A 62,583-nucleotide genomic window follows, 5' to 3' on the forward strand; every position below is an offset into this window, starting at 1 on the left:
AGGTTGTGTGTTCCTTATATAATTACAACATTAGTTCTTTAAAATCTTAAATATCTTAACGATATCTGATCATATGTGTTAGTTGAAGTTCCCAATATCCATTTATGTAATTTAAATTTGCCTGCATTGTTGTCTGCATTTTAGATCAGTAGTTATTAACGTAAAAATGGTGTATGTTCATATCCTCACTTTCTCTCTCACCTCAGATAAAAACAGCCCAGCATTGATGACTTTGTTTTGAAGAAGATCTGCACACCACAGCAAGCAGCTGTTCTCACTGATGGTATCCTGAATATGCTAGTAACAGACAGGAAACCAATTTGGCTTGTCGTCCTTTTTATCAGATTAATAATCAATTAATCGAAAAAATAATCGACAGATTAATCGATTATCAAAATAATCATTAGTTGCAGCCCTAATATATTTTTAATTGCAAACAAATTTGATGGTTACTGTGATCTAAAACATGGACATAATGACAAAGTTCAAAGTGAAATAAAAAAAATCTGACAGTAAAAATTTCTGATACTAAGTGTGGTGACTTAGCTGACCTTCCTGAATAAGATTGTGGTGGTTGTTTTCAGGAATTATGGACTTTTTAAAAAAATACAGCCATTTAAAATATTGTAATTCATGATATTGACATAATGACACATATCCTCACTTTCTCTCTCACCTCAGATAAAAACAGCCCAGCATTGATGACTTTGTTTTGAAGAAGATCTGCACACCACAGCAAGCAGCTGTTCTCACTGATGGTATCCTGAATATGCTAGTAACAGACAGGAAACCAATTTGGCTTGTCGTCCTTTTTATCAGATTAATAATCAATTAATCGAAAAAATAATCGACAGATTAATCGATTATCAAAATAATCATTAGTTGCAGCCCTAATATATTTTTAATTGCAAACAAATTTGATGGTTACTGTGATCTAAAACATGGACATAATGACAAAGTTCAAAGTGAAATAAAAAAAATCTGACAGTAAAAATTTCTGATACTAAGTGTGGTGACCTTCCTGAATAAGATTGTGGTGGTTGTTTTCAGGAATTATGGACTTTTTAAAAAAATACAGCCATTTAAAATAGCTATTGTAATTCATGATATTGACATAATGACACATTTCAGAGTAAAATTTAAAAAGAAACTCACAGTAAAAATGTCTGATACCAAGTGTATTGACTTGGCTGCCCTTCCTGAATAACATGATGGTCTCTGTTTTCAGAAATTATGGATCTTTTTAAAAATACAGCCATTTAAAAATAGCTACTGTAATGTATGATATGGACATAATGACAAAGTTCAAAATGAAATGAAAAAAGAAATTGAATAGAAATTAATGGCTAGAAAATTATGTAATAGGTAGAAAATGAGGGACTTTAAAACTACTACAGCCATTTTATGATAGTTATTGAGTTATTGGGTTTTCGGACAAAATCCAAGGTGGAATAAAAAATGGAAAAGGGCAAATATTTACAATTTGAAAAACGTTCTTTTTATGTAGAAACAAATTAAATCCGCCATTTTGAAAGCATTTAACTACAATTCAGTAAGCAAACAGAAATATTACAGTAATAAAATACAGAAAATATACAATATGGTAAGATATCAAAAGCAGTGGAGAACAATCGTCTTTTTTCCATCAACTCTTTTGAGCTCGTTGTCCTTCCATAGCGGCAATCGCCGTCAAAAAGAGAACGTCTTCCTTTAGTGTAGTGCTGTGTGCGGCAAAAGTGACTTAAACAGTCTAGCTTCACATCGTAGAACAATGTGAACTATTTAAGGCCTGTCGTCATCATATTGTACCATTTATAGACGTGTAAGTGACTTTTTTAGCCTCAGAGTGCTGATTGCTCTTTAGCGTCTGATAGCGAGACCAAGAAAATTGAGTGTCGGATGGCGTGACCACAGTGTTCTGCAGGCTAGCTAACATGGGCATTTGCTGAGCTTCGTTCACCATTTGCAGCAAAAAACACTGTAGAACACCAACTTGTTAGTGATAGCTAGTACAGGTGCTGGTCATAAAATCAGAATATCATGAAATAGTTGATTTATTTCAGTAATTCCATTCAAAAAGTGAAACTTGTATAAAATATTCATTCATTACACACAGACTGATATATTTCAAGAGTTTATTTCTTTTAATTTGATTATTATAACTGACAACTAATGAAAACCCCAAACTGGAATAAATCAACTTTTTTATGATATTCTAATTTCTTGTTTCAAAATAAGATATAGTCTTGTTGTATTTTTTTGTAGAGATTTAAGTAAGGCAAATACCTTTCCTTTATGCTGCTTTATATATAAGTGGCGATTGCTCTAAGACTGCAAGGGAACCTCAGCTTCCCCTAAAATGTCAAAAAAATAAGTGATCAAATATATACTGTTGTGTGTACATGTCATTGAATAAATATGCACTACAACGCGCTCAACTTTTGTTCAGAATCAGCTTCTTATCACTGGTAAAGATGCAGCTTTCCTCTCGATCATTCGCGCAGATTCACAGTGATTTAAACAGTGCGGACGCTGAGCGTCCACAGAGTTCAATGGAGAAGCAGCGAAGTGCAGGGAAACTAGACGAGTGATTGGATAAAGGCTGGGCTTTGTCCCGCCCATCAGACGCTCAGCGTCTCTGGGGGTCTATGGGGCAGTGGGCTGGCCTCGGCTGGGCCGGACGCTCAGCTTCTGCATGATGATTGGATGATCTGTCTGAGGCTGAATCCCTTTTTGATGGACAGCGAAATGAGCGAATCAGCGACCCTTTGGTGTAAAGATCCGAGGGAGCATTACATTTTCATTCTGTTCTGCGTTTAACCAGACTTTCTTAATCCTCTTAGCGGCATTTTCTTTGTTAAAAACGACTAGCGACAAATCGAGCTTCTATTTCTGGTGGGTTTTTTGTAGCTGCTTGTGTTTGGAGACTGACTTCTATCACTCTTTCTGACTTCTATCGCAGTTTCTACGACAGGGTCACACCATTCTCTCAGAAAACAGTAAAACAGTAAAGGGAAGCAGTTAGTTTAGTTGAGTGCAGCAGAGGATAAGAGCATGTGAAAATTTTTTCTTTAGTGTAGTGACAGATCTGACTGTAACAGACTGGGATTAGGGAAACCAGAAGGAGCTCAGGCAAAGACATCCTTTCGCTCCAAGCAAGAGAAATTGTGAGCACATCATCCAGGTTTACCCTGATTCTCCATGTCCATGAGTTCCTGAAATGACAACCTTAAACTAGACAGAGGTTAGTTTCCAAAGGCTAAACTGAACAAGTGTGTTTTGAACCTAGACTTAAACATAGTGACTGTGTCTGCGTCCCGAACACTAGCTGGAAGATTGTTCCAGAGCTGAGGGGCTTTGTAGGAGAAGGCTTTCCCCCCGCTGAAGTCTTATGAATTCTGGGTACTAGTAAGAGGCTGGCGCCCTGAGATCTGAGTAATCTTGGTGGTTCATAGTTTGTGATGAGGTCTTGCAAGTATTCAGGTGCGAGACCATGTAAGGATTTCTACGTGAGTAAAAGAATTTTGTAATCAATACGGAATTTAACTGGAAGCCAGTGAAGGGCCGATAAGACTGGGCTGATATGATCAAATTTTCTAGTTTTAGTGAGGACCCTGGCTGCAGCATTTTGAATTAACTGGAGTTTACTCAAGTTTCTGCTGGAGCATCCTGATAAAAGTGCATTGCAATAATCTAATCTTGATGTAATAAAAGCGTGAACTAGTTTTTCCGCATCTGGGAGGGATAAGGAATTTCTTAACTTAGTGAGGTTCCGAAGATGTAGGAAAGCTGTTCTTGTAATGTTATATATATGCTGATCAAATGATAGATCTGAATCAATTATAACACCCAGATTTTTAGCTGATGAGCTCGGAAGAACAGGGAAGTCAAAATTATGTATTAAGTCTGATACCTTATTTATAGCAGGTTTTGGACCTAGAAGGAGAACCTCGGTTTTGTCGCTGTTTAGCAGAAGGAAATTGTATGACATCCAATGCTTCACTTCTTTAACGGCTGTACAAGAGATACCGCTTTTACACTGGTGGCAGCGGCGGTCAGCGTTTTTTTTTTCTCCCCAGTAAACGCCATATATATATTTTTTGTGTGTGTGAAAACTCGGATTGTCGTCGATAGACTGTGAAGTTTTGGTACTTTTGTGTGCTGTTTCTTACGTTTAAGTTACGTGCTGCGGCTTTCTATTTTTGTGAACACTGTGCAATGGCGGATGAAGAGCAAACCCCTTCAGTATCATGGCCCTCAGCAGCTCCTGCCAATATAGCGCCAGTCCCTTTTCGAATTGAGCTTCCTGCGCCTTTCACGGGTGACGGAGTAGAGCCTTTTAGTTCGTGGATTCAGCGTTTTGAAGTTGCTCTCAATGTTTCGACGGCACAGTTGGAGAAAGCAAGACTACTAGCTGCTAGACTAAGTGGCCCTGCATTTTCATACTGGCAGAGTTTACCTTCACTAGTGAAAGCAGATTACGAGCAAGCTAAAGCTCCTTTGAGCAGAGTTTTTGGATGAGCTTAATTTTTGGCTGCTTTCCAAACACATCTAACTGCCCGCCCTCGCAGACCCCAAGATTTTCTCGAAGTTTATGCTGCTGATGTCACTAATTTAGTGATGGAAGCTTTTCCCCAATATGGTGCAGAAGCACAGAGCTGTGAAATTTTTCGGCGTTTTGTGAGTGGTTTCGACCCTTCTCTCCAGTTAAAAATTCATGAACATGGGGCTGTGACTTTAGAGGCTGCATTGAAAGTGGCAGCTCAGTGCGAACGAGCCCAACTAGCTTTAACAGTGTCTGCACATTCGCCTGTTATGCCTGTGACTGTTACGCCACAAACAGTCTCTGGCTCACAGTATCCAATAGCCAACTTAACAGCTGCTATTGCTCACCTAAGGACAGAACTGCAAGATTTGAAACAAACACATCTGAAGCATACTGAGCATAGACTGGATCAACTCACTCAGCAAGTGGCTGACTTTCAACGGTTACCACCAAACACTGGTCACCCTACGCATCTGCAATGTATGACGGTGAACCACACTTGCCCAGAGGGACATCACACACTGCAGGACAGTCTTCATCATTATAGCTGTGTGGAATGCTGCTTTACCTATCCGCGTGTTCAGACCAGAGGACGGCGACCCCTTCGTGACGACTACTCACCACCTCGACGTCAGCGTCCAGCACCTGAATGGACTATCCATGCTGAGGACCATTTCTCTTCTGATGACTGTGCTACAAGACGTCAAAGACCTGAACATTCTTACCAAAATATGCACCACCAGCGTTCAGATTACTGGGAGGACCACTCTCCTCCAAGGCATTGCCGGTACTCTGTTCGCTCCCCTTCCAGGGAATACAATTCACACACTAGTCACCACATCTCTTCTAATCATCACAAGTCACATAGAACCCGTTCACCATCCCCTGCTTCATACCCGTGCATCACAAGCACGACACCCCCCTTCCCATTCACCACCTTCAGCTGAACAACATGCCCTGATTGACACTGGTTCCGGTCTTTCCCTTATAGCAGATGAGTGTTATAAAAGTATTCCTACCCTGGCTTCTCAACCCATTAGTAAGTCCTTTGTCTTGGCATCCTCAGTGACTGGACATTTACTGGATATGATAGGTTGTGTTACAACCCCAGTGCGCATTGGTGATGTTACTTTAACCCACACTTTCCATGTTGTGCGTAGTTCAAGCCACCCTGTGATATTAGAATGGGATTTTCTCACTCAACATAATGTGACCTTGTCTGTACCTCACGCGCACTTACAGATGTATGACACTATTGTGCCTTTTGCCCCACTGCAACATCCCATTCCACTACAGTGCACAGCAGTTGCTGCCTTTCCTGTCACTGTACCTCCTTTATCAGAGATGGTGGTTGCTGTCACCATGAATGGTAGTAATTTAAGTCTTGCTTTTGTTGACTCGTATGTGGGCATTGTTGAACCACAGCCTCCTCCGACTTCGGTATTGGCCGTTGCTAGGACAATAACCACTCTACATAATGGTAAAGGACTAGTTAGGGTTATCAATCCTTCCCCAGAACCAGTCTCCCTCGCTAGTGGTTGCCCCTTAGGTCAAGTATTTTCCCTTTTGGGCCGCCCACACGAAGAATACACTCTGGTGTCAGCCGTGTCTACATCCAATGACTCTGATTGCCCTATCGCCTCAGTGGATTTTTCTGACACATGTCTCACCCCAGCTGAAGTATCACAACTTCAAAGTCTTTTAAAAGATTTTGGTGATATTTTTAGCTCACATCCTTATGATTATGGCCTGACTGACCTGGTCCATCACAAGATTAACACAGGTGATGCTATGCCCATTAAGTTGAGACCCTACCGCACATCTCCAGCCTTGCAAGCTGTGCTGCAGCAAGAAGTTAACAAGCTCTTGGAGCACGGTATCATAGAAGAATCCCATAGTCTTGGTCTGCCCCAGTGGTGCTGGTCAGGAAAAAGGATGGCACTCACCGGTTTTGTGTAGATTACCATAAGCTAAATTCAGTCACAATTAAGGATTCCCATCCACTTCCACGTGTCGATGACACATTAGATAAACTGGCTTGTGCCCGTGTCTTTAGCACCATTAATCTCACTGCAGGATATTGGCAGATCCCACTCTATTCACGTGACAAAGAGAAAACAGCGTTCTCTACTGGTGTTGGTCTCTTCCAGTTCTGAACAATGCCTATGGGAATTTCAAATGCCCCTCCAAGCTTCCAACGCTTAATGGAACTTGTCCTGCGTGGCCTACACTGGAATGTTTGTTTGATCTATCTCGATGACATCTTTGTGTATAGCACTGATTTCTCCCAACATCTTGTGCACTTGAAAGAAATCTTTCAACGTTTTTGCACTGCAGGCCTCAAACTAAAGTCATCTAAGTGTCACATCGCTCATTCTTCAGTCACCTTCTTGGGCCATCTTGTTTGTTGTGAGTGTATTCAGCCGGACCCTTCTAACACTGAGAAAGTTGCATCCTGGCCGCTTCCTCATTCAGCTACAGAGGTGAGAGCCTTCCTAGGCCTCTGTTCCTATTATAGGCGATTTATTAGGCAGTTCTCTCATGTTGCAGAACCCCTCACTTGTCTTACTCACAAAGGTGTACCATTTGAATAGTCTCAGGCTGCAAACAATGCTTTCCACACATTGAAACATGCTTTGACCTCACCACCTATCTTGGCTTTTCCGGATTTGTCAGCCTTGTTATACACTGATGCCTCCATTCATGCCATTGGAAGTGTACTATCACAAAAGGTAGCTGGTAGAGAACATGTAATAGCATACGCAAGTCATACACTCTCAGTGGCCGAAAGAAAATGGTCAACATTCGACCGCGAACTGTATGCCATTGTCTGGTCTGTTCGTCATTTTCGCCACTATCTGGCCTTCCACCAGTTCACTATCATCACGGACCACAAAGCATTAGTAAGTCTCAAGAAGCTACCAGTGGAACAGGATCCGACAGGCAGGCATGCACGCTGGGCTGTTGAATTAGACCTTCATGATTGGACCGTAGTGCACAGAGATGGCACTAAGCACCTTAATGCAGACGCCATGTCTCGTCGCCCTGATGATATAGCACTACCTGTGTCACAGAAGCTCCTTACGAAGACAACTTCAACTCAGACGGCCAACGAGAGTTACAGACAGGAACCATGCCATATTCCAGGTCGTCATGCTAACAATGACTCATGTCACAAATCTGCAAACTTGGTTCATGTCCAGATGGATTGGGACCTGGCTACACACCAGCAAAATGACCCTGATATTACTCTGCTGTTCAATTGGTTAGAGCATGGCCGACGACCACCTCTTTGGAAACTGAAAAACGCATCTCCATCCCTTTGCAAATTGTGGTCACAGTTCCCACGCCTTAAGGTGTGTAATGGCCTCATATATAGATGTGTGAGTCACCCCACTTCTCACAACACCATTGAGCAGGTGGTCATTCCCAGAAAATTGGTACCACAGGTATTACATTACTTACATGGTCACCCCACAGCAGGTCATTACGGCTTGGCTAAAACAACTCACCGAGCTTTGCGATCTTTCTACTGGCCGTATATGTCCTCAGACATCTCGCAATATTGTCGGCAGTGTGCCGCTTGTCAATCACGACGTTCACCAGTACCTCGTCCACAGGCCCCACTAATTCCAATTTCACCCAGTCGGCCTTTTCAAATTGTGGCAGCTGATATTACTGAGCTTCCAGTGTCAACCAAAGGCAGCCGCTATGTACTAGTTGTCATGGACCTCTACACAAAATTTGTTAATCTCTACCCTTTACAGACCCAGACAGCCGTTTCAGTGGCACGTTGCATTTTTGAACAGTACATTCCTCAGCATGGTGTTCCTGAAGCATTGCACTCCAATCAGGGGCGGCAGTTTGAATCTGACCTCATAAAACATCTTTGTAGTCTGATGTCCATTCACAAGCTTCGCACTTCACCCTATCATGCACAATGTGATGGTGCAGTGGAGCGATACAATCGTACTCTCAAGGAAGAACTGTCCAAGTACCTGTTTGACCAAGGCCATGAGTGGGATGATCATCTTCCTCAAGTTGCACTGGCTTACAACACCACGATTCATGCCAGCACAGGATTTACACCTTTCTACTTAGTCCATGGCCGGGAGGCTCGCGTTCCAGTAGCCACCTTACTACACAGTCCTGATTCGATCTCAACAGGTACAGCCACCACCCCAGCTGCTTATGCCGCTTCTTTGTGAACACGGCTTAAGAAAGCATATGAGTCAGCTACCGCTTTCAGGAATGAAGCTCAGGACCGTCAGCAAAAGTACTATGATCGCCATCTAAACTACAGGCCCTATGAACCTGGTGATTTAGTTTTAGTGGACGACCCAGCACGCTAACATAATAAGCTTGCCCCATGCTGGATTGGCCCTTATGAGAAGGCCCCTTTAATCTGTCCTTTGTGGCCCCCCTTGCCGGTACCCCCTCAGTCAGACCTCCCCCATCCTACCTCACCCTCTACATTCCAAACGCCCCACCACACCTCACATTCCCATCCTCCTGACCCATTGCCACATACTTTACAGGCAACACCTCACTTTGCCCCACAGGGTCAACTCAGTGCCCCTGCGGACCTACGTCCTGCTTCACCTAGGCGGACCACTGGCTCCACAAGTCATTCACGGCGTCACCTGTGGCTTTAACATCTTTAGTGATGAAAGCATTTGAGAAATTGATTAAAAAAGAAATTGTAGCAAAGATATAGAGACACTTAGTCCCACTGCAGTTTGCATACAGGGTAAACAGGGGGGTGGAGGATGCTACTGCAGCTTTACTCCCTTATTTATTTGAACATCTTGATGGGCAAAAAAAAAAACTTTAGACTGCTGTTTATAGATTTGTCATCAGCTTTTAGTACTATTCAGCCCAGTGTACTGGCCGAGAGGTTGGCAGGCAATTTTGCACTGGGTTCTAGTTTAATTGGATGGATTCTGGATTTTTTAACAAACAGGACCCAGAAATTCAAATTGACCCAGCAGGCACAGGACATCAATTTGACGTCAGAAAGGCGTTGGTCTCTAACGTTGGACAGACGTTGAGTTTTAGTTGGAAATTAAAATCGGGTTGACGTCTAAACCAAACGTTGCCTTGACAACAAGCTTCAACGTTGGACAGACGTTGAATTTTTGTTGGAAATGAAATCGGGTTGACATCTAAACCCAACATTGATGTGACGTCAATACTCAACGTTGGTTACTGGTTAACGTTGGCCTACGTCCTGCTTCACCTAGGCGGACCACTGGCTCCACAAGTCATTCACGGCGTCAGCATCGGAGGCCAGCACACCTCAGAGACTTTCATCTGTACTGAATGGACTAAATATTGGTTCTCTTTTTTATTGGATGCATTGTTATTCTCAGCAAGTTCTGTTGGGTATAATCAACTGAGTTTTTGGGTTGGTTGTTGTTTCCGTTGATTCCTTCGGTTGTTTTGCAAATTGAATATATGTTTGTTATTCTAGCTACAGAAATGAGGGCATTTCTTGCTGGGTAGTAGAGTATATGTAACAGCAATAAGCAGAAATTGTTAGATTTACAAATGCACTGTAAATGGTTTGCTATGATGCAGAATGGGTTGGAAAAATATGACGAGAGATGATGTAAAGGGGAGGAGAGAGAGAAGCAAGGAGAGAGGGTGTTCGGATGTATGCTTTAGCTCGCAGTTAACTAGTAGCCAGAGTAACAATGTGTTCTACATTAAAAAGTGAACTTCATGTCCGAGTCTATTTCACTTCTTACCTCCCTGTCAAAACCACGCTACCCTGCACCAGCGGAACCGACCTATTATTGAATCAGGTTAGGACAAAGAACCCACATTAACTGCTGTACAAGAGATACCGCTTTTACACTAGTGAGAGAACTAATTTATACTAAGGACATTGAATAGTTATGTTTCACTGCGTCCAATTTATTTGCCAAGAGAATGTCCACAACTTTTTTTAACACTTGTTTACGTCTATCCTAAACCTGTTGGTAATGTAGCAACTGAAGTAATTGATAAGGTAGTATAGAAGTTGCAGTCAATATCTCCTGAGGCTCCTAATTTTATTTTGGGGGATTTTAATAATATTTCTTTAAAGCCAAAATTAAAGACAATTTATCAGTATGTTACGTGTCCTACTTGTAGACAGAGGATATTGGACTTGTGTTATGGTTCGATTAAGGATGCGTATAAGTCTTTTGTTAAACCCCCACTTGGCTTAGTAGTACACAACTGCATTTATTTAGTTCCAGCTTATAGATCAGTTTTGAAAAGGGAGAAGGTAGTTAGAAAACAAGTTTGGTTATGGGATGAAAATTTAGTTATGGGATGAAAATTCATGTAAGGATATTAATGAGTTGACAGAAGTGGTTAGTGATTACGTGGATTTCTGCAAAGAAAATGTACTACCAGTGAAACAAATAAGAGTATATCCTAACAATATACCATGGATTACAAAAGAGTTGAAGGCTCTTATAAACAAAAAGTATTTAGCCTTTAAACAGGAAATGAGAGTAGAACAAATCGAGCTGTGTAAATTGGCACAGAGAGAAATTAGAGCTGCTAAAAGGAGGTATAAGGATAGAATAGAAATTGAATTGCAAAAGAATAATATAGTATCTATGTGGAAGGGTTTGAATATGATGGCGGGTGTTGGTAAAGGAGGAAAACATTGAATTGGATAGTGCTAAAAGTGATCGAGAGTTGGCTAATGATTTTAATAGGTTTTATTTAAGATTTGTAGATGAGGATTTTAAAGTTGGGATAGAGGAGTAATAAATTAAATTTAGAGTGGAAGCTCAAGTGATTTTTAATGTGTCATGTGTAGAAAGGGTGTTTCAACACAATTAAATAAGGAAGAGCTCGAGTCCAAATTGGGGGTAAATTGTTACATTTCTGTGCAAAGGATTTCAGTGAAATCTTTTAATACATTTTCTTTATATTTATATTGTCATATAATTTCTTTATATTGTCTTTGATTTTACAATGCATGCCTAGTTTATGGAAGCAATCAATTTTCATTCCACTACCTAAGGTGTCTAAGTTTTCAGATCTTGGTGACTTTAGACCTGTGGCTTTAACATCTTTAGTGATGAAAGCATTTGAGAAATTGATTAAAAAAGAAATTGTAGCAAAGATAGAGAGACACTTAGTCCCACTGCAGTTTGCATACAGGGTAAACAGGGGGGTGGAGGATGCTACTGCAGCTTTACTCCCTTATTTATTTGAACGTCTTGATGGGCAAAAAAAAAAAACATGTTAGACTGCTGTTTATAGATTTGTCATCAGCTTTTAGTACTATTCAGCCCAGTGTACTGGCCGAGAGGTTGGCAGGCAATTTTGCACTGGGTTCTAGTTTAATTGGATGGATTCTGGATTTTTTAACAAACAGGACCCAGAAATTCAAATTGACCCAGCAGGCACAGGACATCAATTTGACGTCAGAAAGGCGTTGGTCTCTAACGTTGGACAGACGTTGAGTTTTAGTTGGAAATGAAAATCGGGTTGACGTCTAAACCAAACGTTGCCTTGACAACAAGCTTCAACGTTGGACAGACGTTGAATTTTTGTTGGAAATGAAATCGGGTTGACATCTAAACCCAACATTGATGTGACGTCAATACTCAACGTTGGTTAGACGTTGAAATATGGTTAGTAATCAAAGTCAGATATTACTCAAAAATTAACGTCAGGATGACGTCAAACTCCAACGTTGTGTAGATGTTGATTTTTAGTTGGAAATGAAAATCGGGTTGACGTCTAAACCCAACATGGGTGTGACATCAACATCCAACGTAGGTTAGATGTTGAATTATGGTTAGTAATCAAAGTCAGATATCAGTCAAAAATTAATGTTGGGATGACGTCAAGCTCCAATGTTGTGTAGTTGGTGATTTTTAGTTGGAAATGAAAATCGGGTTGACATCTAAACCCAACATTGATGTGACATCAAGAACCAACATTGGTTAGACGTTGAAGTATGGTTAGTAATCAAAGTCATATATTACTCAAAATTTAACGTCAGGATGATGTCATGCTCCAATGTTGTATAGATGTTGATTTTTAGTTAGAAATGAAAATCGGGTTGACGTCAAATCCCAACATTGGTGTGACATCAAGACTCATTGTAGTTTAGACACTGAATTATGGTTAATAATCAAAGTCAGATATTACTCAAAAATTAACATTTGGATGAGGTCAAGCTCCAATGTTGTATAAATGTTGTTTTAGTTGTAAATGAAAATCGGGTCGCCGTCTAAACCCAACACTGGTGTGACATCCGAGACTCAACACTACCGTATTTCACATTTACAGCATACTACTGTAATTAAATAATACAATACTTTACTGTAAAATCTGATTTACAGTAAACTGGCAGCTGAGCTCCCAGACAATTACTGTATTTTTACAGGAACATTAATGTATTTCAACTTTAAAAAAATACTGTAATTGAATAAAACTTTACTGTAAATATTGGGACTTACAGTAAATACCTGGCAACAGAGTTTCCAGCCAATTACTGCATTTTTACAGGAACAAGATTGTATTTAAAATTTACAGAATACTGCTGTAATTGCATAATACAATGTTTTACTCTAAATATTTAAATATACAGTAATCAGCAGAATTGCCAGCCATTTACTGCCTTTTTCCAGAAACAATACCTTTTTACAGAGGAACACTAATTACAAACAGTATCTAAATTACATTCAATTCTTTATGTATACTGAACAATACCAGCATGTAATATATTTGTATTAAGATTATAGTGTTACTATTAAATAAAAAAAAAATCAAAAGTCTGCCAAGCATGAATACTTTAAAAATACTATAACCATAACATACACAAAAGAAGTCCAAATCTACATTTAGAATTAAATCAGTAATACACTTTATTAAAACCGAATATATGCAAAATGTGGACAAATCAAGTACTACATAACATGTTCAAATCATTTATGTTTTTACTTGAACTTTATATTTTTGCTGATGCTTTCTGGAAGTATTCCTGAGCCCATTCTGTTATTTCCTTGACAGTGGTGTTCCTGTTTGAGGTGCAGTGATGTTTAAGCGCCTGGAAATCACAAGCATCCAGTAGAATTTTAAGGCCTTGACTCTTACGCACAGCAATTGTTCCAGATTCTCTGAATCTTTTGATGACGTTATGCACGGTTGATGATGATAACTTAAAAATCTTTGCTTTTTTACGCTGGGTAACACCATTCTGGTATTGCTGCACTATCATTCTGCGCAACAATGGTGGAATTGGTGATCCTCTTACCATCTTGGCTTCAGAGAGACACTGACACTCTGAGAAGCTCTTTTTATACCCAATCATGTTGTCAATTGAACTAATTATTGTTAATTGGTCTTCCAGCTGTTCCTTATATGCTCAATTTCCTTTTTCCAGCCACTTATTGCTACTTGTCCTTGTTGACACTGTGAAATTTTGAATGAACATATATTTTTTTAAATGTTACATTTACTCAGATTAAACTTTTGATCTGTCATCTATGTTCTATTACGAATAAAATATTGACATTTGCCATCTCCACATCATTGCATTCAGTTTTTATTCACTATTTGTTTAGTGTCCCAAATTTTTTGGAATCCGGTTTGTAAATAAAATTTCATTCAAAGTCCATCAGTTTCTTTAAAGAGCGGATACACACGGATGCATGGTTCAGGACTTCTTGGTTGCTCTTTATGTTGACCACCCCAATCCTCTCTGCCGATGCCAAAGAGCTTATTCTGCCATTGACTCGTTTGGTGAGTTGTGACTGGCTGACTGAAGTTTGAAGAAACAAGACATATTGGCAATTTAACAATTTATTCGTTTAACAAATAGGAGCTTCAGTAGCATGTGGACGAACCATAAACAGCCAAAACAGCCCAGGACTTTCTCTTCATGATGGTCACCATCCTGGTTACTCACTGCTGGTCACACACGTGGTTGTGTTGGTCACTGTGGCATGAACAGCACGCCCAAGCTGATCCCACAAGTGTTCATTGGGGTTGAGGTCAGGAGCTGGCAGGCCATTCCATCCTCTCCACTACCAAATTCTGGAGGTAGTCTCTGATAAACACCGCTCTGTGGGGGCAAGTGTTGTCATTTTGGAGGATAGAGTTTGGTCCCAGACTGTGGAGATATGGGATTGCCACTGGTTGTAGAATTTCATCTCAATATCTTTTTCTGCATTGAGATTGCTTCCAATGATGATAAGCCTCATTTTTCAAGTGAAGGAGATGCCGCATCACACAAAATAAGCTTGTTGGCACTGGCAGTGAGTATTTGACAAATTTTTCACTGGCGCAACCCACATACTCAGCTCTACTGCTCATCTCACAAAAGCATGTTTCTTACAAATGTGGCACCATTTAAGAGAGTAATTAACAGTAATGGTATAAGGTTTATTGGCAAGTAGCACTGTTACAACAAAGAAATAATCTACCAGACAAATTTCCTTACTTTTTGTGCTATGTTTATTTTTCTGCAAGTAATCAGAGCAAATGAGTGAGGTAAAGGGTGAATTACATTAATAATTAAAGTTAGATAATGCAGCATGTCCTATTTGGTGCTAAAAATAAACACTAATACTTTGACATTGTATATTGTTATGGCTTTCATAATGTCATATCGTACCATATATCTCCATTTCTTTTAGGCATATCGAGATATGAATTTTTGGTCATATCGCCCAGCCCTAGTTGTCGCTTGCTCACAATTTTTGCAGTGAAGACTGAGGATAGATATTAATACGAACTCAACAAAACCATTTTTTTCCAAAAGTACTGCAATTTCAATTTGATACCTGATCTAAAAGCCATGTAGACTGATATGCTATGCAATATTTCAATGTATCATAGTAATCAGAAAATCCTGTATTTGACCTTTAATTTCACATATCAAAAGCACAATTTTCAACTGCATCTAATGATTCCCACAATGACCCTAATTAGAAATAAATGGTTGCAACAGATGAATGAATGACAGTAAACATTAACTGCTCTTCATAATAATTTCATAAAGAATTATCCAACAGAAACGGGTCAGTTTTAATAAGCAGTTACCTTCAGATAATTTTAGAATTTTTTAATCCATTTTCATACATGGGGTTTCTGCATCAGTAAAGTTATCATATTTCAAGGTTTTTATATATATTAATACTTTTAATTACAGGTACGAACATGAAATAGAGGCTAGTTTAATTCAGAGAAGGAAGTAAACAAGTAGAGAGAGAGAAAGAAAGAAAAAAATACAAAGAATACAATTTTTTACTTCTGGATTAACTCAATTATACATTAAATTTCCTGTCGATATTGGAAATTGAAATTTTAGTACAAGAAGAATAGGGCTGCCTTTCCAGAAATTAATGGAGGCTTGAGCAAACATAGGTCACTTGTCCTTCCACTGTCAGCAAACATCTTGCATTGGTCAAAAATTCCACTGTAATTAATTCAAATGTTTCTTAAACTTTTGTCATTCTGGAATTCTTACTGGAATTCTGTGAAGCTGCTTTGTGACAACATCAGTTGTGAAAAGCGCTATATAAATAAATTTGATTTGATTTGATTTGGAGTATCTTGAAATTATATATACATACCCAGAATAAACATCTGAGGACTCACAAGCAGGTTAAGGGTTTCAAAATCAGCAGCTGTGGCACTTGCCTAAATGATGAGAATATAAATTCTTTTAAGTCTTCAACATTTACCATTGCAGTTAACAATAACATGTCAAATTAAAACCTATATGATATAGCCTAGGTCTAGTTTCAGTTTTGCTGTTTTAATGATACCTGTAAATGTGAGCCTTAAATGCAGCCAACTTCCTGAAAGTCATGGCACGACGAGACTCTCCACATTTGAAACATATAGTACAGAGAAATAAGATGTCATTTCATATGCATTACAAAAACCAACACACTACATTTGTGATCACAGAACTGGTAGCCAACATTTAGTATTTAGACACTTTAAATGCAATACTCTTAAACTCTGATAAACAATTAAAATGTACACACACAAACACTTAGCCAAGCTAATTAATTTACTAGTTTTGTATACCTGGCTAGTAAATAGGTTCTTCCCTTCAAAATCTGACTATAAACTAAATAACAAAAATGGGAGCCTCAAATCAGATTTGGAATGGTATGGAGCCCCTAAAGGGACTGGGGGAAAAATAAAATAAGACTATTGATTTTGTGTTACCTGGCAAACATTATTGCATTCCCTCGCAAATACATTGCGCTCCTTTGCAAATGTTTTATGATACACAATTGTCTTTGTTACGGAGCCCCTAAAGGGACTGGGGAAAAAAAGACTTTTGCGTTCCTTCGCAAACACAATTGCGTTACCTCGCAAATACTTTGTGGGCTCCGTAGTACTGTGCTTGCTGTTGATCATGTGCTTGCTGTGCGTGTCAGGTGAACTATGGAGTAGCTGGTTGAATATTACTTTGATCTTGGACTGAAATATAAAGACATAGCATTTCTTCTCAGCAGAAAACATGGATATGTTATTGGGGAGAGCCAACTGAAACGTTTGATGCTGTGTTGTTGATTGCTTAGCAAAGAGGATGAGAGAATTTAAAGTGCAAGTGCATGGACAACGGTTACGTGAACAGTATAAAGATACACACAATGAACAGTTTCCAATCAGTGGGAGAGAAAGGAGAGTGAACACCTAAATAAATGTGTAGCTATTGGTAGTGTATTGGAGCAATGTGTGTGTGTAAAAGTCAGTCAGAAAAGAGTATCCTGTTTTTACTGCAGCTTTATAAATAAATAAATAAATTAAAAAAAATTCCCAGATAAAACTAAATGCATGATGTAGCGACCGGCTCTAGCTCCACAGCCATGTCTGGAGTCAGCGCGCTGAGCCACGTCTCTGTAAAAATTAGTCCGCAGTGTGCCCTGAGATCTCTGTGTGTTGCGCCTTACACCCTCCATCTTGTTATTGAATGACCGGATTTTTAAGAGTCTTTGCTTGGTAAAGGTTTTTCGTTAAGATTCTTAGCTTGATCCCTACCCCAGTCAATAACAATAAAAAAAAACACAGCCGTCCACACTTTTACTTTCTTTCATGAAGCAGCCTACGTCTCTGGAAATACGTGGAACTACGGGGTTCTGACTAGCACTTTCAGGATGCTACCTAACGTATATAAACCTGTTGTTGACAACTTCTGATGTTAGGCAGTTCCTTACAGATGTATGAACGATTCGCACTGGCAACGAAACTGTGTTAGTAGAGATAAATAAATACATATATAATATCTGTTTCAAGTGGCTGGATTTCACTGGGAACTGCAGTGTCCTGATGTGTTGACTGAGCCACAAAGACAATTGTGTATCATAAAACATTTGCAAAGGAGCGCAATGTATTTGCGAGGGAATGCAAAATCAATAGTCTTTTTTATTTTTTCCCTCAGTCCCTTTAGGGGCTCCGTAGAATGGAGCTCAAAATTCTGCAGCAAAATACAGTAGCCTATAATTCTCAATACAGCACAAAGTAAAATCTATTTCACAGCAAAATCTCCCCCCATCTTGCACCTCATTCACACCTGACACTCCAAATATATATTAGCTAATAATCTGGAATGGAGTTTGTCTGTAGCTAACATTACATGTTATGCTTTTACAATTCTCTGTTATAATGAACGTAGCTAATTTTACCAAACTGACCAATAGCAATGACCAGAATCCCTGTCCCTCTATGTTTATATTTCCCTCCGTTCTCTTCTTTAAAAAGCATTACTCTGCTAGCTAACTAAAACTCGAATAGTACCCGCAAGAAGCCCAAAACTGGACTTTGAGTTTACAATTGTTTGTAGAGTTAAATTATCGTTCTCTACCTGGTGGTCTCTACTACGCTAAATATAAATAAATAATGCTACGACTGACCCGTCCTTTCACCGGCAGCCTGTTTCAATGGAGCAGAACCCTCTCTTTGTTTTCTTCCCGCCTCTTCTCTCCTACCATTCCCTCAGCCTCCTGCTTGTAAGCCATCACAAAACTGGTGATATCTCAGGCTCCAATTCCCTCCAACGGACTCATTTGAGGGGGGGAAACGCCAGTTGACGATATCTGCGACGATAAAACATTAACATTTTTTGGGAGCAAACAAGTGTGCAAATTCCACAGGAGTTATCTGGTTAAATGTTAGCGGCTATCATAACTAGCACCATCTATCTTGCTAAAAAGCAGTACCAAGACAATGTGGTTGGAAACGTTTAGAGCTGTATGATTAAAACATACATTTACTCATTACTTTTGTTCCAAAATCCCTAAAGTACGACGACGCTTGCAGCCTCTGAATACGTTTTGTCTCTTTCTCTCCGTCTCTGTTCTCGTCACCCTGCCCCCAGGGAACCGTTAGCCCCGTTCTCGCTAACCGCTCCACCCTCAACAAAATAATTTAAATAAATAAAACAATATTAACGCAATTCATCATCATCTTTTAAGCTTTCAGGGTCGCGGTGTAACGAAATAAAAAAACACAATTCTTTCTCTTTTTTTATTTGGACGAAAAGTATTCACTTGTCCTGTTCTGGTTTTGTTTTGTAGTGAGGCCTACAACTGACATTAAAAAATTAATTGTACCATTGCCTAAAGAAGGGGGGGCACGAATGTAATTTTGGAACAATCTAAGCTATATTTACGTCAAAATAATAAAATAAGTGATAAATAAATGGTGTAAATAAGTTACTCACCTTTAGATGCCATTTGCAGTCCTCAGCCTCCCCAGCTCACAATACAGTGAAATACTGTAGAGCTAGTTGCTTCATTGCTGCCTCCAATCTGTTACCCAAGATACATTACAATACACAGTAAAATATTGTATTCAAAAATACAGTAGCAAACTCGCTACAGCATTTTTTTACAGTGTGTTTTGTATTCTTAAGACGGCAAGCATATACCTGTCAAATGGCTTGAAAATGTTGGTAACCCACTGATGGTAGGCCACTGCTGGTCCACATTGGACCGCACAGATTATTGCCCACTGTAGAATATCTCAGTAGTTTATGATCTCCTAAAACTAATTTTAAATGATTTTAATGATTTCTTATTCTATAATTTTACATTTTGGTCATGGTATCTCACAACTGAATTTTGTTATGTTATGTCAATATGGCATCAGAATAATGTTTTGAAGACACTGCATTTTGGTTTCTTAATATTGCAGCTTGGGGCAGCACGATGGTGCTGCAGGTACTGTCACTATCACACAGCTCTAGGGTCCTGGAGCGGCAGGTGACTGTGAGTAGTTTGGTGTGTTTTTTCTGTGTCCACGGGGGTTTCCTCCAGGTGTTCAGGTTTCCTTCCAAGGTTCAAAAACACATGTTATTAGGTGGATTGGCGACTCAAAAGTGTCCATGGGTGTGAATGTATGAGTGTGTATCACCCTGCGAAGGACTGGCGACCCCTCCAGGGTGTGTTCCTGCCTTGCTTCCATTGATTCAGAGTAGGCTCAGGATCCACTGCGACCCTGAACTGGATTAGCGGTTACAGACAATGAATGAATGAATGAATTAACTTCAGTATGGTAGAGTATCAGAATGATGTTTGGAATATTTTATAAAATTCAACTTGGGACTTCAACAGGTAGTGTCGCTGTCACACAAATCTAGGGTGCTGCAGCTTTAGATTCGAACCCTGCTCCGCATGACTGTATGTTATTGTTTGGGTGTGTTTTCCCTGTGTTCATGTGGGTTTTCTCTGGGTGCTCCAATTTGCTCCCTTGGTCCAAAAACACATGTTGGTAGCTCAATTGGCTACTCAAAACTGTCCATAGGTATAAGTGTGTGAATGAGTGTGTGAGTGTGCGTCGCCCTGTGAAGGACAAGTGCCCCACTGATTCCAGGTAGGCTCCGGACACACTGCAACCCTAAAGTGGATAAGCAGTTACATTTAATGACTGAATGAATGAATATTGCATCTTAAACCAACTAAGTATATCCAATATTGTTAGAATGTCACATTGAGTTGACATTTAGATTATGATGTTTATCATACACTGGGTTTTGATTACCAATACCTAATAAATAAATGTAGGTATTTTACATCACGATGACGTTAAATTTGAAGTACTAAACCCCACGACCTAAAACCAACAAAATATCATATCTATTGGTGTTAGTCTAATGTTTACCAGGCATTGGGTTTTGGTCACCCTATATTATAACTTAAGGTTGGAATTTTTTTTTATATCAACTTGACATCAGGATGTGACGTTTGGAAAATGTTGGATTTTGGTTACATAAGGTCATGACTTAAAATCAACAAATTTTCAACGTCTATTGATGTTAGAATGGCAGGTTGATCTGACGTTAGAAGTCTGACGTTTACAAGATGTTGGGATTTGGCCACCATACCTTACAACTTAATGTTGGTAATTTACGTCAATTTGACATCAGTATGAGACGGTTGGAAGATGTTGGATTTTGGTTACATAACATCACTACTTAAAACCAACACATTTTCATCATCTATTGATGTTAGAATGGCATGTTGAACTGATGTTAGAAGGCTGACGTTTACAAGGTGTTGGGTTTTGGTCACCATGCATTAAAACTACTTGTTATTTTACGTCAGTTTGACATCTGAATGTGACGTTTGGACGATGTTGGATTTTGATTCCATAACATCATGACTTAAAACCAACAAATTATCAACGTCTATTGATGTTAGGATGGCACATTGAGCTGACATTAAAATTCAGACATTTATCAGATGTTGGGGTTTGGTCACCTTACATTAAAAGTATTTGTTGTTATTTTACATCAGTTTGACATCAGAATGTGACGTTTGGACGATGTTGGATTTTGGTTACATAACATCACAACTTACCAACAAATTTTCAACGTCTATTGATGTTAGAATTGCATGTTGAACTGATGTAAGAAGACTGACGTTTACAAGGTGTTGGGTTTTGGTCACTATACATTAAAACTATTTGTTAGTATTTTACGTCAGTTTGACATCAAGATGTGATGTTTGGAAGATGCTGGATTTTGGTTACATAACATCACAACTTAAAACCTACAAATGATCAATGTCTATTGATGTTAGAATGGCACATAGAGCTGACGTTATATTTCAGACGTTTATCAGACGTTGGGATTTGGTCACCATACCTTACAACTAAATGTTGGTATTTTATGTCAATTTGACATCAGGATGTGACGTTTGGAAGATGTTGGATTTTGGTTACATAACATCACAACTTAAAACCAACAACTTTTCAACATTTATTTATGTTAGAATGGCATGTTGAACTGACGTTAGAAGACTGACGTTTACAAGGTGTTGGGTTTTGGTCACCATACATTAAAACTACTTGTTATTTTATGCCACTTTGACATCTGGATGTGACGTTTGGACGATGTTGGATTTTGGTTACATAACATCATGACTTAAAACCCACAAATTATCAACGTCTATTGATGTTAGGATGGCACATTGAGCTGACGTTAAAATTCAGACGTTTATCAGACGTTGGGATTTGGTCACCAAACCTTACAGCTTAATGTTGGTAATTTACATCAATTTGACATCAGGATGTGACGTTTGGAAGATGTTGTATTTTGGTCACATAACATCACTACTTAAAACCAACAAATTATCAACGTCTATTGATGTTAGAATGGCAAGTTGAACTGACGGTAAAATTCAGACGTTTATCAGACGTTGGGATTTGGTCACCATACCTTACAACTAAATGTTGGTATTTTACGTCTATTTGACATGAGGATATGACGTTTGTTAGACGTTGGATTGTGGTTACATAATATCATGACTTAAAACTAACAAAATATCAGTGTCATATGTCGTCAGTTTCTTACGTCAGTTTAACATCGGTATTAGACGTTACCCTGACATAAAATTTTGGTCATCCGACATCACGACCAACATTCAACCACATATCAATGTCTTTTGACGTTGGTGGCCAGCTGGGGAATGACTCATTTTCAGTTTAATATCTTCTCTTGGTTCCACACAAGGTTGTGTTTTATCTACATTTTTGTTTATCCTGTATACAAACGAATGTCAAAGTCAGTATGAAGGTAGATACATTCTTAAATATGCTGGCGACTCTGTCATATTCAGTCTACTTCATGACTGTGAGAATAGTTACGGACCAGTAGTGGATGAGATTCTGTTGTGGTGTAAAAAATCATTCTTGAAGCTTAACCTTGAAAAAACTAAGGAAATGGTTATTGATTTTAGACAAGTGAAAAAGGATATTCACCCTATAACTATTGATGGTACCACTATTGAAAAGGTTAGTAGTTATAAATATCTGGGTACGATGATTAATGACAAGTTGTGTTTTGATCAAAATACAAACAGGATTCTTAAGAAATGCTGTTTTTCTTGAGAAAGCTGAGTAGGTTTCAGGTGTGTTCAAAGCTCATGAACTTATTTTATAAGTGTTTTATTGAATCAGTTTTGACTTTTGCATTCATGACTTGGTTTGAAAACTTGAGTATTAAGAATAAAAATCTTCTCAGCAGTATTGTTAAAATTAGTAGTCGGATTACAGGGTGTCAGCAAGCACCCTTATCACAGTTGTATCAGAAATATATATTGAACAAAGCTGACTTATTGTATCTGTTGATCATCCTCTGAAGGGAGAGTTTCAACTTCCTCCATCGGGTTTACACTACAGTCTTCCGAAAATACGCTGCAATAGATTTAAGAATTATTTTATTCCTAGTACAATTTTATTGCTAAATAAGAGAGCAAAGTAAAGTCCTCAGTCCTCCGCTGCCTATTGTTTGCTCCTTTTTGGTGTATATGAACTTGTTTTGCTAATGTATGTCTTAGTTGTATTGTATGTCTTTTTTCATATATTTTACTGTATGTATGGATGGGATTGTTAGTGACTGATTGCAAACCAAGTTTCTCTTTGAGAGATTATAACAATAAACTGAACTGAACTGATCTGAGATGGTGTGACTTCTCAGTCAGTGATTGGATGAATGGAGTTGAAATGGATTGGCTTTCAGGACCGGCATGTGGAGCTCATTGTCTTATTTTAAAATGCTGTTTTTAACACCATAGGTTTGGCTTTGGAACAGTGTAAAATACGGCATTCCTTTGTATTTTAACAGCGTAAAAGACGGTGGCATTTATACTTTTACGGTGTAATAATGCTGTATTTTTTTACCCTCTTGGTGTTCCATAAGGTAAACGCAGTTCTGGGCTGCGTTTTTAGACAAAGCGTGCGCTTTATACTCCGTCAAAACCCTGGAGAATTCTGACCCCTTTGGCTTGCCATACCTATCTTTCGTGTTAACATGAAACTATACTCTGCGCGTTAATATGGAGAAACCAACGTGTTTTGAGACCAATGGCCTTTGATAGTCAGGCTACGGTAGTAGGGTTGGTGTCTACATGTTGCCTACAGCATAGGGTCGATAAATTTAACTTAACCCATCCGTGGCAATGAACACATTCTGTCTCTCACACGCACACACACTGTTACGCTGCGCTGTGTATGTGTGTGTTTTCTCTCTCTCTCACTATCTCTGTAAATGTATAGGTTCTGCAATCTGTTCCAGTCCATGTTTGTTCACCCATCTAGAGTTCATTCCATGTTCCAGTTCGTGTGTTTGTTCATCGTCCTGAGTCCGGTCCGTCATCTAGTCCACCATCCAGTCCATGTGTTGTCTGTCATCACTTCGTCTACGTCATCTCGGCGGGAATCATAAATACGTCTCTGTGTACACTGTTAGGGAGCTTTGTTTTGTGCTGTGATTTGTATTGTGTATCTTGAATTCTGTTTGCCTGGTTTTGACTTTGATCCATTCCTATTTCGACTACGAGTTTGTGTTTGCCCCTTTTTGATTAACTGATGCTAGATCTATCTTTTGTAAATTATTGTAACACTGTGTATATATTTCACCAGAGTAGGGTTGGCTGCCGTTTGTTTTGGGAGTGGGTTTTGTGTGTGTTTTTGTGGATAGACAGGGAGGAAGGTAAGGTGTTGTCTTTTGTTTCCTTTTATTTACACTTAGGTAAGTTAGAGTTGTTTGTGGGTCAGTTAGGAGGGGTGTTTGTTGTTTTTGTCGGCTAAAGGCCATCCTGAAGTTCACTGGTGTTTGGTTTCATTGTACATATCACATTTACAATATATATTCTATTCATTATTCATTCTGTGTTTCCGTTTGTGTCCTTTTTGTTTCACCATTTACATCTGTTACAGTTATTCTCTTCATATATATTAATTTCAACCCATTCCTCATTCTGTTACGGCTCAACCCTAGACTGGGTCGTAACAACACACACACACATAATACACACACACAGACACAGACACACACTAGTGCATTAGGGTCAATGAACATACACCTGGAGTAACAGGCAGCCATCCCCACCATCCAGGGAGAAGTTAGCTTGCTGCCTTGCTCAAGGGCTCCACAGCTGTAGATTTAGGGTGGGGGACAGGATTGCTCCTTCACTTCCACTGCCTCAAAATGTTCTGCCAGTCAAACTAGTGACCTTCCAGTCCTAAGTCCATTCCTTAACTATTATGTCAAAGATTATACTGTCATTTGTTAAAACCTTTTTATTTTTGTAATATTTTATTTTAATTTTATAATTTACAATAGTGTGAAGTTCAGTTTAAAAATGTATTCAGTTTCTTTACTTCTTGTAAGGGTTTCTTGAGAGCTGCGCAGCAGAAACACTTGTGCTTTCTAGTGATGTGTGACATTTGATAAAGAAAGATGTGACATGACCACCATCAGGAGATATAAGACTGGGCTATATTTATGGACTCATTATAAAGTACGGGGTGGGAAACGAGAAATAGCAAGCCTATACAGTCAACAAACAGCTGTCATGTTTTCAGTGAGAATAAAATGTGCATCATGTAATGATGCTTTTAGGCTCAAGTTAAAGTTTTGTCCCTTGCAATTACAACCTCCCTATTTACATGACAGGTACTCTTTACCACTCTTCCAGAGGTGCATGTGAATGCTGTGAGCAGTACCAATGCAGCTAACAATGCAGAAACTAAACAACATCCAGATATCAGAATGTACACCTGTCCACTGCACAGAAAAACTAAACTTTCATCTTCACCCTCTTCTTCTGCAACATTCAGAATCCTGACCAATGGACAATGAGGGTTGTGGCCTTACATAATTAAAAATTTTGTAAGGTAAAATATTGGCATTCTCTTTATATAAGATTATTTCATTTTCTAAATAAAACCAATAATACATTTAAAACACATGTACAAGGCATGTTATAATATGCTTATGTTATAAGTATTCACAACAATTATATATGACATTTTAAAAAATCATGCCAGAGTGTGTATTATTTTCTCACTTTTATCAACAGAATTGTTTATGTTTTTTATATATTAGTTCATGGATAAAACTCATAATGGAAAAAAGAATTATACTATGAGCTATATCTTCAGTGTTTAAAGCATTTCATTGACAAATGACTAACCTTGTTTTCTTTTCAAATGACCTCTCAGAGACCAGCTTATTGAGTATGTTTATTTATTTAAAAGAAAAATTTAATCTTAAGATTATTAAGATTGGACCAATATAGCTAATCTTTGAAAAATCACATACATAATATTACATGCAAGAGTGATGAATGAAAATCACACTACAATATGTTAAAATTATACATTCTTTAAAACACCGACAGCCTGTTTATTTTCTGCTATTCAACATTCATATTCCATCTGTTTCTGAGTCCATATTAAATATAAAAAAGGAACAATATATATATATATATATATATATATATATATATATATATATATATATATATATATATTGTGTTACATGACATTCCTAATTCCACCAATAACAAGCAAACACTATTCATAAAATGCCTTTTTTGTATAGGTGCCCCATACTCCTTTTTATCAAGTCTTACAATCACCCATTTTGTGTGCTCCAATTCTTGTGTTCACTAGGTGATCATTTTCCTAAACTTGATCCAAACTACAAGCCTTCCTTTAACTTGACTGACATGCTTCTTAGGAAAGCTGCTTCATATCAAACATGGGCACTTCTTTCTCATCTGTCTTGTCTTCATCTGCTCCTTCTTGCTTCATTATAGGCTCTGTGTAAGCCACACCAGGACTGGGTTTGCGGCCCTTAGGTGGTGGAATGGGGGCTGCAATTTCAGTAGTCCCTTCTGCTCCTTCCTGACCCTCAGCCACAGTTCTCTCCTTCTTCAGGTTAAGCTTTGCAGGAACATTCTTGGTGATAGTTTCTTTAAGACGTTCTCCAGACTGTTTCAAGCGCTCGCCTGATTTCCGAATCTTCTCACGTCGCTCTGCTGTCACAATGCGCTCACCAAGCTTGTTTACTTTAGTACCCAGGTTTTCTTTGGTTTTGTTCATGTTCTCACGAGAAAATGTATTCTTCAGACTCTCAATGCGCCTTAGGCCTGTCTTCTTCAGCTTAGCAGCAGTAGAGTCACCCTCCTCAACGACCATGTATTCCTCATCAGAGTCAGGAAGTGGGGCCTCAGGTACATCTGGATCCATGAAAGCACTGGCACTCAATTCTTCTTTTGGGGAGCCCTTTGGAGGCAATACTGTAGGCAGCTCATGTTCACCCTGTGATAAGACAAGATATTTATTGTACATATAGTTCTTCTAAACTTTAAAAATACATATTTAAAATCAATAATTAAAAAAATTCTATAAAGGGATAATTTGTTTTCAAATGTTAAAAAATGTGGACATGTTTCATCCATTCAAAACATTTTGCTTTTCATTTGAGTGTACGACAAAGGAAATAATAGGAAAAAAATGGACTGATGAACTACTGAACACTGGTCTCAGATTTGCAAGTAAACAGATATTAGACATAACACTAAAATGACCTCTGTTTCTACACTTATGGAACATTTTATCAGCTCCACTTACCACATATTTATTTTATATATACATGCACTTTGTAAATCTGCACTTACAGAATGTAGCCCATCCATTGGTTTGCATATTTTGCTAGCCTTTGTTCATCAGTGGTCAGAACATTAAAGGGAGCACTATCAAGCAGAGTGTCACTACAGTGACACTGATGTGGTGGTGGCAAGTTAGTGTGGGTTGTATTGGTACACGTGAATGAGACACAGCAATGCTGCTGAAGCTTTCAACACCTCTTTGTCACTACTGACAATTGTCCACCAACTAAATATATGCAGCTGATTGTGTAGGATCCTGTGACCATTGATGACGTCCTAGAAGAGGGCTGATACAAAATTGGTGAGCTACTGATGAAAACTGATGAGCTACTCACTCTAACCGCCACTGTATCACTGTGGTGCTAAGAATGATCAACCAACTCAATACTACCTGCTCTGTGGTCTTCCTCACCATTGAGAAACATGGGGCTAACAAAGTATGCAGCCGATAGAAACAAGTGTCTCCAATTCTAGAATCGCAGCATGACTTAAGGTACCTTAAAAGTTTGGAAGTATTTCTTTAGTGTCAATGTAGATTCATTCATTGTTAAGTGTAATATACTTTGAGGTGAATATCTAGAAAAAAATTTTTTCAACAGACAAAACATTTCAACATAATTGGAGCATTCACTAGTTTTATATTAATATGATCAGAATTTTATTGTCTGGAAAACAGGAAATTTCAGTATTCTTAATAATGCTGTTCGCAAACAGTTTTAATTGGTTGTTTTTAATATTGTCACTGACTCTGTTGTTGACTGTCTCACGCCTTGCAAAAATAATGCACTTGATCTGTTTGCGTATTCTGTCAAAGTATCATAGCACTTAACACAGTCAGAGTGCACTTTATTGATTTGTATAATAAGTAAGTTTAGCTTTAGCTAACAGCAATAGGTCAGAGCCTACATGGAATCATTGGGCGCAAGGCAGGAATACACCCTGGAGGGGGCGCCAGTCCTTCACAGAGCAACGCAGATACACACACACACATTCACTCACACCTACGGACACTTTTGAGTCGCCAATCCACCTATCAACGTGTGTTTGTTTGGACTGTGGGAGAAAACCGGAGCAACCCGCTGTGTGACTGCGACACTACTTGCTGCGCCACCGTGCCGTCCCTAACTTTATCATATATAGAAATAAATAATAATGTAACCAGTTGGCTTTTTAAATCAATAACAGCACAGACCAGTGTGGCTTCTCATGAAAAAATTCAGCATATGCTATATTTATGTTCTGGAGACTGTTAACACCAACAGGCATGATCATCTGTGCTTTTAGCAGCAGGCTGTGGAAAAGTAAATACAGTTTAAATATTTTTTTAATAATAATAAAATAAATTCCCACTGAGCCCCTGCCATTATGGCAACTGACAACTATTTGAACACAGTGCTGCTCACTTCCTTTAGCTGTGAATAGTGCATGGGGATGAGAAGGAAAAGCTGCTTCTGTCTTTCTTGGTAAAGGACAGAGGCAAGGACCAGCTCATTTAGTCTGAATAGCTGCTAAAAACTTTACCTGCACTGATTAAATATTGGCGTGAAATGTAAACACTTAAGTATTGTGGAGATATGAAGAAACTAATGTTAGACTCTGGGCTAAACAGGGTTAATTTCCAACACCACTCACAGGCTACACCCATCTTACTTCCAGAAAAACCTTTCTCTATCCTGTCTTTTTTTATTTTGGTAACCAAATATTTTTGTAACAGCAACATTAATCCTTTCCTTCCAACGTGCACTGCACGCACCTGCTTATGTATTTATTTATTTGTGTATTTATTTATTTATTTATTTACATTTTCATCACTAGACTTATTGATGTAGTCTTTCACACACCACAATCACACAATTTAACAATAAAAAGAGCAAACTAAAATATATTGTTCTAAGTTGACTAATTACAGAACATCCTTGGCCACAACATCCTAAACAAATATCTGGTCGGTTTTACACCAAATGTGAGAGTCTACATAATCAAAAAGTGCTACTTAATGGGTGTAAATAAAGTCTTGAATATCTTTAAATTAGTACAATTTTATAGTGAAAACTTGGCTACATGTAGGCTAGCTCTATTTAGGCATTACATTCTAAAATCAAGGTTTATTTATTCAGCTGGTAAAGACAGAAATCCAGTTATTTTTCTGTGTGTGTGTGTGTGTGTGTGTGTGTGTGAGAGAGAGAGAGCCATTATCTCATTATGACTACCTCCTTGTTTCTACACTGTCCATTTCCTCGGCTACACTGACCACACAGTAGCAATTTGCAGTTTCACAATTACAAACTGTAGTCCATCCGTTATGCATATTTTTTTTTTTTTGCCTACTTTCACCCTAGTATACAGTAGGGTAGCCATGTGATGCCATAAACAGGCTAGAGCCAATAGCAGTTCTAGGATTTGTTTTTCAGGGGTGGCACAAGAATGTTTAGAGGTTGCCAGTACCACAATGTGCATACATGGCATTCGTTCATTTTCTGTAACTGCTTATCCTGTTCAGGGTGGCGGTGGGTCTGGAGCTTACCCGGAATCATTGGGCACAAGGCGGGAAGACACCCTGGCCAGTCCTTCACAGGGCGACACATACACTCACACATTCAAACCTATGGACACTTTTGAGTCGTCAATCCACCTACCAATGTGTGTTTTTGGTCTGTGGGAGGAAACCTACGCAGACATGGGGAGAACACGCCACATTCCTCACAGAGAGTCACCCAGAGGGTTCACCTATGCTAGACCTTTCCTCACACCATTTGAGAACCACAAATAGTTAGCTAGCGACTTAGCCTAAGCCAAATAAGGCTACATTGTGAACATTAGAATGCAAATGAATGTCATTTAAACAGCAGAGCTAAAAAGCAAAACAGTTTAGTGACTTAAGGTCTATTTACAGAGTGTGATTTTTTTTTTCGCATAAAAAAAAAAAAGTCAAACGTGTTGTTTCGACAATATGAATTCGTTAGAAGATGCTCTCTCCACTGAAGTGTTGTGCACTTCTAAACAAGTAAAATCTGCCATTAAACTGTATTTTGAATTGTTGTGGAAGCAGCTGGGAATGACAGAACTGAGCCACGAAGTGGTAAGCCACGTAAAATGACGGATGCTGATGGGCATAGAACACATTGATTGTCAACTTTCTCAAAGTCAATCACTACACACCTCCAAACGTCATGTGGCCTTCAGATTAAGTCAACAACAGTGCGTAGAGAGCGTCATCGGATGGGTTTCCATGGCCAAGCAGCTGCATCCAAGCCTTACATTACCAAGCTGTGTAAAGCATGCCACCACTAGACTCTAGAGCAGTCAAGACGTGTTCTCTTGAGTGAAGATTCATGCTTTCCTATCTGGCTATCTGATGGACGAATCTGGTTTTGGCAGTTGCCAGGGTGACAGTACTTGTCTGACTACATTGTGCTAAATGTAAAGTTTGGTGGAGGGGGTTTATGGTGTGGGGTTACAGTGAAAGGAAGTCCATGCTTCTGCATATTTAGAGAGTTTGGCCAATTTCATGCTCCCAGCTTTTTGGGGATGACCTTTTACTTTTTCAACACAACTGTGCACCAGTGCAGAAAGTAAGGTCCATAAAGACATGGATGAACGAGTTTGGTGTGGATGAACTTTACTGGTCTGACCTCAACCAGATAGAACATCTTTGGGATGAATTATAGTGGAGACTGCGAGCCAAGCCGTCATGTCCAATTTTGAAACTTTTATTTCTGGCAGTGTCAAAATGAAGAGAGGAGACCAGTCTAGATGCAATGATTTCTTTATTGAGTGCTCAGGTTCCAGGATGAGGTCTAGGAGATCTAGAAGGTCTTAAAGATCTCAAAGGTCTGAATTTAAAACTAAGAGGCATCTACTTAAAAAAACCCCATTTTACGACCTTACATAGACACTGTCATAAAACAAAGACAAATACAGTATCTGAAATAGATTCACCTGTTGTAAGCCATAAGATATCTATGTTTACAGATAAATTCTGGCTAGTGAGTGTGTGACCCTTCAAACTGTGTTAGATGTTAAGAACAGTGGTTTAATCCAACTAAAGAAAAAATTATTTACAATACCAACATCAGTGTCTGACCTCACAAATGCACTTCTGGAAGAATGGTCCCATAAACACACTCCTGAACTTTGTGGAAAGCCTTCCTAGAAGAGTTGAAGCTGATATAGCTGCAAAATGTGGGCTGACATCATATTAAAAACCTATGGATTAAAAATGGGATGTCACAGAGAATTGAATACTTTTGGTAATGTATTTTAAAATCCTTCAGTGGCAATGTAGATAGATAGATAGATAGATACTTTATTGATCCCCAGGGGAAATTCAAGGTCTCAGTAGCTTACATACATCACATACAACAATCACTAACAGCAATGGACTAATAAAGTAAAGTAAAAAAAAAAAAAAACACTCTAAAACAAATATCAAAATCAAATACCCAAGAAGTTAACATAGTGTGCTTAAGAGTGATCAAACATAGCCTGGCAAGAATCTGTGATACAGTGAGCAGCTGAGGATGATCTCTTGAGTGTGGCATATAGTTTAAAAGTTGAAAAAGTGTGGATAGTGCAGAGGGTATGGAATGTGCAATATAAGTACAGTGCAATATCAGTGCAGTTTCAGAATTAGAAATAAATATATTAAATAAAATAGTGCAAGGCAATTCAGTGCAATGTTCCTGTATTAATTATAAAACTACTATTGTAGCTGTCAGATTAAGGTACACATGAGAAAGATGAGATGGTTGACTTGTCCAGTGGTTGACCTGTCTATTGTCCAGTTAGGTACACATGTGCAAATATGGAGGAGGTGGTGGTGGTGGTGGATGGGCAGACAGACTATGCAGAGAAGTCCATCTCTCCTCTCCCCTTGAGTGAAGCGTTGAACAGCTCAATAGCCCTGGGGACAAATGACTTCCTCAGTCTGTCAGTTGAGCCTGGCAGTGAGCGAAGTCTCCAGCTGATTAAGCTCTTCTGCTTAGTTATGATACTGTGGAGTGGATGGCACTCATTGTCCAAGATGCTAATCAGTTTGTTCAGGGTCCTCTTGTTTGATATGGAAGTGATGCACTCCAGTTCAGCCCCCACCACAGAGCCAGCTTTCTTAACCAGCCTGTCTAGTCGCCCAGCATCCCTCTTCTTTATGCTTCCTCCCCAGCATACCACAGCATAAAAGAGGACACTGGAAACAATAGTCTGGTAAAACATCCTGAGGAGCTTACTGCAGACATTGAAGGACCCCAAACTCCTCAGGAAGTACAGCCTGCTCTGCCCTTTCTTGTAGAGTGCTTCAGTGTTGGCTGACCAGTCCAGTTTATTGTCTAGGTGTAAGCCCAGATACTTATAGGTGTCCACCACCTCCACGTCGACCCCATCAATGGTGACTGGTAGCAGGACATGCTTTGACCTGCGGAAGTCCACCACCATCTCCTTGGTCTTTGAAGTGTTCAGTTGGAAGTGGTTCAGTTTGCACCATTGCACAAAGACCTCCACCAGGCTCCTGTACTCCTCCTCCTGCTCGTTCCTGATACACCCCACAATCGCAGCATCATCAGAGAACTTCTGCATGTGGCACGACTCAGTGTTGTAGCAGAAGTCAGATGTGTACAGGGTGAACAGGACTGGTGAGAGCACAGTTCCCTGTGGAGCTCCTGTGCTGCAGATCATAGTGTCGGAGAGACAGTTCTTCAGTCTCACATACTGTGGCCACTCTAACAGATAATCTGTAATCCAGGTTACCAGGTGAGCATCCACACCCATCTGTTGGAGCTTATCTCCCAGTCTGAGAGGTTGGATGGTGTTGAAAGCGCTTGAGAAGTCAAAGAACATGATTCTCACAGCACTGTTCCCCTTGTCCAGGTGTGAATATGTCCTGTGTAGGAGATAAGTGATGGCATCCTCCACGCCCACTTTCTCCTGGTATGCAAACTGTAGTGGGTCCAGTGCATGGCGTACGTGGGGTCTCAGTATGCATAAGACCAGTCTCTCCATTGTCTTCATCACATGTGATGTTAGAGCCACAGGCCTGTAGTCGTTAAAAATTATGTAATTGTGTAAAATGTAATTAATAGCTGACATGACCCACATTGTAAATTTCACAAGTTTTTTTTGACTTTATCTTTTAGGTTAATTTCTATTTAATCCTCTTCTATGATTAAATAAACTACAGAAATTCACAAATTGTACCCTTTTCTGAAATCTTTGTTGAAGTGCAATTAAGAACACCATCTTACAATCTCAGAAAATGTGTTACATGTGGAAGTTTTCATTAGTGCCTTATGTTTTGTATATGCTTAAATTTACCAAAGAAAAGCAAACTGCTGTGAACAAGCAACATAAAAGTTACTTTGACCTAAGAACTCAGTCTAGAGAACAGAAAGAAGTGTTATTATTGTGTAACTTTAAAAAGGCATCACAGTGCAAATGTGTGCATGTTAATATATTGGAAACAGGTGCTGTGTAACTCAGCAAGATTTAACAACAAGACTTTAATATTAAGTTTAATATGAAGAATTAATTGTTCAGTTATCAAACAGTACTTCAAGTGGAATCCATTGAAATACATAAATGATTGCATAAATTATGAAGGCAAGTACACTTGGAACTACAAAACTGATATCAATGGTAACAATGTTACATAAGAATGAGTAACCTGACAGATTAAACAGATTTTAAAGTTTTTTTGTTTTTTTTGTGAGCAACACCTCAGCAAGTCTGCATGAAGTGCTCTGATTTATGGCTGCACGTCAGAATAAAAAATATCTACTGAGCAGTGGACAACAGCATTCAAGGGTAGCATGCTTTCCGTGATAGTTCCTCAATAGCTTCAGAACAAGACTTTAAATAGAGTAATTATGGATAACATTATTTATAGAAATACATTTTAGTAGAATATAGTAACAACATATTAGTTTAGGCAAACTATTTTTTTTTTTTCATTTTTAAACAGTCTGAAAAAAGTTATTTTGACTTACTTGTTTAAATTGTTTCTGTTACCTGGTATTTCCAGTGACTGGTAAATTCAATATCTACTGACAATGTACTGCTGGATACTTAGGATGGACCTGTTTGTGATTCAATATTAAACTATTTAACACTAGTTTTGAAATAATGCTTTAGCCTCATCTTAATCATTAATGACAAGAGGTTTCAATACAGCTGGGGAATTTTTGTAACCCACACTGAGTAAAGCTCAATATTACTATATTAGGACATGTGGCTTCACAGAGTAAGCGCTCAGAATAACCCTGTACCAGTATGTCAGCTGTTACATGCACAAAGCAATGTATAACAGTACAGTTCCTATAGAAACAGTTGTGAGTTTCACAATAAAATTGACTTTCTCAGATATTACTTTTGTAATTAAGGTAAGTAATGTTGGTTAAAGAATGTGAACGTCAAGCTTAAGTACATTGCTCATTCGCAATCTGTTCTTTTATTTAAACATAGTATTGTGATTCGTCAATAGTATTGTCTTCAAATTGGTGGGCAACATGATTGCTAGTTCTGTCTTTGCAAAACATAAAAATAAATAAAAAGAAAAAAATTGTTAACGCATTGTTAATCTAAGCAAAGGAGATCCATTTTTGTTATTTGTTTCAAATGCATAATACATTTATATATGAATAATTAATTTAGTTTCTGAATCAAAATGAACTAAGCTTAAAAGGTTTGTCAGTCACATCTGAGTATTTATATTAAGCATAATGCAGTGAGTTTTTAATGCACTACTGTAATGTAATATGAAGCCAACTGGATCACTGATACTCTATAAATGAGAGAATTTTCATATGAACAATAATGAAGAGCAGTGGCCCTGAAATTAAGATAGTGGCAATGCTACTAAGGAACAAAAGCATCTTAAAGAGTTTAAAAACTAATATATGCAATTCTGAATGCAACATGATTGTAAAAACAAATGATCATGGACATTACACCACTCCATACATCATGCTGCAAGGGTACCTTGAAAGAAATGGATATTGTACCTCTACACAGGCTTACCTGATAGATAACGACACGAAACTTGTTCTTGGTTAGCAGCTCACCCTGTGTCTCTTCCACTTTTTTGACACGTAGATTTTGCTTTTCCACACGGACACGCACATCCTTGATATGGCAGCTGACTTTTCGTGTTTTCTCCAGTAGCTTTTCTACTGTACCACTTGTGGTGTTGTGCTCTTTGGTTAGCTTTACTAAATCTGCCTGGATACCCTTTACACTGTTCTCCAGCTCCATCTGCCTCTCTTCCATGCGCTGCTGACACACCTGCACATTGTCAATGATTCCAGCCACACGTTCCAGAAGAATGAGTATGTTTGAGGCATTGGACTCATCTGCAGCACCAACAGATTGTCCCAGTTTGTCTGCCATTTCTTTCTTTGCTGAAGTCTTCAAATTAAGCTGGAGGTCCTACCAAGTCCAGACCAAAATTAATTGTCTTTAGGCTAGACAAAAAAAGTCGTAGTCTTTGGGTTAAGACTAGATAGTGAATCATGAGCAATTACACTTGACTCCCTCCAGCTGAAGCTTCACTGGGCATATAGACTTAAGATCATGAATCCCAACCTACAGTGCAGTCTGGCTCAAAGAGTTGAAAGTATTCCAATCACTCAGCCCAAGATTTACAGAGGGTAAAGATGAGAGAGGGAAGGGAGGTGCTTCAAATGAACACCACATGAACTCAGTTATAAATATCCCCAGTAAGGTGACACTTTGTGTCTGTAGCTGATATTAAGTGAATCCATGTACATCTTTACCACTATACTGGTAGTTGCCTCTTTTGTTTCCCTATTTTTTTTTCCACAAAGTGTTTGGTTTTGTAGAAAAAGTGCACTGCAATTGAATAGAGGTTTGTTGAGAATTTATATTTCTTTATATATAATTAATTAAAAATCAATTAATTTGACTGGCTGTGCTAAAACATTTCAACCAACCTTGGTCTGGATGGTCCAGCTAATCTTGTAAGCAAATAAAACTTCTTTAGATTATTTCACCCATTTCATACATTTGATTTATTGTAGTTGTTTGTTGTTTTTTCTTTTTTATTGCAAAATTTAAACTTGAAACTATAATGTTAGCACAGAAATACTCATCAATATTGTATTAGTATACAAAATGTGTAATTTACAACTGAAATTTGAGTTAGTAACAAATTATTAAATTGATTATTAGCGAAGTAATTACTTAATTTAAGATTGTAGTTTAATAGGCGGATTTTCTGAGATAATTTATCATAGGCAAATATTGGTACAAACCAACAAAGTTTCTATATTTACTGTTTTACTTCCTAGTAACCTAGAAATATGATCCTGACTTAAGCTGCAAAGGCTGTGCTAGCATCTAAAATTATGCTACCAGCTGCACACTATTCTTAGATCTCAAGTCTGCATATAATGACTCATTGGTTCAAATGCCAAATGTGCCTTGCTTATGGAGATAAATCAATGACATAAGTATTTGAATCTGAATTTTGAATATTTAAATGATCTTTGTCTGAATTTTGACTATTTGAATAGTATTTTATATATTAATTATTTTTGTAAAGCATTTGATATACTTGAAATTCTGAGGTGGTGAAATATTCAGAAAAAAAAATATTTAAGAAAAAAAAAAAAAAAGACCCATTAATTCAAGTGAGATATTTAGTGCACAATTGAAAGTGCACGTAAGTTGTCAAGTGTGAGTGAAAAAGACATTTGAGACTTGTAGCTGCATATTCGAGCAGGTGTAGTCATTGACTTGTGTTTGTGCAAGACAAAGATCCCCTTAATTTTTTTTTTTTAAAAATACAGGTGTGCAACTCACATTACACAAATTCACATATTGGTTTGCAAATGTGCAAAATTTGTGCATGTTTTATACGAGTGTGTGAATGTGTTTTGTATCATATTCACCTCGGCAACTGTAACAAAACGTGTGTGTATAACTGGATTTGTGCACCTGCAATGAAGAATTTGTAAAGGTAACTGTTAAGTTGTATTTGTGGGAGTGTCATTTCAGCAGTGTCTTCAGTTTTGTAGTTTATGAAGAGACAGTATTTCCATGATCATAAACTGTCCAGAACTGCATGTTTATATTATATCAGTATGGCAAGCAAATCTGAGCTTTTCCCTAAACCTCAGCAAATGACACTCATTTACATGAGAAAATATTCAGATCGGGCGGCACGGTGGCGCAGCAGGTAGTGTCGCAGTCACACAGCTCCAGGGGCCTGGAGGTTGTGGGTTCGATTCCCGCTCTGGGTGACTGTCTGTGAGGAGTTGGTGTGTTGTCCGCGTGGGTTTCCTCCGGGTACTCCGGTTTCCTCCCACAGTCCAAAAACACACGTTGCAGGTGGATTGGCGACTCGAAAGTGTCCGTAGGTGTGAGTGAATGTGTGTGTGTCTGTGTTGCCCTGTGAAGGACTGGCGTCCCCTCCAGGGTGTATTCCCGCCTTGCGCCCGATGATTCCAGGTAGGCTCTGGACCCCCCGCGACCCTAAATTGGATAAGCGGTTACAGATAATGGATGGATGAATATTCAGATCTTGAAAACATTTTATTTCAGTGGTGATATTTTTAAGTTAATAAATGCAAATACCATTATATATTTATTAACCAGAAAAATATGGAACAGAGCATAGCGGGGTACCTGTCATTTATGTAGAAATACTTACATTTCTGTAAATGTCTGTTTATAAAACAGTATAAGGTCCAGTCACCTCATCTAAAATTAGTGAGACAAAAAAAAAAGCACTCATGCCTTTATAATCCAGAGATTTGCCCTGTTTTTGTTAAACAGAGATGCTATGTAGATAAATTGATTAAGAAGGAAGTTCAGTCAGTATTTATCCTGGTAAACACTGCGATCTTCTGTGGAAGTTTACTTTTCCTGAGAAACCAGCTGGTTGACCTCAGGATTAGATTTGCATTTTTGCAATCTGAATTTTTAAGACTTGAATTTATGTGTTTCTTTGTTTAAAAGCTGAACTTTTATAATCTGATTTTTTTTCTTTATGTGAATATTTCAAATTTGAACATTTCACCACCTCAAAATTTCAAGTTTATCAAATGTCATACAAATATAATTCAAATATAAAATACACACGTGGACAAAAATGTTGGTACCCGTAAGTTAATGAAATAAAAAGCCAAAATGGTCACAGAAATAACTTGAATCTGACAAAAGTAATAATAAATAAAAATGCTATGAAAATTAACCAATGAAAGTCAGACATTGCTTTTCAACCATGCTTCAACCCAATTATTTCAAAAATTAAACTCATGAAACAGAATGGACAGAAATGATGGTACCCTTAACTTAATATTTTGTTTTACAACCTTTTGAGGCAATCACTGCAATCAAACGATTCCTGTAACTGTCAATGAGACTTCTGCACATCTCAGCAGGTATTTTGGCCACACTCCTCATCCTCATGAGCAAACTGCTCCAGTTGTCTCAGGTTTGAAGGGTGCCTTTTCCAGATGGCATGTTTCAGCTCCTTCCAAAGATGCTCAATAGGATTTAGGTCAGGGCTCATAGAAGGCCACTTCAGAATAGTCCAATGATTTGGAATCTTAGCCATTCTTGGGTGTTTTTAGCTGTGTGTTTTTTGGGTCATTATTCTGTTGCAAGAGACATGATTTGCAACTGAGACCAAGTTTCTGAAACTGGGCAGCACATTTCTCTCTAGAATCCCTTGATAGTCATTCTCCCAGAAGCTTTGTGGCTTGTCATCATGTAGTTTGGCAAATTCCTGTCTGGATTTTTATGATTTGTTTTCAACAATGGTGTCCTCCTTGGTCATCTCCCATGAAGTCCACTTTGGCACAAGCAACGACAGATGGTGTGATCTGACACTGATGTTCCTTGAGCTTGAAGTTTACCTTAAATCTCTTTAGAAATTTTTCTGGGCTCTTTTGTTACCATTCATATTATCTGTCTCTTTGATTTGTCATCAATTTTCCTCCTGCAGCCGCGTCCATGGAGGTTGGCTACAGTCCCATTCATCCATCCATCCATTTTCCACCACTTATCCGGGTCTGGGTCGTGGGGGAAGCAGTCCGAGTAAAGAATCCCAGACCTCACTCTACCCACCCACTCCTTGCAGCTCCTCCGGGGGTCCCAGGCGACCGAGGTGTTCCCAGGCCAGTTGAGACATGTAGTCTCTCCAGCGTGTTCTTGGTCTGCCCCGGGGCCTCCTCCCCGTTGGACATGCCTGGAACACCTCACCAGGAAGGCGTCCAGGAGGCATCCGGACTAGATGCCCAAACTACCTCAACTGGCTCCTCTCGACATGAAGGAGCAACGGCACCCTTCAGGATCCTAGCAAGGGTCAAGAAGGGGCGGAATCCGCATTGTTCCTCCTGGATCCAAGGTTCAACTGGTTCAGCCCGCATAGACCTTACCGGGGAGGTTGAGGAGTGTGATCCCGCTATAGTTGGAACACACCCTCTGATCCCCCTTCTTAAAAAGGGGGACCACCACCCCATTCTGCCAGTCCAGAGGCATTGCCCCCGATGTTCACGCGATGTTGCAAAGATGCGTCAGTCAGGACAGCCCCTCAACATTCAGAGCCTTGAGGAACCGGGGCGATCCTCATCCACCCCCGGGCCCTACTCCCAAGGAGTTTTCCTATCACCCCGGCCACCTTAGCCCCAGTGATAGACGAGCCCTCCTCAGGATCCCCACTGCTGGTGGGATTGAGAAGATCCTCAAAGTATTCCTTCCATCGCCTAATGACGTCCCCACTCGAGATCAACAACTCTCCACCCCCACCATATACAGTGTTGGTGGAAAACCGTTTTCCCCTCCTAAGTTGCCTGATGGTTTGCCAGAAACTTCTCGGAGCCTACCGAATGTCGTTTTCCATGTCCTCACCGAACTCCAGTCGACAGCTCAGCACCACTCTTCACCCGAGTCTCCAGAACATATGGCCGCAGGTCTGATGATACGACTATAAAGTCGATCATCGAAATGCGGTATTCGAATGGACAAACTGTGAAGGGCACAGGAATCCAATAACTGAACACCACTCAGGTTCAGATCAGCAGGGCTGGTCTCACTGTCATTACCCATGTGAGCGTTGAAGTTCCCCAGCAGAACAATGGAGTCCCCAGAATGAGTACTCTCCAGTACCCCCTCTAGGGTCCCCAAGAAGGCCTGGTACTCTGAATTGCTGTTCAGTGCATAAGCACAAACAACTGTCAAAGCCCTTTCTCCAGCTCGAAGGTGCAGGGAAATTACCCTCTCGTTCACAGGGGTAAACACCAACGTACAGGCGCTAAACCTGGGGGCTATGAGTACGCCCATTCCTGCCTTATGCCTCTCACCCTGGGCAACTCCAGAATGAAAGAGCATCCAGCCCCTCTCAAGGAGATTGGTTCCAGAGCCCATACTGTGTGTCGAGGTGAGCCCAACTATATCTAGCCGGTACCTCTAAACCTCGCACACCAGCTCAGGCTCTTTTCCCACCAGAGAGGTTACGTTCCATGTTCCAGGAGCCAGTTTCGGTAAGCGAGGATCAGAACGCCAGGGCCCCCGACCTCGGCTGCCACCCCACAGATCTTACATTTCTGAAAAATATATGCAACTGTAGTCACACGAACATCAAGCTGCTTGGAGATGGTCTTATAACCTTTACTTTTAACATGCTTGCCTATAGACAACTCTTTCCTTCGCTTCCTCTGGTCCATGTTGAGTGTAGTACACACGATGGCACCAAACAGCACAGTGACTACCTGTAGCCCTATATATAGGCCCACTGATTACAAGATTGTAGACACCTGTGATGCTAAATAGTGGACACACCTTGATTATCATGTCCCTTTGGTTACATTATTTTCAGGGTTAGCATAAATTTTGTCCAGGCCAGTTTAATTAGTTTACTTTTTAAAATAATTCTGTTGAACCACAGTTAAAATTCAGTTTTGCATTTTTATTTGTTAATTTTCATTTTGTATTTATTATTACTTTTGTCAGATTCAAGTTATTTCTGTGACCATTATGGGTTTTTCTTTCATTAACCGAGGTGTTAATATAATTAAATTATTCAAAAGTCAGAAAAATATGACACAAATATTCAAAATTCATATTCAGATACTTGTCATTGATTTAGCTTCATACTTCCTGAATTTATATTGATAATGTACCCATTTGATATATATTTTTTTACCAGTATATTTTTACACCAGAGAGAGAGAACCACTGGCTCTGTATTTTAAACATGCATAGATAAAGTGCAAACATATTAAGATGCTGGAAAATGTGCATTATTTATTAGCACATATATATGTACAAATAAGACAACAAATGTCAAGACTAAAAATACTGTATTCAGTGATGCCAATATCAAGAGCATTTTTATTAGATAGACAAGGAAAATGGCATATGTATGCCATGTATGTATGTATATACATTACTTCAGTTGAAAAAATTTAACTAGTTTGTAAAGTTTCGAAATAGTTAAATTAAATCAATGAATTTGAACAAGAATTAACTGGCCTTTAGAGGGAAGATCTACAATCATGGGGAAACGCTGTTCTCTCTGGTTTGTTTATGTTCTGAAGCTCTGGGAATTTTTGAGCAAATAAATGACTGTTGTTTGTACATGGCTGAAGTTTAACCTGTCTAAGTTTTATTTACTGTTTGAATTAACACAGAATTGTGTTAATTGGTAATATTGTTTTACCTAAACCCCAACCTGGCCCCCAGGTGCCTAGGTGGTTAGCAGTAATTTCTCTGGCTGTGTGTGTTCACTAAAAAAAAAATTCTCATTTATATTTATTTTAAAATGCTTATTTCCCAAATATATTATGTTGTCATAAATGTATATTTGCGTTAAACATTCAGTTTAGGCCTAGTTTTTAACATGTAAAACAAACTCTGCAAATATTAAGCAGAGAGCTATTTAATATTTACATCCAAAAGACAGGAGTATGTGCTTGCTACGGCAGCACATATACTAAAATTGGATCGATACAGAGAAGATTAGCATGGCCCCTGCGAAAGGATGACACGCAAATCTGTGAGGCGTTCCATATTTTTTTATCACTTTGAGATTTCCTTGAAATGTAAAGTGCATTAAAAATAAAATGTATTATTATTATTAGTAAGAATGGAAATTCAGCATAGCCAGGAAAAAGAGTGAGACAAAACAGAATAACTTTTTATAATAAATGATTGGTATTTTTGAATAAGTATTTCATAAAACCAACAATATAAGTTGAGTGTTTTCTATAATATGTACCTATGAAATATGAAGTGATTTTACTGTATAGTTTTTGAATAAACAGCATTCAAACTCCCCATCATATTCCCCATATATTCCATTGTTTTTAATCATGAGTCAAGTTTGCTGCTTTATAAAAAAATTATTTTTACATTAGTCCATACAACCAACAGATATAAGTTGAGTGTTTACCATACTATGTACCTATGAAATATGAAGTGATTTTACTTTATTGTGTTTGAGAAAATAGCTTTCAAAGTCCCCATAATTGTTCATTGTTTTTAATAATTTTTCAGATTTCATGCTGCATAAAGTGGTAATTTTTAATAAGTAGTCCATACAAGCAAAATATATCAGTTCAATGTTTACCATACTATATACCTATGAAATATGAAGTGATTTTAATGTACAGGTTTTGAGTAAATGGCAACCAAAATCCACAGAATTGTCCATTGCTCTTAATAATGAATCAAGTACTGATTTATAAAATGGTGATTTATAGATAGATAGATAGATAGATAGATAGATAGATAAAAAGAAATATTCAGAAGGAAATTTAGCAGCTAGTAGCAACAAACACATCATAGTAGACTTCACTATAGCAGGGATGTTGCATTTACAGGACATGATAAGCAGATCAAAGTATAAGAACACACAAAATATCAAATAAAAATTAAGATTAAATATTGATGGATGGGCAGAGAATAACAAAAAGATAGGAAACTATGGTAGCAAGGGTAATAAATCATGCAGAATTTGTCATGTGTGAGTGAAAAACACCGAAGACCTAAAACCTTTAGCCTCATAGATGCAGATTCAAGCAGGTGTATTCATTGACTAGTGTTTGTGCTAGACAAATAACCCACAAAAAAACTAAAATAAAAAATACATGTATATAACTCACATTGCTCAAATTCAAATATAGGTTTCTGAATGTGCAACTTCTGTGCATGTTTATACAAGAGTGTGAAAGTGTTTTACATCATATTCATCATTGCAATTGTAGCAAAATTGTGAATTTTATGTGTTTGTAGAATTGCATTTGTGCACTTGCAATAAAGGATTTGTAGGGTGTAACTGTGAAGCCACCATAACCACAGAGTCCAGCTCCACTCCAACCACTGACCCTGCTCGCCTGGCCAGCTTTTCCAGACACATCTCATCTCTTTTTTTCATACTGCCTCCCCCGGCACACAACAACATAAAAACGACAGCTGGCAACCACGGACTGATAGAACATCTGTAGTAGCTTCCTACAGATGTTGACCTCAGCCTCCTCAGAAAATATAGCCGGCTCTGCCCCTTCCCGTACAGGATGTCTGTTTTTTCAGACCAGTCCAGTTTTTCGTCAAGCTGCTGACCAAGATTATTGTAAGATGTAACCATCTCCACTTAAACCCCCTCAATAGAGACTGGTTGCAGGGTTGGGCCGGGCCTGTGAATGTCCATCACCATCTACTTGGACTTGGAAGTGTTTAGCTAAGTGTTAGCCACAAAAAAATCTGCCATCTGAAAATGTCTGCATGTGGCATATCTCAGAGTTGTACATAAAGTCTGAGGTGTAGAGTGTAAAGAGAAACGTTGAGAGTACAGTCCCCTGTGGTGCTTCTGTGCTGCTGCCTACAGACACTAATGCGCAGTCCTTCAGCCTGACATACTGAGGTCTGCCAGTGAGGTAGTCAGTGATCCAGGTGACCATGTGTGGTTCCACTTGCATCCTCGCTAACTTATCTTAGCAGGAAAGGGCTATATGGTTTTAAAGGCACTGGAAGAGTAGAAAAACATTTCTCTCACAACACTGCCACCCTTGTCCAGATGAGAGTTAGCCCAATGTAGAAGGTAGAGGATGGCATCTTCAACTCCCAACTTCGCCAAATATACAAACTTCAGGGGATCCACAGCATGTCCAGTCTAGGGATTGAGAAGGTGTAGAAGAAGCCACTCCAGTGTCTTCATAACATGCAATGTTAATGCAGCGGGTTTGAAGTCATTGGGCACACTGGTGAGCACCTTCTTGGGCACAGGTATGAGGCATGATGTTTTCCAGTCTGTGGGGACCCTCCCAAATATCAGACTCAGGTTAAAAGTGTGCTGTAAAGATTCCCCACCTCAGCAGCACAGGACTTCAGTAGTTTAGGACACACTTTGTCTGGTCCATCTGCTTTCCTAGTGTGGAGTCTTCTCAGCTCACCTCCAACCTGATCCACAGTAAGGATGTGTTGAAGCAGCAAACCATTTTAAAATATGGATAATTTGGATGCAATTTACTCAAATCTATACAGTAAAATCACATATTTTATAAATCAGTAAACTTGAGTCATTCAAAACAATGAACAACTATGGGGAATTTCAGTGTCATTCACTCAAAAACTACAAAGTAAAATCGCCTCATATTTTATAGGTACATAGTATGGCAAACACCAAACTGATATCTGTTGGTTGTGTGGACTACTTATTCAAAATAACTACTTTATAAAGCAGTAAACTTGAGTCATCATTAAAAACAATGGACAATTATGGGGGTTTTCAATATCATTTACTGAAAAACTATAGAGTAAAATCACTTCATATTTTATAGGTACATAGTATGGAAAACACTGAACTTATATGTGTTGGTTTTATGAATTAATTATTCAAAAATACCAATTTATAAGCTGCTTAAATGCAGTTACTTTTCCTTTAAAATGAAGGGCTTATTTTCAGGTCTTCACACGTATTGAGTATTATGGCTCAGTCACTAGTATATGTGCACTAAAATCTCAAACGGCGGCTGGTTTAACCGCAGTATCTGCAAGGCTATGAAATTATAGGCCATAGCAGAAGAGGCAAAGGTGACAGGGTTTGATGTTCAAAGAAGAGTTGCTGTAGTTGAGTTGTTATCTCTTTCATATTATTAGCAATTTGGGACCACGGTCACGCCATCTGCACTTTGCCAAAAGGCAGTCACGCCATCTACACTAGGATTTCCTGTGTGCGTATACATCATGGTTTACCGTAGAACGTGTAAGGGCGAGAGGGGGAACTCGCAGAAAAGTGCAGAAATTGAAAATCCATAAGAAATGGATTTTAAAACATAATTCCACCCAAAACAGGCCTGATTGGCAAAAATAATGTTTTGCAACCCTTAAACATTTAAAAATCAAACTGTAACCTAGAGCTGGGCAATATGGACCAAAAATAATATCTCAATATTTTTTAGCTGAGTGGCGATATGTGATATTTATTTTACATATTTTTCTTGTCATGAGATAATAACAAAAAGAAACCTCTGAGTCAAAACTTCCCAATCTTCAATAAAGCGGATAGTCACTCTCAAATATTGCTAACACGTGTGACTTGACCATGTATCGCTCGTCAAGGCAAAATGTTTTACTCTTGCGAGCTGGTTGGAAAGGGTCTGTCTGGCTTAAATGTACTTAAGGTAGCAATTCACGTGCAAAAACATCGCGACTGGACAATTGATATCGTGGGTCAGGAGTTTTAATCAGCATTTTGGAGCCCTTTTTCTCTACTCTTGAGTCAGGGAGCATACCTTTTTTCTTTTTTCTCTGTAGTAAACTACCACTTTAATAATACCATGCCACTTCTTTTCTTTTCGTAAGGCACAGCATTAGCTTATGAAGCTTGCAGTGCTGTCTGAACTGGTTTTACAGGAACTGTACTGGGACGTGAATACTTCAGAATAGTAGCAGCAGCACCTCAAAGTTTAATAGCTTCGTACAGAAGTTTGTACAGCTGTTGTAAGTGGCTGACAGTACCCCAGCATTTTGATACTACCTCCTTTCGGCATTCCCTGTAGATAGCCGTCTCTGCTACTCATCTGACTGGTAAAATCCGAACCATTTACATATAACCAACCTGCTGTTCTTCTTTTTCACGCTCTGTGTTACTTGGCTCTGTTGTGTGTGTGTGTGTGTGTGTGAGGGAGAGAGAGAGGGAGAGAGAACACAAGTGGGTACGGGGCTGTGTGCAGAGCGAAGCAGATGAGCCTAGCTGAGCACAGAATGGCCCTGTACAAGATTTAGACTTTTAAAAACTTATATCAATATAAGTGATATAGCCTCACTCCATACCCCGCCCTGTGCTATCTCGATATATTTTAATATATTGATATATCGCCCAGCCCTGCTGTAACCAGAAAATTGTAGTATTGAAAAACATGTCCTCAGGTACACAGGGTGTAATTATGTGTATTTACTGTAGGGATTAGGAGTAATATGGTTGAAAAATCTCAGATATTAAATTCCATAATTCCATAAATTCCATAGTATTGAAAAGTTCAGTAAAAATTATGTTTAATTTGCATATATTGCACAATTATGAGTGCTTTTAAAGGGTTGAATAAAACTGTAAACATACCATTCCACTGCAGTCATGAAGAACATGTTTTCAGGTACCCAGGGTATAATTCTCATACATTTTTATTCATTCATTCATTCATTATCTGTAACCGCTTATCCAGTTTACAGTCGTGGTGGGTCCAGAGCCTACCTGGAATCATTGGGCGCAAGGCAGAAATACACCCTGGAGGGGGCACCAGTCCTTCACAGGGCAACCCACACACATTCACACACACACACACACACACACCTACAGACACTTTTGAGTCGCCAATTCACCTACCAACATGTGTTTGTAGACTGGGTTCGATTCCCGCTCCAGGTGACTGTCTGTGAGCAATTGGTGTGTTCTCCTCGTGTCCATGTGAGTTTCCTCCAGGTGCTCTGGTTTCCTCCCACAGACCTCCCACATACATTTTTACTGTGGGGAAATTTGTGTAATATAATTTTAAACTCATAAATATGATGTTTAATTTGCATATATGGAAAAATTGAGTGCTATTAAAGGGTTAAATCAAAGTTAACAGACCACTCCACTGCAGCCTTGAACAACATGTTATCAGGTACGCAGGGTATAATTCTCATACATTTTTACTCTATGGATTTGGAGTAATACTGTTACAAAACTCATAATAATAATACTAATAGAAATAATAATATTACTATTATACTATATACATAATATAACTGTAAAAGAAAGACTTGAAACCTTTTACCCACTCCCACAATTAGAACTAGAGAAGATTATCACCTCCGCAAACTGTACAACTTGCACACTTGACGCAATTCCCACAAAGTTGCTCAAAGAAGTACTACCAGCTATTATTGATCCTCTTTTAACTATAGTAAACTCATCGCTTAGTCTGGGCCATGTACCCAAAGCTTTTAAACTAGCAGTTATTAAACCTATGATCAAGAAACCAAATCTTGATGCTAGTACACTGTCTAATTACAGGCCTATTTCTAATTTGCCATTTCTGTCTAAGATCTTAGAAAGAGCTGTGGCCCAACAACTTAGTTCATATCTACATAAGAATCATATATATGAAAAATTCCAATCTGGATTCAGGCAACATCATAGTACAGAGACAGCTCTAGTCAAGATAACAAATGATCTTCTTCTTGCCTCTGATCAAGGCCACGTATCCCTGTTGGTGCTTCTTGACCTAAGCGCAGCCTTCGATACAATAGACCACAATATTCTCATAGAAAGGTTAGAAAACATGGTTGGAATCACAGGGACAGCCCTATTATGGTTCAAATCTTACTTAACGGAACGTTATCAATTCGTAAAAGTAAACAATCTAAATTCAAATTATTCTAAAGTAAGATTTGGAATTCCACAAGGCTCTATTTTAGGACCATTATTATTTACATTATACATGTTACCGCTAGGCACAGTTATAAGAAACCATGACATTAACTTTCACTGTTACGCAGACGACACACAATTGTATATTTCAGCCAAGCCCGATGACAAACACAGATTAAAGAAAATAGAGGACTGTGTAAAAGACGTGAAAGGCTGGATGTTGCGTAACTTCCTCCTTCTAAACAGCAACAAAACAGAGGTCCTGCTTTTGGGTCCAAAAGTGACAAGAAATAAATTATCAGATTTAATTTTAGATCTAGCTAACTTTCCAGTTAAACCTGGTTCAGCAGCAAAAAATCTTGGTGTCATAATTGACCCGGATTTATCATTTGATCAACACATAGGTAGTATCACTAGGACAGCTTTTTTACATCTTTGCAATATTGCTAAGATTAGAAATGCCTTATCCCTCCAGGACGCAGAAACATTAGTACATGCCTTTATTACTTCAAGGCTTGACTACTGTAACGCACTACTGTCAGGATGCACCAGCAGCAATTTAAGAAAACTTCAACTAGTTCAAAATGCTGCAGCTAGGGTCCTCACTAAAACTAGAAAATTTAAACATATCAGCCCAGTTTTATCATCACTTCATTGGCTGCCTGTTAAATTCCGCATTGACTACAAAATTTTGTTATTAACATATAAAGCTCTACATGGGCTTGCTCCTGAATATCTTCAAGATACAATTTCCTATTATGAGCCTCCACGTTCACTCAGATCACAGAATACTGGATTTTTAAATGTTCCCAGAATTCAGAAGGCCTCAGCTGGGGGAAGAGCCTTTTCTTATAAAGCCCCCCAACTCTGGAATGATCTTCCAAAAAATGTTCGGGACTCAGACACAGTCGCAATCTTCAAATGTAGGCTAAAAACTCATTTGTTTAGTTTATCATTTGGTAGCTAATGCTCCCCCATAGATAAAGGCGGCAGATCCGGGGGGTCCATGGACACAGGGAATTATAGTATACTGAGACGCTGGTGCTGTCGTCCCGCCGCTTCTCGCGATCACTCAGGTTTGTTGACGGTGGAGCGGAGGGATGCCAGTGTTTCAGGATGCTCCCGTGTCTGTGTGTCCTCCTGGTTCTCTCCTTTTAGTTAATGCTGTCATAGTCAGATCTGCCGGAGTCATTAGCCACACTCTGGAAATTTTCATATTTTCTACTTTACAAACACAAAACAGTTCAAAACTAATTCCATCCCTTTACATCTTTCCGAGTAAACGACTGCCCACCTGTCTGTCTGGACACTGATGGATGACTGTCGAGATCCTCCTCCACTCTTCAGACCAGCTGCCCACGCTCCAGCAACCACCAAGTGCCTTGAAGCTGTCCCTACACTGAAGTTCTCATGGACTACTAACTATCATCACCAGTAGATTGACCAGAGGAGGATGGGTCACCCCTTGTGAGCCTTGGTTCCTCCCAAGGTTTCTTCCTCAGCTGGGGGAGTTTTTCCTTGCCACTGTCGCCCCTGGCTTGCTCACTTGAGGGTTTTACATTTGTCTTTACATTTCATGTCAAATCTTGTCTTACTGGAATTCTGTGAAGCTGCTTTGTGACAACATCAGTTGTGAAAAGCGCTATATAAATAAATTTGATTTGATTTGATTTGATATTATACTAATAGTAATACTCATAGTAATACTATTTCAAATCTCATGAAAATAAAATTTGGGTTACTCAACATAAGATCACTAAACTCAAAAGCAGTCATCATAAATGATATCATAAGTGATCATAAATTCAACGTTTTCTGTCTCATGGAAACGTGGGTGAGAGCAAATGAATATTCAGCACTAAATGAAGCCACCCCCCTAGGCTATAATTATGTACATAGCCCAAGATTATCAGGCAAAGGTAATTTACCAAAATACCCTAGAAATTAGTCTTAAACAATGTGACACATTCACTTCTTTTGAGGTTCTCTCCACCATTATTACAAATCCGGTCACAAAAAAGGACGCATTTTTACAGACCACCCGGGCCTTACTTAGAATTTCTGAAAGAATTCAGTGATTTTTCTGCAAACCTAGCGGTTTGCAATCATAAAGTTATAATTGTAGGAGATTTCAATATCCATTTTGAGAAGGAAAGTGACCCACTAAAAATGGCATTTACCTCAATCTTAGATTCTATTAGTATTACTCAAAATGTAACTGGGCCTACACACTACTGCAGTCACACTTTAGACTTAGTTCTGACACTAGGTCTTAACATTGACAAAATTAATATCTTACCACAATCCTCAGCAATCTCCAACCATTACCTAATTTCATATGAGCTACGTCTTAGCCGTAATATATGTAAGTCCCCTCGCTATTCTAGAAAGTGTATAATAAAACCATCTACCGCCCTACAATTTATAGAAAACCTCCCAGAAATATCAGCACCAGTTCCCACTCCATCAGGCCCAATGGAGCTAGATGTACTAACTGACTACTTAGAAAATACCTGTCGATCTACATTAGAACATGTAGCACCACTTAAAAGAAAACGTATAAGACAGAACAAGCTCGCCCCATGGTATAATGATAAAACCCGTACTTTAAAACAAACATCATGGAAACTAGAGCGGAAATGTCGATCAACGAAGCTGGAAGTGTTACACTCTGCCTGGAAGGACAGCCTTATAGAGTATAGAAATTCCCTCACTAAAGCTCGCTCAGCATATCTGGCCTCGCTGATCTCAAATAATAAAAATAATAAGAGTACTGTTTAGTGTGTTTTCCAGAACTACAAAAAAATCAAGCAGGTTCCGAACAACTAATTCCAGCAACTCTCACCAGTAAAGATTTTATGGACTTTTTAAATAATAAAATTGAGAATATTAGACAACAAACTCAAGCTACAGTATTAAATCCGACTTGGCTGCCACCCGATGTGACTGATATAAAACATAATGTAATTGTAAAAGAAAGACTTGAATCCTTTTACCCACTCCCACAGTTAGAACTAGAGAAGATTATCACCTCCGCAAACTGTACAACTTGCACACTTGATGCAATTCCCACAAAATTAATCAAAGAAGCACTACCAGCTATTATCAATCCTCTTTTAACTATAGTAAACTCATTCCTTAGCCTGGGCCATTTACCCAAAGCTTTTAAACTAGCAGTTATTAAACCTATGATCAAGAAACCAAATCTTGATGCTAGTACACTGTCTAATTACAGGCCTATTTCTAATCTGCCATTTCTATCCAAAATCTTAGAAAATGCAGTGGCCCAACGAATTAGTTCAAATCTACATAAGAATCATATATATGAAAAATTCCAATCTGGATTCAGGCCACATCATAGTACAGAGACAGCTCTAGTCAAGATAACAAATGATCTTCTTGCCTCTGATCAAGGCCACGTATCCCTATTGGTGCTTCTTGACCTCAGCGCAGCCTTCGATACAATAGACCACAATATTCTCCTAGAAAGGTTAGAAAACATGGTTGGAATTACAGGGACAGCCCTATTATGGTTCAAATCTTACTTAAGAGAACGCTATCAATTCGTAAAAGTAAACAATCTAAATTCAAATTATTCTAAAGTAAGATTTGGAATTCCACAAGGCTCTATTTTAGGACCATTATTATTTACATTATACATGTTACTGCTAGTGGGCGGCACGGTGGCGCAGCAGGTAGTGTCGCAGTCACACAGCTCCAGGGGCCTGGAGGTTGTGGGTTCGATTCCAGCTCCGGGTGACTGTCTGTGAGGAGTTGGTGTGTTCTCCCCGTGTCCGCGTGGGTTTCCTCCGGGTGCTCCGGTTTCCTCCCACAGTCCAAAAAAAACACACGTTGCAGGTGGATTGGCGACTCGAAAGTGTCCGTAGGTGTGAGTGTGTGTGTCTGTGTTGCCCTGTGAAGGACTGGCGTCCCCTCCAGGGTGTATTCCCGCCTTGCGCCCGATGATTCCAGGTAGGCTCTGGACCCCCCGCGACCCTAAAAAAATTGGATAAGCGGTTACAGATAATGGATGGATGGATGTTACTGCTAGGCACAGTTATAAGAAACCATGACATTAACTTTCACTGTTACGCAGACGACATGCAATTATATATTTCAGCCAAGCCCGATGACAAACACATATTAAAGAAAATAGAGGACTGTGTAAAAGACATGAAAGGCTGGATGTTGCGTAACTTCCTTCTTCTAAACAGCAACAAAACAGAGGTCCTGCTTTTGGGTCCAAGGGTGGCAAGAAATAAATCATCAGATGTAATTTTAAATCTCACTGACTTTCCAGTTCAACCTGGTTCAGCAGCAAAACCTTTGACCTGGATTTATCATTTGATCAACACATAGGCAGTATCACTGGGACAGCTTTTTTACTTCGCAATATCGCTAATATTAGAAATGCCTTATCCCTGCAGGATGCAGAAACTACTTTAACGCACTACTGTCAGGATGCACCAGCAGAAATTTAAGAAAACTAGTTCAAAATGCTGCAGCCAGGGTCCTCACTAAAACATATCATATCATATCATGAACATATCAGCCCAGTTCTATCATCACTTCATTGGCTGCCTGTACAATTCCGCATCGACTACAAAATTCTGTTACTAACATAAAGATCTAGATGGGCTCGCTCCTGAATACCTTCAAGATACTATTTCCTATTATGAGCCTCCACGTTTACTCAGATCACAGAATACTGTTTTTTTAATTGTTCCCAGAATTCAGAAGGCCTCAGCTGGGGGAAGAGCCTTTTCTTATAAAGCCCCCCAACTCTGGAATGATCTTCCAGAAAATGTTCGGGACTCAGACACAGTCGCAATCTTCAAATCTAGGCTAAAAACTCATTTGTTTAGTTTATCTTTTGGTAGTTAATGCTCCCCCATAGATAAAGGCAGTAGATCCGGGGGTCCATGGGCACAGGGTATTATAGGAAACTGAGACGCTGGTGCTGTCGTCCCGCTGCTTCACGCAATCACTCAGGTTTGTTGATGGTGGAGCGGAGGGATGCCAGTGTTTCAGGATCCTCCCGCATCTGTGTGTCCTTCTGGTTCTCTCCTTTTATTTAAAGCAGTCATAGTCAGATCTGCCGAATCATTAGCCACACTCTGGAAATGTTCACATTTTCTGCTTTACAAACACCAGGTCAAAAATAATTCCATCCCTTTACATTTTTCTGAGTAAATGACTGCCCACCTGTCAGTCTGGACACTGATGGATGACTGTCGAGGTCCTCCTCCACGCTTCAGACCAGCTGCCCACACTCCAGCAACCACTAAGTGCCTTGAAGTTGCCCCTACACTGAAGTTCTCACGGACTACTAACTATTATTACCAGTAGATTGACCAAGAGGAGAATAGGTCACCCCTTGTGAGCCTTGGTTCCTCCCAACGTTTCTTCCTCACCTGAGGGAGTTTTTCCTTGCCACTGTCGCCCCTGGCTTGCTCACTTGGGGTTTTTTACATTTTTTTACATTTCATGTCAAATCTTTCTGTCTTACTGGAATTCTGTGAAGCTGCTTTGTGACAACATCAGTTGTGAAAAGCGCTATACAAATAAATTTGATTTGATTTGATTTGATTTGTAATTAGGAAGCAGAATGAATTTGCGCCCAAAAAGAAATTGGTGGAATTTCTTGACACCAAATAAAATTGCTAGGGCTTCATGCTCAGTTTGCTTGTAGTTGCTCTCCGCTTTACTCACAGTGTGTGATGCAAAAGCTATCGGTCTTTCCTCCCCATTTGGTAGAATGTGGGACACAACAGCACCCACCCCATAGGGAGATGCCAACTGAATCGGCAGAGAAGGGTTGAAGTGTGTGAGGGCCTTTGACTCAGTTTTTTGCTTCATTAAAAGCCTTCTCACATCTGTCAGTCCTATTCCGTCTTGACTTAACTAGCAATTCATGAAGTCGACGCAGTATGTTCACCAAATTTTGCACAAACTTTGAATAATACATCAGTAATCCTAAGAAGGATCGCAACTGGCTTACATTTTGTGGTAATGGAGCATCAACAATTGCTTTGACATTTGATAGGTCCTTGTGAAGACCAGTGCTGTCGATCACATGGCACAAGGTACTCTACTGATGGGCAGCGGAACTCACATTTTTCTTCTCTGACCCGAAGACCATAGTCCTGTAGCCACTGAAGAGCAGCATCAAGATTTCTGAGATGGTCACTGTTGTCTTTGCCCGTGATCAGAAGATCATGTAGGTAGCATTTTACACCTGTCAGTCCACTGAGGATCTGATCCATTGCTCGTTGAAACAATGCTGGAGCCGAGGTAATACCAAATGGAAGCCTTTGGTACCTAAAAGTCCCTTGTGTGTTACAATAGTCAGTAACTCTTATGAGTCTGGATCTACATGCATCTGTAAGTAAGCTTGGCACAGATCTATCTTGCTGAATTTCTGGACCCCTAGACTAGCGAAAAGATCATCAATCAAGAGAAGTGGATATTGTTCAGCAGCCAGGACTGGATTTTTTGTGACTTTGAGGTCCCCAAAGATTCTAACTGATCCGTCTTTCTTAATGACTGGGACAATGGGTGTAGCCAATTCACTCACACTAACTGCTTCTAGTACTCCTGCCTTGACTAGATGGTTCAGCTCAGCTTAAACATTGGGTTTGATAGCATAGGGAACAGGTCTCACGTTCATTTTGGCTTACAGTCTGGCTTGACACTCAGCTTTACTGTGATATCTTTCATGCTTCCAACTCCTTTGCGAATACAGTAGCATGTTTCTTCAGTATGCTAGGAAGAGTTGCACCATCTTTTGCAACCATGTGCACTTCCTGCCAGTTCAGCCTAATCTTTTCTAGCCAGGAGTGCCCTAACAGTGATGGATGATTGCCAGCCACAATGTAAAAAGGCAGCTTCACCTTTTGTTTGTTGAGTGCAACAGTTACATCCACAACTCCTTTTACTGGCACAGTCTCATCAGTATATGTTCTTAACGTCAGCTTAGCAGCCTTTGGCCTTAGATGCTGCAGCTTCTCCTGGTGAACCTTTTCTGGAACAAGCGATACTGCTGCACCAGTGTCCACTTGCATCAGTATTGGCTCTACCTCCAGCAGGGATGTCACCCAATTACCATCAGAGGTTCCTGAGACTGACATTAACACAGTGGACCAACACCAGCAGATGACATGGCACCCCAAACCACTACTGACTGGAAACTTTATACTGAACCTCAAGCAATGTGGATTCTGTACCTCTCCTCTCTTCCTCCAGACTCTGGGACCTTGATTTCCAAAGGAAATGCAAAATTTACTTTCATCAGAGAACATAACTGTGGACCACTCAGCAGCAGTCCAGTCCTTTTTGGAAGTGAGATGCTTCTGACGCTGTCTCTTGTTCAAGAGTGGCTTCACACAAGGAATGCGACGCTGAAACCCATGTCTTACATTTGTCTGTGTGGTGGTGGTTCTTGAAGCACTGACTCCAGCTGCAGTCCAGTGTTTGTGAATTTCCCCCACATTTTTGAATGCATTTTGTTTCACAATCCTCTCCAGCGTGTGGTTATCCCTATTGCTTGTACACATTTTTTCTACCACATCTTTTCCTTCCCTTCACCTCTCTATTAATGAGCTTGGACACAGAGCTCTGTGACCAGCCTCTTTACAATGACCTTTTGTGTCTTGCGCTGCTAGTGTAAGGTGTCAATGGTCTTGTTTTGGACAACTGTCAAGTCAGCAGTCTTCCCCATGATTGTGGAGCCTACAGAACTAGACTGAGAGACCATTTAAAGGCCTTTGCAGGTGTTTTGAGTTAATTAGCTGATTAGAGTGTGGCACCAGGTGTCTTCAATATTGAACCTTTTCACAATATTCTAATTTTCTTGGGGTTTCATTAGTTGTCAGTTATAATCATCAAATTAAAAGAAATAAACACTTGAAATGAATATAATATACAAGTTTCACTTTTTGAATGGAATTACTGAAATAAATCAACCTTTTCATGACCAACACCTGTATGTATATGTGACAGGTGCTGACTTTTGAATTTCATGTTGGTATGGTTCAATTTCTCTGTGTCCCAGAGAAAATTATATTCATTCATTGTCTGTAACCGCTTATCCAGCTCTGGGTCCTGGAGGTTCCGGAGCCTACCCAGAATCATTGGGCACAAGGCAGGACTGCACCCTGGAGGGGGCACCACTCCTTCACAGGGTGACATATACATATATACATTCACTCACACTTTTGACTAGCCAGTCCACCTACCTATGTGTGTTTTTGGACCATGGGAAGAAACCAGAACATCCAGAGGAAACCCACACAGACATGGAAAGAAAACATCAAACTCCTCACAGACAGTGAAGTCTGCAGCATTTCTTGATTGTTGATTTCAATTGTGCATAGTACAGTCTTAACTGTATTATGAAGATGAATGGTGTTTAATGATAAGATTTGCTCAAAGTATTTCTAAGATTGTGTTTTTCTATCCATCACTGAAGCATGTCAAACACATTTTTAATATTCCATATACATATATAAATATAAATATAGTAAAAATCATGAAGGTTTTTTTTTCAAAAAAGTTATAGATTACTACAATATAGATAAACAATCAAAATTTAGCTTACTTACTTTCACTGATAATAATAATAATAAAACATTTTATTTCATAGGCGCCTTTCTGTCACTCAAGGACACCTTACAAAGAGTATAAAGTAAACAATAAACATAAATAATACCGGAAAACACACAAGTATACAGTATAAAATAAACAATGTAACTGAGTCATTTTAAAGGAAAGGCAATCTTGAACAGGTGGGTTTTGAGTGAAGACTTGAATTGTGTGAGTGAGTTTATGTTCCGTATGTCGGGGGGTAAAGTGTTCCAAAGCTGGGGAGCAGAGCGGCTGAAAGGTCTACGTCCCATGGAAGTGAGACGGGCAGGGGGAACAGTCAATTGAATGGAGGAGGAGGACCTGAGGGTGCGAGAGGGAGTTACAACATGGAGGGGATTAGAAAGATATGGTGGAGATAGATTGTGGATGGCCTTGAATGTTAACAGAAGGGTCTTGTAATCAATGCGTAACCTGACCGGAAGCCAGTGGAGCTGTTGCAGAACAGGAGTGATGTGGTGGATGGAGGGGGTTCTAGTGATGATACGGGCAGCTGAGTTATGGACCAGTTGGAGCTTATGGAGAGATTTGTGTGTAATACCAAAAAGGAGGGAGTTGCAGTAATCAAGGCAGGTGGTGACAAGACTGTGGACAAGGATGGCAGTGGTATGGGGTGTAAGGGAGGGGCGGAGACGGTTGATGTTACGGAGATGAAAATAGGCAGACCGGGTAATGTTATTGATATGAGATTGAAAAGAAAGAGTACTGTCGAGGATGACACCCAGACTCTTTACTTGTGGGGAGGAGTGAACAGAACAATTGTCAATGTTAAAAGAAAAGCTGTCAGTTTTGGATAATGTTGATTAGTACCAATGAGAAGAACCTCAGTTTTATCGCTGTTGAGTTTAAGTAAGTTTGAGGAAAGCCAAGATTTCATTTCCATTAAGCAGTCAGTAAGAGAGGGGGGAGGGAGGTTGGAAGTGGGCTTACAGGCAAGGTAGAGCTGGGTGTCATCCGCATAACAGTGGAAATTGATGTTGTACTTGTTGTACAAAATATGGCCAAGGGGAAGAAGATAAATGATGAAGAGGAGGGGCCCCAGGACAGAGCCCTGGGGCACACCTGAAGTGACAGAGGAAGGGTGGAACGTGAAAGTTTTAAGCTGGATGTACTGAGTGCGGCTGGAGGGGTATGAGTGATACCAATGGAGGATAATCTATTGAGGAGGGTGGTGTGACAGATAGTGTCAAATGCTGGACTCAGATCGAGGACGATGAGGATGGAGAGTAAACAAGAATCAGCTGCCATTAGGAGGTCATTGGTGATTTTTATGAGAGCAGTTTCAGTGCTATGGAGAGGGCGGAAGCCAGATTGGAACTGTTCATACAGTTTGTTTTGAGAAAGATGAATATGAAGTTGAGACGCTACTATTTTGAAATGAAGGGTAAATTTGAGATTGGACGGAAGTTATTGAAATTGATAAGATCAGCACCAGGTTTTTTTAGAATTGGAGTAATTACAGAAGTTTTAAATGATGCAGGAACAGTTCCAGTGGAAAGAGAGGAGTGGCTGATGGCAGAGATGAGAGAGACTAGAGAAGTCACAGTTTTGGCTTTAACCAAAACTGTGGGGAGAGGGTCCAGCTGACATGTGGATGGCTTTGACTTATGGATGATATCAGAGATTTCTGAAGTGGAAGGAAGCTGAAAGAAGGAGAAAGAATGAGTAGGAGGAGGAAGTTCAGAGTTGATACAGGAGATGGGTAATAAAGTGAGATGCTGGTGAATCTTCTGGATCTTATCAACAAAAAATGTCATGAGTGAATTACAGAAAGCAGTAGAACGCAGATGAGATGGTAGAGAGTCCGGAGCTTGGGTGATATTCTTATACAGAGAAAAGAGTGATTTGGGGTTACCTTCATTAGCTGAGATAATACCAGTGTAATATGCGGATTTGGTTTGAGTAATACAGTCCTTGTAGCGTAACATATGATTATTGTAGATGTTTTTGTGAACAGTTAGACCAGTTTTCCGGTGGAGTCGCTCGAGTTGCCGACCTTTGTCTTTCATGAGCCGAAGTTCCGCCGTAAACCAGGGGGCAGAATGAGAGAAAGTAACAGACCTGGTTTTTAGCTGAGCAAGGGAGTTGAGTAAAGAATTAAGTCTGGTGAAACCAGAATTAAGTGTGAAACTAGCTCATCAGGGGTGGATAAGTTATGAGTGTCCATGAGGGAGTAGGTGCTGGAGGAGAGAGAATCCAAATCAATGTCCTTAATATTGCGGAAAGAAATGAGGCGGGGAAGCTTATTGATGGAGAGAGGGAGTCTGATATTAAATGAGAGGAGGAAATGGTCAGTTATAGGGAGTTCATCCGCTGTGTTGTCGAGAGGGGAGACACCAGAACAGCAGATGAGATCCAAGATGTGTCCCTTAGAATGAGTGGGAACATTAGTGTACTGCTGGAATCCATAACCCTCGAGGCACGATGTAAAATCTTTAGTGAGAGGGTTATTGATATTGTCCATGTGGATATTAAAATCTCCCAGCACTATATTGTTTGGTGAGAGGGTGGACAGGTGTGTGAGCAGGGCAGCAAATTCATTTAGAAACTCAGGATTAGGTTTTGGGGGACGATAAACAGTGGTGATGATGGCGGGGGTGGATCCAGACAGTTGACACATGGCCGATTCAAAAGAGGAGAAGGCAGGAACAGGCACCTGAGATACTTTCCATTTTTCACGGTGAATTATCGCGACACCTCCTCCCAGGCCGGTGCTACGGGGTTGGCAGGTGTAAACAAACCCTGAAGGAGTGGATTGATTAAGTTGGGAGAAATCATTGGGTTGTTGCCAAGTTTCAGTTAAGCAAAGAAAATCAATTTTCACTGTCCGATAGAACACTATATTCTCCTAGAAACATTCATTGCATGTATTTTTTTAATTTGACAAGCAGCCATCTTGTTTAGGTTGAAAACTTTTGCACAATGTAGTATTTAATTCTCTACTGTGTAAGCGAACTTAATTGTCTTTATTGCAAAATGTTTCTATTTAACATCACAATGTATTATGTCATTGCTTTAAATATTCACTGCTTTGCTTTCAGGTAGACAATAGTGTTGAAGTGTTGAATAGTGGTGGCGCAGCAGGTAGTGTCGCAGTCACACAGCTCCAGGGGCCTGGAGGTTGTGGGTTCGATTCCCGCTCCGGGTGACTGTCTATGAGGAGTTGGTGTGTTGTTCGTGTGGGTTTCCTCCGGGTGCTCCAGTTTCCTCCCACAGTCCAAAAACACACGTTGCAGGTGGATTGGCGACTCGAAAGTATGTGTGTGTGTCTGTGTTGCCCTGTGAAGGACTGGCGTCCCCTCCAGGGTGTATTCCCGCCTTGCCCCCGATGATTCCAGGTAGGCTCTGGACCCCCCGCGACCCTAAATTGGATAAGCGGTTACAGATAATGGATGGATGGATAATGAAGGAAATATAGAAAAGGTGCAGGATTCTACACAGTGGAGGTTAAAGTCTGGCCCTCCCAAGTCAGATTTTAAAGTTGGAGACTGTGGAGGCAGAACATATGAAAACAGCAGAGGAAGGGTGGCATGCTGGAAGCCAACTTCATTTGATTTATTTGATCACAGACATACAGGGCAAGAGTGCAGAACTGTTGGAGGAAAATGGTGCTGTTTCCTGAAGATAGGCATGGATCATCTACAGCTTGTCAAAGAGCAGATGCCATGTATTCCACACAAGCTTGCAGCACCACCAGCAGGACTGACTTATAAAGTCACTTCAAGTTTGTTTTACAGGAGTGGCAAGCCCTTCACACTCTACCAATATTGCTTGCTTTTTTTTTTTAAAAAAAAAAGGAATGCCCAATAAGGATAGAGTTGTCCTTTAAAATATGAATCAGGTATCCAAAAGAAAAAAGTGCCATTTCTTGGACCCGAAGGGAGAGTCTCTGGGTAAAATTAAGAGGTACTTAGAAACAACATTGTGCCCATTGATTTTGGGTACGGACCCACTGCAACCCTGAACTGGGTAAGCGGTTACAGATAATGAATGAATGAATAAACCACTGAATTATCAGTCGATTTCCAAGTTGTTTTTTTATTCAAATGCTAGACATGAATTTAATTATACTGGGCAATTAGTTAAATTGACCTTACATAGTTCATAACAGGAACAATTTTATGACATAAAATTATAGTGTATGTTCATGTGTATACACTGAACTTCTATTTACTACTGTGAGGGACATTCAAAGATCATTCATAAATTGATTAACTGTTGATTGTTAAAATATTTTTAATATTTGGTATTTATTATTATTTTTTTTTTTGCTTTTGTATACATTTTCATTATAATTATTGCTATAATAATAATAATATATAAATATAGCTGTAAGCGGCAACTCGAGGATTCAAGCACATGTCAGCACAATTATGCCTTTAGCAGTTTGGGCCAACTAGGCCTTAAACTGCTCTATAAGGAAAATGATCAATTTTACTGCAGGAAAAAAGTGTATAAGTAATCCAGTCAAAATGTACCTCTTTTTTTCTATGGTAAACTTGTAATAATAAAAAAAGAATTCAGCTGAGGACATTTCTAATAGGTCACCAATTTAATCAGTGGGTGGATTTGAACCTAGGCCGTTAAATTACAAAGTCAACGACTAACAGGTTGCTCCACTTGTGGCACAAAACTTTTTTGTGCTTTCTTTACACCATTTGAATTGGGATCAATATGCAGTCAAACATGAAAAACACCAAAAGAAACAGCCACTGGATTTGAACCCAGGCCTTCTGGTTCCAACGTCTAGCACAGTGTGCACCACACCATTCCTTAAACTTTTCACATGCTTTGCTAAACTTTTGATTTATTGATCCAGATTTTACAATATTACTATGAACATTAAAATACACATTTTCCAGTTTAATACACTTGAGGAACAGCCTCTGTATACAAAGTTGGCAAGGCATTCATGATCACATTTTTTTTTTTTTTTTGTGATCCAACACAGGGTTTCAACCCTGAATACAAGATACAGAATACAGCATACAGCAGTTACAGGGGTTAAAGTAAATGTTTTGACACCAAGATCATGGGGATCAGATCAAAATCTAGGGACTAGTTTGTGAAAATATTTTTTTTGCTGATTATGCAAATTAGCAAATATCTAAGTGGGCGGAGCTTAGTGGCTGTATCAACCTTTTTGACTCATTGGGACCCAAGGATGATGTAGGGAAAAAAAATCATCTCATGAAACACTGGGTGGAAAATCCTTTAATGAAAGTGTTTTCTTTTGCTGTAGCGCCCCCTTGAGGCCAATTAGGCAGATATTTTGTGCCTGAGTAGCAGTAGCATTTACTATCTGTTGGCCATACGGTTAGGGCTGTGTGATTTGTTTTAAGGCAGAATTTTTTGATTTATAATAAAAATCTGAATGAACCCTAATAATAAGAAGAAAAATCTGAACAAAAGCAATAGGGTTCTATGTATTAAGCGCTTGAACCCTAATAATATATTATAATTTTACAAGTTAGCTTGAACATGTTTTTAATTTGTTTAAAAAAGGCCTTGTTTTTAGATTATAGTGTTTATTTGCATGTGCTGTTTATAATGATATAAAAATAATATACTATGAAATAAAATAT

General features: G+C 39.3%; 1 protein-coding gene and 1 non-coding gene across 2 annotated transcripts; one reads left to right on the plus strand and one right to left on the minus strand.

The window, feature by feature from the left end:
* Nucleotides 1-26,551: 26,551 nt before the first annotated feature.
* Nucleotides 26,552-35,865, minus strand: cavin4b (caveolae associated protein 4b). The gene is made up of 2 exons (XM_066684158.1): nucleotides 35,497-35,865; nucleotides 26,552-27,139 (listed from the first exon to the last, which is right to left on the minus strand). The coding sequence occupies exons 1-2, from the start codon at nucleotides 35,863-35,865 to the stop codon at nucleotides 26,552-26,554; spliced, it is 957 nt and encodes a 318-aa protein (XP_066540255.1).
* A 6,547-nt stretch (nucleotides 35,866-42,412) lies between these two features.
* On the plus strand, nucleotides 42,413-42,519 carry LOC136709129 (U6 spliceosomal RNA). Its single transcript, XR_010804442.1, has one exon. It is a non-coding gene; the product is annotated as a U6 spliceosomal RNA (small nuclear RNA).
* The last annotated feature ends 20,064 nt before the right edge of the window (nucleotides 42,520-62,583 follow it).

Source organism: Hoplias malabaricus, chromosome 10 (genome assembly GCF_029633855.1).
Source record: "Hoplias malabaricus isolate fHopMal1 chromosome 10, fHopMal1.hap1, whole genome shotgun sequence".
NCBI classification, from domain to species: domain Eukaryota; kingdom Metazoa; phylum Chordata; class Actinopteri; order Characiformes; family Erythrinidae; genus Hoplias; species Hoplias malabaricus.

Excerpts from the sequence above, each read along its gene's own strand:
- cavin4b (XM_066684158.1), bottom strand. The coding sequence starts at position 35,865 with ATGGCAGACAAACTGGGACAATCTGTTGGTGCTGCAGATGAGTCCAAT. Across the intron at positions 27,140-35,496 it reads TTCGTGTCGTTATCTATCAG|GGTGAACATGAGCTGCCTAC; the intron begins GTAAGCCTGTGT and ends GTCTTATCACAG.